This window comes from Vigna umbellata, chromosome 11 (genome assembly GCF_029865625.1).
Source record: "Vigna umbellata cultivar VRB3 chromosome 11, Vumbellata_1.0, whole genome shotgun sequence".
In the NCBI taxonomy this organism is placed as follows: Eukaryota; Viridiplantae; Streptophyta; class Magnoliopsida; order Fabales; family Fabaceae; genus Vigna; species Vigna umbellata.
In genome coordinates this window covers 2,817,175-2,889,263 of record NC_142175.1, presented here as the reverse complement: position 1 = coordinate 2,889,263, position 72,089 = coordinate 2,817,175, and the positions used below count along the sequence as shown (strand labels likewise).

Genomic DNA, 72,089 nt, shown 5'->3' with positions numbered 1-72,089 from the left:
CGTGGTGCAGTGCGTTTGTGGTGTAATGTGCTTGTCGTGGTTCCTCTCCAGGTACGTAGTCATAATCCTTCCAATAATCCTAAACCCTAAACCCTTCCAATAATCCTTCCAATAATCTTTCCAATAATCCTTTAACCCTAAAACGTAAAATGAAAACGAAGCCTAAACGGATGACATCCTTCAACGGATGTCAACATCCGTTTAAGGCAAAACGGATGTCAACATCCGTTTAAGGCAAAACGGATGTCGACATCCGTTTCGCCTTGAATGCATGTTGACATCCGTTTCGCCTTCAACGGATGTTGACATCCGTTGAAGGATGTCATCCGTTTAAGCTTTGTTTTAATTTTATGTTTCTGTTATTATTTTATTAGATATTTTAATATTTTGATTTATTATTTTTGAATATCTTTTTAATGTATTTTAATAATGTATATTTATATTAGTTTATATTTAAATATTAAAATATTAAAATAATAAAATAATAAAATAATAAAAATAAAAAATTTTAACTTTAAGGATATAATTGGAATTAAAGATAATTGGGGAGGTGGAGGGAGAAGGCTGTGGAGGTGGAGGGAGCAACACCCATAATTTGGTGCTTCTTCATACACCTCATGGTTTTCTTCTTTCAACCTAACTATTGGTGTCCTTCCCATTTTGTCCGTACAAATTATATATTAAATAATTGAATATATATTATCTGTATTTTCTTCTTCCCAATACTGGTGCAAGTCAAAACCTTGGGGTGGGCTCGGTGGTTGACCTGAAACAAAAGATTCACCGGATTACATAATGTGGTGTTTCTTTGCTTTTTGAATTTTGAAAACCGATTTGTGTGTCTGGATTTGGTGGTGTTAATATGATTTTGTAGTCTCGTAAATGATTGAACCGAATTTCAGAATCCAAGTGTGTGATGTGGTGGTGTAGGCATTGGATTTTGAAACTCCGTTCCGTATGCATTTGACAGTGCGTTAAAGTTAACCAGATTGTACAATCCCAGTAAGCAATTACCAGATACAGATTGAATTTCGGATTTCCGGTAACCATACAAAATACCATACTAGATCTCAAAATCCAAATCAATTCACCGAATCCAGTAACCAAAACCATATTTCAAAATCCAATACACATTTTTTCAAAGACACCGGATTTCAGTAATTACCCCTTGTTGCAGCCTTCTCGAGTCATGTTAATCTTGAGGCTTCTGCACTGCCCTTAGATCTTGAGAAGTTGATGGAACCCAATGCATTAGGGGGTGAAATATTTCCTAACATAAGTAGTGGTTTCCTAGGTAGAAAACATTCAAAATTAACAAAACCCTGCCATTCTCGTGGGTTTTCTCGGTTGCATGGCACTTACATTCTCATGCAACAAGTTTTACGTACATGCGTGGAGGAGGAGGTGGGTGGAACGTGGGGCTTGTGGGAAGAGAGGAAGAGAATGAAATTGGATATGAGGTGGGTGGAATGTCAAGCTTGTGGGCTATGTTGGCTCTCTCACCTTCACGTGATAGGGCTTTGTTGCCATGACATTCCAATAAGGTGGGGTTTGTGAGCATGGGTTCTTGAGTTCTATGTGGAAGAGAGGATCCTAGGAGAAGACATTTTGCTTACCCTAATTGCAGGATCCGGGTGTGGACCAACACGTTGTGTTTCACCCATGCAATTTATCCAAACTGGAGTGCCCATTCCTCATGTTACATGTAACACTTAATATCCGTGTTAAAAGTCCCACGTCGACTAGAGATAAGGCTAAATTATAATATATAAGTGAGGTGCAAACCTCACCTTATAAACCGGTTTTGTGGGGATGAGTTAGGCTTAAAAGCTCACTTTCTAATAATCCTTTTCATCTTCTTGAATGTGTGGCATTGGTTCTTTGTTTCCTCCCTCTTGAAAATTACGAGAACACCAATATCTGCCGCGACTTTATTGCAGAAGATTTGAACTTCAAAGTTATAACCATTGAGTAATACTAGTTTGGGAACAAAAGTGTAAGAGTTAACAAAAATCATGATACATTAACAATTATTTTAACAATTTTTTTATAATAGATTATGTGTCATTATTTTATTAATCCATACATTTAAAATAGACCAATCATGAGCCACCACATATAAAAAAATATCAAAAGAAAATTGTTAAAAAAATATCTTCCGTTCACAAATGGGAGAGTACGCCTTAGAAAATTGACTTATATACCGATTTTGAAATTCGATAAACATACAAATGAACTAACACTAGATTCATAGTTCCGATCATGAAATCAGAACACGAAATTCGGTTCCAATCGTCAGATTGGGTAAACTAACACCATATTTTGTTAGCAGTTAGCACTGCTAGATGTTTGTAAGAGTGCTAACTGACACCATATTTTGTTGTCCTCAGAACCGAAGCGTAAAGCTCTGCTCCACTGCCAACCTCTGACGTACGCGGTTTGGCCTCGGGTTCGTTCAAGACGTACGCGGTTTGGGCATCGGGTTCGTTCAAGACCGATGCTGTTTCGTCATGAAACTAACTCGGTTCGCCTCAGAACCGAAGCGTAAGGCTCTGCTCCACTGCCGTTCGTTCAAGACGTACGCGGTTTGGGCCTCGGGTTCGTTCAAGAGCGATGCTGTTTTGTCATGAAACTAACTCGGTTTGGTAGAGAACCGAAGCCTAAAGGGGGTATTATGCGGCGGTTGACGTTTTGACCGAGTTGGTAAGGTATTATGCCTCGGTTATTTGTAGAACCGAGGCAGTAAAGTGTTTAAATTTCTTCCGCGAACGGCACCAAACGCTTCACTTTCGTTCATCCTCTTCTCAGCGTCAGAAACCCGCGAGCAGCAACCTCGTGCCATCTCCGTTTTGCTTCCATATCCGACTGCTTCCATCGCCGGTGACCGCCGTTTTGCACTGGTTGACGTTTTGACGCGAGCAGCAACCCTCGTCGTCTCCTCCTCTCCGTGTGGTCACCACTGCTTTCGTCCGCTGTCGTGTGCTTCCATCTCCGTCGCCGTCGTCTCCTCTCGATCGTCTCCTCTCCTCATTTTTCGGTGGCTGTCGTGTGCTTCCATCTCCGTCGCTGGTGCTTCCATTTCAGTCGCGGCTTGCTGCCACACTTGCTGCCGCGCTCCCAGGTATTGATAAAGAAAATTTCCATTGCTTCCATTGCTTGTGTATAGGTTATTCATTCAAATTATTTGTGGTATTGATAAAGAAAATTTGGCATGATAAAGGAGCACGTAGTTTACCAAATCAGTTCATTGGTTGTTTAATTTTAGATTTGGCATGATAAAGGAGCACGTAGTCTACCAAATCAATTCATTGGTTGTTTAATTTTAGATTTGGCATGATAAAGGAGCACGTAGTTTACCAAAAGCAAGGGAAAAATAGAAAATTGCGGAAGCAAAAATGAAGCCTCACTGGTTATTATTGATAAACTTGATTTAATTATAGATATATATTCTTAAAATTTTATGATATGCTTGAATATACTGTTTGTTGTTGTGAATTACCCTTAGTTTCCCGTTTAAGATTCAGTACAAAAATTATTTACTATCTCCATATTTTTTTAACAAACTTACTTTTTACAATTGAAAGCACAGGAAATAAGCGCTCAGAATAAAAATCCACACTTACTGTCTCGTGGTGGATATAGGAAGCTTGAAGAGAAAATAATGAAGCAGAAGTCAGATAGCAGACTTCCACTTTCTGAGGGTGGTGACCCTCCTCCTCCTCCTTCACCACCATCTCGGCACGAGAAGTGGAAGTTAGCCCATATAAGACTATCGGGCTCCTACACTTCCGAGTCTGCCAGAGAAATATCTGAAAGAATTGTAAGATGTCATTTCTTATATTTTTACATTAATTTTGTTATATATACTACATAGATCTTTCTAATGATTTTGAACTTTTGTTATGTGACAGGACTCCTTGGTTGAGCAGAGCTCTCAAGGTCAATTCACACAAGAAGGTCGTCAGGATATTCTTGCTACAGCTATTGGACGACCTGAGCACCCAGGACGGGTGCGTGGTGCTGGGATTGGCATAGGCATACGACAATTTTTTGGGTCTTCCTCGCGTCCATATTCATACGAAAAGATGAAGGAGGACATAAGAAAAGAGATGACGCAGGAGATCACAAAGAAGGTTCGGGCAGAGTTGTATGATGAAGTTGCTGAAATGGTTGCGCGCCAGTTCCAGCAGCATTATGAGGGTTATGGCAATCGTCCTCCGCCATCTCCTGTAGCGGAACATGTTGTGCCCCCTACAGGTGAACTTATTTATTTATTTTTGGTTACTAATTTACTTTTTGCATAACCTAACATTTAATTTGACAGGTAGAAGTGGTAAAGGAAGTTGTTTAGCTGCCGGTGTTCCAGGGGACGACATGGATGAAACTCGTCCATGTCAGTTATATATTCTTTCTGATACTGGGACCGTGCTAGTGGCTCGTGGTATAGTTTATGAGACAGCCACTGTAGTGCATGGTGTACAACTTTCAGAAGATGAGGTCAAGGTCACGGTGGATGAAGTTGTCATAGCAGATGCCGTTCTTCCTGTGCCTACAGATGAGTTCTTCATTGTGGAAGAAGCATTTAAGTCCTTTGTCGCCTAGCCTAGACATTTGGTTGGTGATGTATCTCATCCCGCGATAAACACTCGTACTATATACTTCTCAATTTTAATATCTACTTCTAATTGACGTTATAACATAACCATTTTTGCATTTAACAACAGATAGGTCAAGAGGGAAGTCCTACACCGAAGAAGACTCATTTATCTGAGGATGACCCTCTTGGTGCGTTACACGAGCTTGCTAAAATCATTTCAGATGCGCCGATGAAGGTACACTGGGATTCTACTACATTTGGAAGAGAAGCTCAGATCCCATTGTACTTGCATCATCAAGATGTTAGGGAGCTTGCATCGGGTAGAGAAGAAATTAATATTACACTCATTTAGCTGTGGATTATGTAAGTTTATGAAAACTTTTTTATATAATTCTATTTCATCAGCTTACTTATATCAAATTATTTCTTCATTTTAGGTATATGTTTGATGTTAGTAACAAGAAGGGGTTCAACGATGTATATGGGTTCATTGACCCCTCGATGACTCATGAAAGAAATAAATTTGATGATATCCAAACATACATCACCACCTACTTTGGAATGGGGAAGGAGATATATTTTCTCCCTTATATACATGGGTAAGTTAAGTTTCTTAACTTCAACACATTCATTTATTAATTTTGGTATATGATTCATAACGTATTACCAATTTCAGGTGTCATTGGCAGCTACTTGTGATCTCCATACCGGAGAACACTACTGTCTGGTTTTGTTCATTGCAGAAGTTTCCTCCCAGCCCTCTTAGACATATAGTAGATTGGTAAGAATCTCAATGTTTTGACTTTTTTTTATATATAAATGTATGCTAAAGGAATTGTTTTTAATAGTTCCCTTGCAACACATATGATGTTATCTGGGAGATCTACTGCTACAACTAAAAAGCTTGCATGGGTTGCCCTTAAGGTTTGGTATTTTAGTCCATACTTTGTTACATTTGGTTCCATTCAATTGATGTTACTTAACATTTTATAATTATGATGATATATTGTAGTGCAATATACAAACGGCGTCATATGAATGTGGTTACTACGTCATGTTTTGGATGATGACCATTATTCGTGCACATTACACCAGTGGATGGGAAACGGTATTATTTAGGTTTCAATTTTATTTTCCCTATAGTTTAGATTTCAAATACACTAAGTTAAATCATTGTATTTTATGCAGAGATTCAATAGGACTGCTCCAATTCCAGAAAAGTCACTTCAACTTGTGAGGAAAGCACTGGCTAAATATATAATTCATTTATATAATAGTATATAATAGATATTAGGATATAGTAAGTTATTAGGATATAGTAAGTTCTAATTTTATGTTTCTAAGTTGTCTCATGCTTATCTACATTACTATTAGTTTAACTTTGTACATTACATTGATTTATGCTTCAAACTTGATTTATGATTATAATTGGATTGATTTATGCTTATAAGAAGTTGATTTATGATTCAATTGAATGTATTTATGTTTTATTATAATTTTCATTAAAAATATACGTTTCTGGATTATTCTCGATTGTTCTGGCTATAAATATATATGCAGGTCTGTTTCTGTTGTTGGGAATGTTGCAGAAACAGACCTGATTTTTAAAAAAAAAACAAGCTGATAAGCCTCGGTTAGTGTAAAAACCGAGGTAGAAAAGCAACTTATGCCTCGGTTATGACCACACCAGAGGCAGAAAGTACTGCATAAAAAAAAATACCTCTACTGCCTCGGTTCAAGCTATAACCGGGGCAGTAGGGTGGAACATACGACCTCTGTTCCAATAACCCGAGGCCTATAGTCCTTCCAAAAACAAAAAAAAATCAAAAACCTTACTGCTTCGGTTATGGTAGAACCGATGTCAAAAGTAGTTCACTTTTTGCCTCGGGTCTGAACCGGTGCCTATAACAAAAAACAACCGCTGTCGTTTCACCTGACTGTACTAGTGAGAAGAAAACGATATTGAATCATGAATGATTGGGTTGTGATGTTAATGATGTGATGAAATATGTTTATGATTATTTTATTATTTGTTTCAAATAATTATTGTATATTGTGTGTTATGATATTTCTGGTTGCTCACCCTTCATGTATGGTTTTCACCTATGATCAGTATAACTAAATAAACCCTACGCAATATCCAAGGTTTTGCTAGGGCTTGGAGGGATCATGTTACTATAAGGTTAGACCCGACCGGTCGGGTATGATTGCATGCTAAGTAGAATGGACCGAACGACCGGGCATAGAAAAAGACTTCGTTATCACGACAACAATTAAGCAGAGTTAAAGTGCAATCAATACAATAACTGATATTGATGACTAATCAAGACTCACATTAATAACCATTAAGAGATAAATTAATTGGTCAGATTTTTGTAAACTTTATAAATAAAGGTTTAATTTCGAGGTAAATGACATTTTTTTCCATAATCAAACTACTTTAGACCTTTAGAAAAAAATTATGACTTGAGTGTCAGTTCTGGTTATCCCTCCTCAAATGTATATTATAGATTGACCGGTCAAATATTCAGACAACACGTTGATCGATTATGGTCAAACATCCTTATCGCACCAGCCTTCATTAAATTTCACCCATCATGTCTAATGCCAATATGTCGATCGGTTTGGTAAGGCGCCAATAAAATCAAAATCGAAGGACCGAGTGTTTGATCTAAAACAAATTAGTAATAAGGATTAAGTCATTGATGAAATTTAAAAATATTTAGAATGTAATTAAACCAACCTTAAATAAACAATTACCAAAACTATAAATACGAATAGGTAAGGTGGTTGATTACGCATTTATTACAATATTTATTATCTAGTATTTGGATTTGAATTAACTTTAGCATCAAAACAATTTTTATAGTATTGCACATGAATATGAGTGTGAAGACGTGGAGTATTTGAGTGTGAAGACGTGGAGTATTGCACAACAAACTTCTATAAGTGACCGACTGACCCTACTTACATAAACAACTACTATACCGACAATATCTTTCGGTGTCATATAAGTTATCACTTCTATATTTTTCCGCAAACAATGTAAAACAATAGTGTTAGAAACGGTAACAGAACACAATTTCCAAAACCAAACTATTGAAATAAAACTGATATTTATGTTGTATAGCTTGCCTCAAACAGAAGGGGGCATGTACCATACTGATGACGGATAAACATTAGAACAAAGTTTATGCACGCAAGAAAGTTTAGGAAAAACTTGGTAAGAAATGAAGCTGTTGGTTACCAAATACATTCATGTGAATTTTCTAACAAAATGTGTTGACTTAGCGAGTTTATACCTGCCAACAAACTCAGCTCTTGCAATTAAGTTCGCTCCTGAGGCTTGAATTCATGCAAATCAGGTACATAAGAGTATTTCATTTGAGGGCATTCCTTTATAGTCACTTGATCCAAGCATGGGAACTTTAACTTGAAAGTTCCTGAGTAAATTACTACGATGTTTGGTAAAGATTGAAGAGACAAAAAGCTGAGCTGGTCAAATGTTATATCTTCATCTTCTGATTCATGATCTTCCTCTTTGGACACTATTTCCTGTATTGCTTGACAATCCCGTATGGAAAAGTGCTTCAGTTGACCTAGTCTTTTGGCTGTTGAGGATGTGAACAGATATAACAATCCATGGCATTCATCAACACTCAAAGAGGTAAGACTTGAAAAAGACAAGGTGGATGGCCCCAAAATTTTCATGTTAGGGCATGAAAACACTTCCAATGTTTCTAGTGTTTTAAGTAAGGGTTCTACCCATGAGTGCTCTAATCCGATGGTATTAAGCTGTGGGAGATTCTTCAGATGTAATCTTTTCAGCTTTAGAAGTACTTTGCTACAATCATTGGTAGGTCCTTGAGAGCAGAATATTTCAGTGAAGGAACTGCAAACCACTTCAAGATTTTCAATGTTGGGTATCTCTTCAAGTAATCCACTAGAGAATATATTTGACTTATCATCTTCATGATAGCACATTAATTTGAGAAGTTTTAAATTTTGCAGGAGTTGTGCAACATTTGCACCAAATTGTCCTTGTCCAATCCTAGTGTCCTTCCGAGTGATTGCTTGGTGTTCAATGCTTGGTATAACCTAAGAAATTTCGGAACACAAAAAGGTATATGAATACCAAAAGGTGTCATTCAGGGAGAGTAATGAAACCAGTAAAATTTTAGAAATTGTCCTTGCCTGGAGCTGTCCTTGCAAAATTGCCATGGCGTCTTCCTTTTTGAGTGATAATTGCACCAACTTTGGAAAAACCTAGCAATTGTTCAAAACATTTGATAAATTTCGCACTAATTTATTCATATCGGGACATGCAAGCACAACATGAAAACTGCAGAGTTAATATATTTTGGTACCTTTTTAACTGAGAAAGCAGGTTGCTGATGTATTGAAATACCGAGTTGATCCTTTGTATCTGAAAATTCATCACTATGATTCTCGGTTTTAAACAATTTCAACTGATCACAATGATATATATCTAGATGTGTTAGCATTGGCCATTCCTGAGTGTGTTTTCCAGGGTACAAGTACTTGAGCTCTGGCAATTCCCATAGTGTTATTGAGGTCAGACAATGGAAATTGAACTGTTTAGTTTCTCCTTCAGAGGCTGTTTCAGTCTCTACAAAAATTTTCACCAATGTTGCACAAGCTCTCACATGAAGCTTAACAAGATGATTGGCCACTGATGTTGGAAACAAACTTTTAAGGGTTTGACAGTTAGAAATTGACACTTGTTGCAAGTCTTGAAGGCTCAGAATTTCATCAGGATTCAGATTCCAGATGTGCTCCAGATTTGGCAACTGATTTAGAATGAGTTTCTTCAAAGGAAGAGAAATCGGTTTCATATATGCTCCTTCACCTCTCACATCAAATATTGCCTTCACAGATTGACAGTTGCTTACCTCGATCTCTTTGAGGTTAGAAAGAAAGCGTAGTAAATAGAAAGGAATGACATTGGAGAGAGATTCACATTGAACCACAGCTATAGATTGCAAATTGTTGAAACAATCGTTTCTTGGAATTGGAACTACACCAAGCCAAATCTCTTCCAGGTTAGGGTGATCACCAAATTTCAAATGCTCTAAATCGCAAGCGGATTTTTCCACCTGTACATGCAAAAGAATCATTAATTTGGAGACCTTAGCAATTTTCTTATTAAAAGAAAATTTTCACTTATTTATTATAGATAATGATAAAAAGAATGCATAAGCATAAGGTAGTAATAATTTTGCACTGTACGGATAAGAATTGAATTGAGAGAATGAATTCTTACCTCTTCGTGAAACAATTTCTTGATAGTTGTATTGAGATCTTCATGGAAGATTAAATCAGAATCCTTAGATGTTTGAATTCCTGAAAACTTTGGCACTTTCATGACTCCTTCAGAAAAAGTTTTCATACTGGGACATTTAACTACCATGACGACTTTTAAATATGAGCATTGCAGAGTGGCCTTCCCTGAATAAAACCTTACAAGTCTTGGCAATGATTTCAGCTTGATTGATTTGAGTCGTCCAAATACCATCTCAGCACAACCATCTTCGTTTTCATGTTTAATAATTTCTTTCATTGATTCACAACTATTTATGATTAGGGTCTCAAGTTTCACCAAACTTTTGACTGTTGCAAATGTGAATAAATATTCCATCCTTTCACAGAGTTTCACGCACAGTACTTCAAGATTGATGAAAGACACTGCACAATAAACTAATTTTTGTAACTGAGGGCACCTCTTAAGGCTTAATGCTTGAAGCTTTTCAGAGTACGGTTGTACCCAAGGGTGTTCTAAGCCCACCGACTCTAACTCTTTTAGATCTACCAAGAATAATTGTTTCAATCCCGCAAGTCCTCCATCGTGAACTTGAAGTTTTTGAGAGGGAAATATCTCCTTCAAACCAAAGCACTTTTTAATTGCAAGATAGAATACATTGGGTAGTGTGTTAAAGAAGTCAAAAGGCAAACTATCTTTCTCAATGTTATCATCCTCAAAACACAACCCAAGAATAACTATATTGCAAAGAATGTCTTGTAGCAACTGTACTTCTCTAAATAACATTATGTTTTCTTCATTGAGTGCCAAAGCCTTTATTTTGGGAGAAACCTAACAATTGAAGACAAACAAATTCAGAAGAAAACGTGTGAGTGTTTTTAGTTAGAAGCATTAAAAGGAAAATGGAAAGAAAAGGAACTCAGAAAAGTGTAAATGTTGATGCTTCGTTACCCTTTCAACTGAAAACATAGGTTGTTGCAGTGGGCTAATTTGAGCCTCTATAGCTCCTTTCTGATTTTCATCAAAGTCTGATGTGAATAGCTTCAATTTAGGACAAAAGCACACAAATAAGGTTTCCAATAACGGACAATCCAGATCATGCTTTCCAGGATAAAAGCAACTCAAGAGTGGCATGTTTTTGAGATATAGCCACGTCAAACAAGGGAATTCAAACATTATTTTGGTTCCATTTTCCGTTCCATCTTCCTTTTCAACTATTTCTACCAGTTTTCCACACTCTTTTATGCTAAGTTTCTCAAGCTTCCCGAGATTTCTTGCTAGGGACGAAGAGAACAATGTTATCAAACTTCCACAACCATTAACAACCACTTCTTGCAAATTATGAAAGCTGATCATTCCTGTGGAATTTTCCTTCCATACACGTTTCAAATTTGACAAATTGCGTAAAGTAAGTTTTTTCAAACCAAAAACTACTCCCTTCGTCTTGACCTCACTCTCGTCAATGTCGAATATTATTTGCATTGCATCGGATTTTTTCACATTCAATTCTTCTAAGTTCTTCAAGTAAGGAAGTACATGAGATGGAATTAAAACAGTTCTATTGCATGCTGCATCAAATTCCAATTTCTTGAAACTACCAAAAAAATTGTCTGAAACAATAGGTTTTCTGTGGTGAACTCCAGACATCCCAAGATAATCTTCAAGAATCATACGCTTTGAATATTCCATAAATTCCTTCCAAGTCAAGAAACTCAACGTCAGAGTAATGGACGAGTTTCATAATTAAGGCTTAAATTTTCTTTTGATTGTCGAAAACTATATATATGCATCATTAATTGAGATATATGACATTATTATTTTTCTGATTAAATTATGAGCTGAATTTTTATGTAATGTTTACCATTTTGTCATTGTGAATATAAACCAGCTTATATGACACTTAATTAAGAGAGCATCAATCAAGAGTTACTTAAATCACTTTCAAATCATTTTTACATATTCTTGAAATATTAGTATTTTCGATCAATAATCAACCTTCATATGTGTTTGACATGCCTGCTTTTCAAAACATATGAAAGAGTAAGATATAAAATAATTGTAATAGAAACTTGGTATAAAATAATAAATCAACTATTGCTGCCAAAATATGCTATAGTTTTGCTATAAAAGGCCAATTAAATTCGGGTAATGAATTCTTACCTGTTCGTGAAGCGACGTCTCGATTGTTGTGTTGAGATTGTCGTGGAATACTACAACAGAATCTTTCGATGTTTTAATCCCCGAAAGTATTGGCATATTTATTACTCCTTCAGAGAAAGTTATCATATTGGGACATTTAGCTACCATAAAACTCTGCAAACACAAGAATTTCAAAGTGGCATTTCCTGAATAAAAGCTTAATAGCTTTGGTAAGGAATTCAGCTTAATTGATCTGAGCTGTCCAAACACTATCTCATCACAAGCATCTTCATCCTCCTTTTTTACAATTTCTTTTATTGATTCACAATTCTTTATGCTTAGAGTATTAAGTTTCACCAAACTTTTGAGTGTTGCAAATGTGAATAAATATTCCATCTTTTCACATAGCTTCACATATAACTTTGTAAGATTGATGAATGACACTGAACAAGAAACTATGTTTTCTACTTGAGGGCAAGTGTGAAGCTTTAGTAGTTCAAGCTTTCTAGAGTATGGTTGTACCCACTCGTGCTCCAAACCTATGGACTCTAACTCACTTACTTTTATCAAACATAATTGTTTCAATCCAGCAAGTACTTTGTCATGAACCTGAAGCTTTTGAGAGGGAAATATCACCTTCAGACCAAAACATTTTTCCAAATGAAGATATTCTAAACAAGGTAGCTTGTGAAAGAAATCAAAAGGCAGAGTATCATTCTCAATTTCATAATCCTCAAAAAGAAACCAAAGATGACTTAGCTTGCAAAGAAGATCATGCGGCAAACATCCATCTCTCAACAACATGATGTTTTTCTCATTAAGTGCTAATTTTTTCAGTTTTGGAGAAACCTAGCAATTGAAGTCAAACAAAATCAAAAGAAAATGTGTAGTTGTTGTTAGTTAGAAACTATAGAAGAAAAATATATATTGAAAAGAAATGAAGCACAAAAGTGTTAAAATGTTGATGCTTTGTTACCTTTTCCACCAAGAACAAAGGTTGTTGTAGCGGGCTAATTGGAGCCTCTATAACTTCTTCTTTATGACTGTCACCAGTATCTGATGTGAATAGCTTTAACTTAGGACAATACGCCACAAATAATGAATCTAATATGGGGCATTCCAGATAATGTTTTCCAGGATAAAAGCAACTTAACAGTGGCATATCCAAAAGAAATAACACGGTCAAGCAAGGAAATTCAAACGTTAATGTCATTCCATGCTCCCTTTCATCTTCCTCTCCAACTATTTCTTCCAATTTTTCACACCTCTCCATTCGAAGTGTCTTAAGTTTTTCAACACTTTTGGCAAGGGATGAAGACAAAAGTGTTACCAAGCTTCTACAATCAGTGACAATCACTTCTTCCAAATTGGGAAAGCTAACAATTCCTCCGAGATTTTCCTTCCATACACATTTCAAATTTGACAAGTTTTTTAAAGTAAGTTCTTTCAAACTAGAGACTATTCCCTTTGTCTTGTCCTCACTCTCATCAAAGTCAAATATTACCTTGACTGCATCAGAACTATGCACATTCAACTTTTCTAAGTTCTTCAAGTAAGGGAGTAAATGAAATGGAATTACGACAGCTCTTTTGCATGCTGCATGAAATTCCACTTCCTTGAAACTACCAAAGAAATTGTCTGCAATATCAGGTTTTATGTGCTGAACTCCCGTTATCTCAAGATATTCATCAAGAATCATGTGCTTTGAATGGTTGAAAAATTCCTAAAATAGCAAGAAATTCAATATCAGGGTATAATTAACAAGTTTCATACGCTTCGTATTTAATTAATAAGATCACTCAGATTTACCTTTGATTGCAGAAAACTGTATACTTGGATTTGAATGAATTATTTAAGTCATATTTGGTAATAAGCCTACAACCAAATCATTTGTTACTACCATTATCATTACTATTACTATTATTTATTTGTATAATGAGTTCCAATTATCTAAGATATTGTACAATCCGTCCTATTAATATATTGTACAATCGGTGTCCAACAACTTTGAACATGGGACGTTCCTAAAGGAAATGTAATGGTTACAATCCCATGTTAGGATAAAACTTAAATTAAGAGGTTACTCAACAACTTTTATGAACAATTATATTTAACTGTTTTAGAAGAGCAAAAGTCCGCAAGTTAGTGTGTATGTTTTAGCTATTAATGATCATTATAGTGTTGTTTTATGTAAGACAATATGGTTTGGAGATGAAAAGCCAAATGTTTGTCGTATAAGTTGTGATGTGCAGTTGAAATGAAATACACAAACAAAGTAAATTAGTTTATAAACAAAAAAATATTTTTTTCTAACAAATTGGTATCAAGAGTTAATTAACCTAAGTGTTTGAGTGCTTGAGAAAAAGTCAGAGAGCTAGAAGTTTAAGTGAGATGGTCAACCTTGCAAACAGTGTGTCCATGTCCCAATTAACAAAGAAAATCAACTATATGACAACTAGAGTTTGTAGATGATGGCTCTCCTTGGTTCCCAATAAGTGTAGAATGTAGTTGAAAATGGGTACCAAGAGCCAAAAGACAATGAAGAACATATGGTTGCCCAAGTTTCTATGTTGAGAAAAACACGAGTAAAGGATAAAACAACCATGTACGTGTTGTACCAAGTTGTGGATGAGTCCCACTTTAAGAAGATACAAATGCTACATCTTCAAAAGAAGCATGAGAAATATTGGAGAAAACATATAAAGGGGATGACCCAGTAAAGCAAGTCTGACTTCAAACTCTCAAGGACGAGTTTGAGAGCTTGAGGATGAAGAAGACAGAGGGCATAACCAAGTAGATAACTCGGGTTGAGACTATGGCAAGTCAGCTCGGTCGAAACGGAGAGTCGATGCTCGCTAACCGAGTTGTAGAAAAGATCTTGAAGTCGTTGACAAACTATTTTGAGAATAGTTTATGTCATTGAAGAATCCAAGGATTTTTCAATGCTCTCGATTGAAAAGCTTTCCAGCTCCCTAGAGGCATATGAATAGTAGAGAAGGAGGAAGAGGAACCACTCGAAAAGCAAAGGTGGCCTTTAAGGAGAAGAAGCCACCTTATACTTATAACACTCAAGGTCATGATGGTTGAGGCCGAAGAGATAATGAAAATGGAAAAGAGAAATCCAGTCTATAAAATTGGTGTGGTCGAGGACAAGGTAGTGGCTTTAAATGTGGGAAATATGGTCATTTTGACAAGGATTGCAAATGTTATAATTATGGAAAGGTTCGTAATTTCATGAAGTATTGCTAGTCTGAGCGAATGAGGAGCTTACGCGTTAAGCTAAGTTTAAGCTATTATAATAATTCAATTTGGTATCTCAATACAGGAGCGAATAATTACATGTGTGGGGATGAGAGCCTATTCAAAGAGCTTTCCGAAGTTGAGGTTGGGCACGTCTCGTTTGGAGATGATTCAAGGTGGTAGTAAAAGGCTGTGGTACAATCTAGTACCTATAGAAGAAAGGACGAGTAAGAGAAATCAAAGACAGGTACCATGTACTTGATCTCAAGAGCAATATATTGAGCATAATAGAGATGTTCAACTCAGTTTTGATGAAAGACCGAGTACTATATTTGTAAGATAAATTTGGCTGCTTGATTCCTTGAGTATAAATGAAGTACAGGTTGTACAAGTTGGAAATATAGTCCAAAAGAGGTGCTTGAAGCTCGACGTGAAGGATGAGGCCATAATGTGGCATTTTATAATTACTTTTAGTCTATTCTATTGGTTGGAATTTTCTGGTATGGAAACTTGAGTTATGGATCCTTGGGTGTGTGAGAACATGCTCATATTTAGGGAAATTTGTTGATTTTATGTACAGTTGAATGAAAGGGGATTTTAAAATGAGCAATTAGATAAATCGGTACTAGTTCACAATGTTTTGAACCATCTAAAAGTTTTTAAAAGTGAAGATTGCTAATTGGTGTAATTGAAAAACTTAAAATTCTGAAAAATTGAGGTTTCTACTGATATTATACTAAGCGGTAACAGGGTAGCGTTGAGCGTCAACTCCAAAAATTCCAAATCAGAGAGTTATTGTGTGACAGAGTGTTCAGCGGTAGTCTTTCACCGTTGAACCATATTGTTCTGGGGAGCTTCAGCGCTAAGCGCCAGCTTATGCCGCTAAGATTTACTTGGATAGTAAGCCCTTGTCACACTAACATTGGGCGTGCCTTAGGTGTTGTTGAGCACCATTCTTGTTGTTGGTTCTATTACTCTATTTCTTACATTTCTTTTACTGGTTTTGATGGTTCAAAGTTTTGATATTATGGTTATTTATGGAATTGTTTATGGATTTATTGATGCATATGTTTGTGTATAATGATGTATGAAATTTTTATGATGATGGACAATGAATACGAAAATATATGAAAATATTTGTTGGTTGTAATTGATCATGAACATTATATCACTTAGTATGGATGAATACAAATATGGGTGATTGTTTAATATTAAGAACTTGAATGTGGAATCGTTTTTATGGAGGAAAGTATGTGTTTGGCGTAATTCAAAATAATCTTGAAAGAAGATTCTATAGTTGTGTTCCTTTAGTTTAAGCATTAATGTAAGGATTCAAGTAAGAAAATATCCTGACACTTTAATAAACATTCACACTCATGTAGAGTAGAAAGAGTTGTGTGTGAGAGTAATAAGAGATCCTAGTCTGAGGGCAGGATAATGGCCTCAAACGTGAAGGAGATTTCGCTTGCAAGTGGTAGGGTGAAACTCATTGAAAATGATTTTGTAGGACAATAAAGGCCACCACAAGTGCATGTCTCTAGTGAATCCAATGTCAATGCATGTATCCGGATGATGAAGTTTAGAGAATATGCAATTCTATGTTTTATTATTCTATGAATATTTGAAATATGTTATTTTATGATTAAATAAATTTAAATGTTAAATGCTCATTCCTTTTATAAACTAACTTATCTTCTTTTGTGTTTGTACTTCTTGTGACTGTTGTTTTTTTTTTTGTAATTATCACCTTTATCAATGTGAGAAGATGTGAAAATAGGTGTGTGATTACCTTAGAAGGAAGATATTGATGCAATTTTATATATATATATATATATATATATATATATATATATATATATATATATATATATATATATATATCTTTAAAAGTGATTTGGTCAACATTTAGTTTTTTTTTGAAGTTATTGATGTAGAACTTCTCTTATATGCTAGTATGGTTATTTTGCAAAAGTGTAATAACATAGTTACATGTCTATCTATTTTTGACTGCTATGGATTATCAGCCAGGTAAAGTTTATTTAGTAATATTGTACTATTAAATATGATGCTAATTATTTATGTTTCACTATACGGCCCACACACTAAAAATAATTTTTTTTAGTGATTACTTATTAATCAATTAACGTTATAATTTAAAGGACCGTGAATTTGTGCATTAGGGATATGTGTTTAATGCCAAAAGGATATGATGGGTATTAATGTGTAACGTTAATAAAACATTTAATTCGTATTTGTGTACCTAGTAAAATAATTGTTTTTAAAATAATTATCCATCAAATAAAAACCTACCGCTAAATAATATAGTATATTCTAATTGATTTGAGGTTAAGAGAAGAGTATTTTATAACACAAGAAAAAAGAAATAGTAATGTAATACCAAAGAAGACTATTTAGTATGTATAAAAAAATTAATTAGCATAAGTAATTCGCACCTTTTCATGAAATAAACTTTCGACAGTTGTGTTGAGATCGACGTGGAAGGTGAAATCAGAATCTTCGGATGTTTGAATCCCCGAAAACATTGCTAGTTTTATGACTCCTTCAGAGAAAGTTATCATATTGGGACATTCAGTTACCATCACATTTTGTAAACATGGGCATTGCAAGGTGGCATTTCCTGAATAAAAGCTTATCAGCCTTGGCAAGTATTCCAGCTCAATTGATCGGAGTCGTCCAAATATTATCTCATCACAATCATCTTCCTCTTCATTTCTTGCAATTTCTTTGATTGATCCACAATATCCTATGAATAGAGTCTCAAGTTTCACCAAACATTTTAGTGTTGCAGACGTGAATAAATACTCCATCCTTTCGCAGCCCATCACAAATAAATCTTTAAGATTGATGAATGACACTGCACAAGAAACTATGTTTTCTACTCGATGGCAACTGTAAAGAAATAGCCAATCAAGCTTTTTGGAGTATGGTTGTACCCACGTGTGTTCTAAACCTATAGACTCTAACTCACTTAACTCCAACAAAAGTAATCTTTTCAATTCAGCAAGTACGTTGTCGTGAACTTGAAGCTTTTGAGAGGGAAATATCTCCTTTAGACCAGAGCATTTCTGTACTGTAAGAGATTCTAAATTGGGTAGCTTGTGAAAGAAACTAAAAGGCAAACTATCTTTCCCATTGTTATCATCCTCAAATGATAGTATAAGAGATTTTAGTTTACAAAGAAGGTCTTGTGGCAAACGTGCATCACTCATTAGCTTAATGTTTTCCTCATTGAGTGTTAATCCCACCGGTTTGGGAGAAACCTAGCAATTGAAGTCAAACAAATTCAAATGAGATGTGTTGACGCTAGTTAAATTTTACAAAAGGAAAATATATTAATGAAAAAGAAAAGGAAACACAAAAGGTTAAATTCTAATGCTTCATTACCTTCTGAATAGAGAACAAAGGTTGTTGTAACAAGTCAGTTGGAGCCTCTAAAACTTCTTTTTTACTATCATCATCAAAGCTTGATCTGAATACCTTCAGCTTAGGACAACATGCCACATATAACCTATCTAACAAGGGACATTCTAGATGATGCTTTCCAAGGTAAAAGCAACTCAACAGTGGCATGTTTTCAAGATTTAGATATGACAAACAAGGGAATTCAAACATTATTGTCGTTCCATGTTCCATTTCATCTTCCCTTCCAACTATTTCTATCATTTTCTCACACTCCTTTATATCAAGTGTCTCCAACTTCCCAAGATCTTTGGCAAGTGATAAAGGGAACAATGTTAATAGGCTTCTACAACCATCAACATCCACTCTTTGCAAATTCGAAAAGCTGACAATTCCTTCGAGATTTTCCTTCCACACACATTTTAAATTTGACAACTGTTTTAACGTAAGCGTTTTCAAACGAAACACCATTCCATACATCTGGATTTTTCTCTCATCTATGTCAAATATTAGTTTTGCTGATTCGCATTTCTCCACATTCAATTCTTCTAAGTTCTTCAAGTAAGGCAGTACGTGAGAGGGAATCAAAGTGTCTCTTTTACATGCTTCATTGAATTCCAATTTCTTCAAACAACCAAAGAAATTGTCCGGAAAAGCAAATTTGTCATGTCGAACTTTCTTCTCGGGATAATCAACAAGATTTATATACTTTGAATATTCAAAAGAAACCTTAAAAGGAGAAGAAACTAAATGTCAGATGTACATGACAATCAATGATTGAATGACTATAAAAAATTAATCTTTACGGTAGTTCTTATGGTATATGTAAAACCCGCACTTTATTTCATTATATAATTTGTTATAAAACAAACTTGGAAAATGAAAAAAGTGGAAATTGTTTCAAATAATTCGAAGAGTATGATAAAGGTCATCGGTTGCACAAATTTGATTGTGAAATTGTGCTAGACATTTGGATATCAAACCCAACTTGATAATACAATCCATAAACCTTGACCTATGAAACTGGGAAATAAATTACTTAAATTTGTACAAAACGGCATAATCTCCATGCTTCATATTATTTATGTTTTGCAAAATAATTGAATTATTATTTATGAACATTTTCAAAGAAATTAACATTAGATTATCTTTGGAGATATGATGCAATGAAAATTTGTGATGATCAACATACTTTAATGCATACCTGGTTTGTGAAATGTGTTTGTAGAGTGGCATTCAAATCACCTTCCCAATACCATTTGTCTTTTTCTCCTGCTTCAACATGTACTTTTTGTAGGTTTGGAGCACTTTGGAGTTCAGATAATTTTGTCATTTGAGGACATTCACTTACTACTAATTTTTCTAGTAGTGGGAATTTTAAGTCACACTTCTCAACCCTAGAGAAACTTGTGAGATTTTGTAGAGACACCAATTCTAATGATTTTAACTGTTTAAATTCAATCTCTCGTACTTTTTCCACTTTATTTTCTGCAACGATTTCCACAATCATTGGGCAGGAGCATACCTTCAACGTTGTGAGTTGAACCAAAGTTTTAGCAGTTGAGCATGTCATTAAACTCCTCATTGATTTACAATTCATCACTTCTAAATATGTCAAGTAACTAAAAGTTACCGAAGATGACACTAAATTTTTCAGTTTTGTACAATGTTGAATGCTTAAGCGTTCCACCCTTTGAAGAAGCACCTCGTGCTCAAAGCCAATCTCCTCTAGAGACCACATCCTTTCTAGTTTCAGCTCTTTAAGTTGCACAACACCACCAATTTTTTCACGTGAAATAAGACTTTTAAGAGCCCAAATCCTTTTCAAGTGACAAAGTTCTAATGTTAACCTTTTCAAATTGGGAAGTCTATGAAGAAACCAAAAGAGAATTTCATTATTCTTCAACCCATACAAAGTAAGTTCTTCTAGTTTGTGCATTCTGTGAACATTAACAATGTATTTTTGCAACCACTCTGCTTCCTTCAAGCTCAGCGACATGTATTCCAAGTTATATATTGCCTAAATAAATTAATAAAAAGACCTATTGTTAGTCTTAAAGCATACTAGTTGAATCATAATGTATTATTTTGATTTAAGAAATAAAAGACGTAATCTCACATCCTTGTTAAAGGTTGCTAATTCACGCTTTTCATAAAAAACAGGACATATGCTATATTTCCAACAAAAAGCTTCAAAAAAGAACTTTTTATTTGTATCTGAAAGAACTTTATGTACCTTTTTTGCAGCTAAAACAATTGGTTGCTCTTTTGAATCTGTGATTTCTGAAGTCAATCCTTCGAGCATGCTACAGTTGATTATATCCAATTTCTTTAATGGTGGCAACTCTAAAGTATGAATTCCTGAGTAGAAACTCCTCAAGTCATGCAAGTCTATTAATGATAGAGTATTTAGATGAGGAAATTTAAAGCTGATAGCAGTTTCACTTGAATGTTTGTCCAAAGCAATAATCTCTGTCATTGCCCCACAATTCCGTACCTCAAGGACTTCTTGTTTTTCTAGGTCATTGGCAATAGAAACTGGAAATAGATACTTCAATTTTGGACTCTCATAAACTCTTATGCTTTGCAAATTATTACATTTGAGTATTTCACCGGTGTAACCCTTCCATACGTTCACCAAATTTGGCAGGTTTTCTAGAATTATTTTACCCAAATTTGTTTCAATAATATCACAAGTGTGCGGAATATTTTCAAAATCAAAAATGTTTTCAACCAATTTGCAATCTGTAACTGTCAAGCTTTGAAGGCTTTGCAATCTTTGCCCCATATAATTAGGAAAAATTGTAACAAGTTTATGGCACTCTCTTATCATCAAAGAGTTCAAACTGCTAAAGGAATGCAAACCAATATCGGATTTCCAAATGGTACAGAGTTTGTCCATGCAGATAATCTCCATTTTCTTCAACTTAGGGAAAACATCAATATACTGTTACAACAAAAATAATACTTTATATGTGAGCAATTGAAAGACCTAATTACTTAATATATCAAACAAAGGATAGCATTAATCAAACTAAATATTAAATGAATCCACAAACCTCTGCATCTTCTTGACGAAATATATCCTCCATCATTGCACATTCACTTACAAAAATGCTTTGAAGATTCACCAAACTTTCGGCCATAGAGAATGATAGTAAATACTTTAAATTACTGCAATCTGTCACATTCAATGTGAGCAAATTTTGAAAACAATGGTTACACTGGTCACTCCATATCTTATGGATGTTGATGGAGGATAACTCCAACCATTCTAATTTGGGAGTTGAGACCTGTAAGAACACATAAAATACCACAACAATGAGACTTCATTTCAAAAGACTTTTTCCCCAAGAGAAATGACAAAACTTAAACAAGTAGATTTTTTTGTATTTCTATTAAGGGAAGAACAACATAGAAATTAAACATTACACATGAAATTATGATAAGGTTCTCACATACCTTTTCATTGAAGAGTGGAAGACAAGAATTGGTGACCATGTGCTCAACATCAACAACAATATCTTTGTTCCTTTGTTGGAATACTTGGTCTTGCAACGAGTGTGGACTACCAGGAATCTTATCAGCATTATATAAATAAATAAATGTTGGTAGATACTTCAACTTTAAAAGTCGTAACTGGGGAAACTGAATCTTATCATCGCTGATAGTATTAGTTTGACTTTCTTTTGAAACTATCTCCTTCAAAGAATCACAGTCACACACTTCAATTGTTTCAAGCAAAGTGAGGAGTCTAACCATAGAAAATAGGAAAAGGTTTACCAATTTAAGGCATGTTTGAATCTTGATGACCTTTAAATTGCGGAAAGAGGTCTCTACAAGCTGATTGTCACATATTATTTCCAAATTATCCAATTTGTAAAGCCATATGGACTCTAATTTGGGAAAAGCGACTAAAGAGTGAAACCGCTCCTTTGGATTGATAATATAGTTAATGCCAAAATTGTTTACAATGGATAAATGTTTCAAATTTGGAAATCCTTCAACATTTAATTCATAGAAAATATCTTCAACATCATCGAGTTCTCCCAACAACAAGCATTCAACACTTTTGAACAACATTTTAATCCATTTTTCAGAATGAATATCAATACCTTCTTTTAGGTTTAATGCCAAAAATTTTACCTCCTCATACTTGTCTGGGACTTTGAATTCTCCCACTTTAAGCAAGTTAGACAAGTTGAATTCACCAATGACAATCTTGTAACTATTCAACCTGTCAAAAAACAAATTCTGGGGAAAATAGGAAGAACAATGGATGTGTATGTCTAGATTTTGTAACTGATTCAAGTGCATCAACTCAGAGAGACTAGCATTTTCACTTTTCATATTCTCTTCAGCCTCCCATATAATCAAGTTGTCTCTGATATAAAACTCCTCTAAAATGCCCATCCTCGGTATGATATTGGAAGTTATTTGTCTTAGTTTTAAGCAATTGCTTATGTCAAGTAATTGAAGCTTATCCAATTGCCCAAATTCAAGAGGCAAATTTTCTATATTAGATCCTGACAAAGTAAGGATTCTTAAATTCTTTAACTCACCAATCATTGATAGGTTCTCTCCTAAAGTGCATCGCTCCAAACAAAGCATTCTCAATTTTTTTAGGCATTTAATTGATGAAGGTAAGCAAGATAAATTAATACCAGTTAATACCAACACTCTGAGTCGAACCATAGATTTAAAAAATTCATCTGGTATTTCAAAAGATTCATTTTTATTGTCAATATGTAAGACTTCAAGTCGAGGACAATGTATACTCTCAGGAAGCTCATCATTGATGTCACAAAAGTGTACAAAAATGGCAGAGTACCTTTCAAAGTCATTTTCGTGAGGCCACTCATAAAGTATTGCATTTTTCTTATAAAGAACATGTTTTTCCTTGGATGATATTGAAAGAGCAACATCTCGCACAATGTCATGCATGTTGAAGCGATCAATAGAATAACTTTTCACCAACAAACTCGATTCTTCTAGCTCTTGTATCATCTCCTTTACTCTTTTCCTTGCATCTGTAATTGTGTGGACTCCTGGAAGCAAATCCAAACCAACACAAAATTTCACCAAGTCCATAATCAAAGCATCACTTCCCATTCTAGCACAGTGTAAGAAGATACACTTAAGCTCCTCATTTTTTAGATGATCATAGCTCAACTTTATTGAGAAGTCAGTAAATCCCCATTCTGATGTAAAATTTTGTCTTTTAATTTGTTGACAGACATCTTCCCATGTAGATAAGCTTTTATTCTTTAGTGTCCTTCCTATGGAAACTAAGGCTATTGGAAACCCAGCACTCCATTTGGCAATTTCAGTAGCACTCCTATCAAACTCAGAATTTTTCACACCAGCAACTTTCTTAAGCAAAGTCTCTGATTCCTTTTCATCAAGGACTCCTACCGAAAAAATTGACCTTTGTTGCACATCCATTTCATTACATAATACTTGTTTATTTCTAGATGTTAGAAGAATTTTGCCTCCTCTATAATCGTTAGACAACTTTTCCTTTTTCATCTTATCCAAATCAACTTTTGACAACTCTTTTATTTCTGTCTTATTATAACCAAAATCAGATATGTCATTGACTTCTTGTTGGCTTGCATCATCATTACATGGAATCCCAAGTTTATTAAAGTCCAATCCACCCCAAAGATCATCAAGGATAATAAGGGTGTTCTCCTTTTCATTCTTTAACCTCTTTCGAATACGATCTACTCTTGCAATCTCACTTTCCTCTTCCAATTTCATTCCTAGCATGACAGCAATTTGCTCTTGAATTTTTTTGAAGTCAGGATTTCCTGTAATATTTGCTATGATGATTATCTCGAACAAATTCTTTTCTCGAGCTTTGTTAGCAATTTCTTTGACTAAAGTGGTCTTACCCACACCACCAGGCCCATAAACTCCAATCATACCAACTGTAGAGTCTTGCAGTGCTTTCATGATCATCTCCATAGTTTTAGTTCTTGATGCAAAGCTTTCATAAACATTGTTTGAAAAAGTAGCATCAATGGATGGAAATTCTTGGTACGAAACATTGTCAAAAAAAGCTTTCCAAAGCTCATCTCCTATAATTTCCTCCACCATCTTTGTAGCTTTTCTACCCAGTTTATACCTCAGTCGGAAATTATTTGGAAAGAAACCAATTGAGCAAATTGTCTTTGCATGACAATCATCATTAATAAAACTTTTATATTCTTTTATTTTATCATCCATGAAGGTTAAGCAATGTTGAACGTCCTTTTCAATTTCATCTCCACTCCTTAGTGCACTATCAACTTGATGTTGTAGTCTCTCCTTATTATTTTCCAACTTCTCAATGTAAGATTTCAACTCCTTAAATTTGTCTTTGTAATTAAAAAAGTAACCCACTTGTCGTTTGACCACACTTGCCGTAATATTAAGTGCACTTTCAGTAGTTGTTGAGACAATTGGATCCATGGTCCCTTGATAATGGGCGCTTTCGTCTTAATTGTTTACTTACGATTAGTCCTTTTTTTCCTAAATAATACAAATGCAGAATTTCAGGGTTTATTAAGAAAAGGAAATAGATAAAACGTTCAAACAAAGAGAACATAGATGTTTATAAATATTACAATAATTTATAAATAAACACAACATTAAAAGGCATCATAAGGTTGTTAATGAAAAATGAACAATTTACATTTATAGTCATATTTATAGTCGGTGGTGTGGCGTCTGTTATTTCCAATGTCACTTGTCTACTCTAGTGGAGTGGTATCTAGGAATGACAAAAATATTGTGTCAATGAAGATAAATTTCGCTGTGGATAGTTGTTGATACCCATGGATAGCGGATAACAAATATGAAAAGTCTAATTTAGTTAAATTCGTTTTCTCTCACTTAACCTAAGATGAGAGAGGATTTTTAGGTCAAGAGAGTGTGAAAAAGTCGTAGTCTTTGTAAGAAAAAAGATAGAGAAAATTTGGTAGTAAATTCACCTAGTCATCTCAGTAAAATTGTGATTCTTGCTTCATTCACCATTCTAGCAGCACGTTTGTGACATACAATTCTTTAGTTTGACTGTTGAGATTATCAATTGGAAGCTTGTGGTTAGGTAAATTAGTCACTCACGATTGCTTTTTTTTAGGTTTCTCTTTCTTTGTTATTCATATTTGAGAGCATTATTTCTTTGGAGTATTGGTCAATCGTAGGTACTTATTTGTGTTTTTTTTACTCTATTATATTCATATTTGATCTTAGTGAAGCATGATTGATTGGTTTGTGTCTGTGGGTTTTTTCTTCTCACATTGAGAAGGTTTTCTCACGTTAAAAATATTGGTGTTCTCTTTTATGATTATTGTTGCAATTTTTATTGTTGTTTCCTCATAAATTCTTGCAGTTTGGGAGAATTATTTTTGCTTCATACTTTAGTATTTTTGGTTGTTGTGTGCTGTTTCCCCTATCATATTGGTTTCATAGTTTATTTTTGGGCGTATTTACTTGTTTGAACGATGTTCACAAATACAAATATGGTTGCTTTAAATGATACAAATTATTGGTGCAGAAAGGCAAGATGAAAGACTTCTTGTTGAAGAAATTGAATCTTCATGTCTTTACTACATAAAAGCCATATTCTATATTGATAAAGGATGGGACTTTGAAAACCAATAGAAGTATGCTTTTATTTGACAATACATAAAATACAATGTGTATAATCACATTGCTAAAGAGACACAAGCTAGAACTTTATGAGAAAAGATTGAGTCTTTGTTCTAAGTTTGGTAATAATAAATCGTGTTTTTTGAATTGCTTGATACAAAGAGAGTTCTTCCATTACAAATCACTTAGATGAGTTCCAAGGGCTCCTAGATCAATTGTCAAGAATGAATATCAACTTTGATGATGAAGTTTTGGGACTATGACTACTAAAAAGAGATATTTTTGGTTTCAATTACAAACTTATCCTCTAATGGCAATGTTTCTTTCCATATGAAAAAGAGTGGTGCTTTAATGAAGAGGTGAAAGGGAAAGTACATGGTTCTTCTTCTTAGTTTGAGATGCTAGCCACAGAAATAAGGAGAGAAGTCAAAAAAAGGAATCAAAAGGTGGTAGAGAGAAGAGTAGGAGCAAGTCCAAGTCCAAGAAAGAATAGGTTAACTATTTACTTCTTATTGTGTGTCCTAAAGGTCAAAGTCCTTGTCTTCATAACCGTTTGTCCTGAATACCTATTTGGTCAAATTGGGAGGTTACTTGTAGAAGGTACTTCCATACCAAAGTCAATAAAGATTCATCCATTTGAGTAATTAATACATAATAAATGCAATCACATATCTCTTTATTTATAAATTTCAGAATGAGCTTCAAATTACTAACGGTCTAATCATAACCCAATTGATAATAATTGTGTTTTGTCATAGGTTCATTAAAATTAGGTGTAATCATATTAAATAATAATCGTTCGTCCTATAAATTACAATAATCATTTGACCTCTCAGGATAATCACAACAATCATGTTTCTAGGTCATTAATCACAACAACATGTCCAAAGTAGGATAATTGTGTAGTCTTATATTGACTAAATGGTCATTAAATACATCTTGTATTCCTACTTTGGACATGTTTATTCTTCAACATAATACATGCTCATCGAAAATGAATATTGATAATAATTTAAACTAAGAAAGCATAATCAACATAACTAATGAAAAAAAAATTAAACTAAGAAAACATAATGAACATAACTAAAAAATAAATAAAAATATGAAAGAAAAAGGCTTCGTTATCGAAGTAACTGAACTTTATATATATATATATATATATATATTGAATTATTAATAATTTTATTCTTATTAAATTTATTATTATTAATATTGTCATTATTAATATTATTAATAATAATAATAATATAATAATTATTGTTAATGTTAATATTATTAGTATTAATAATTTAATTATTATTATTACGTAAATAGTGGAATCAATTTTATTTTTCATTAATATATATATATATATATATATATATATATATATATATATATATATATATATATATATATATTGTCTTAAAATAAAATTAAAATTTAAAATAAGAAAAATATTATAATTATCATTAAAATAGTTGTTTTTTTATTTTATTACACATGAATCTTCTGCTCTCGCACAACTGTAAATTACAATATTCATTTATGATTATGTAGGTCTTATTTTTTTGGCCAAACTCTCAAATATGACTTTTATTGATTTTTTTTAATTGGGTTCTTATTTTGGAAAAATTGAAACAAATAGAGTTTTGTCGTTAAATTGGACAAACGTCATTTGATTGGCCATTACGTGGTATGTTGAGAGTAATATTTTAAATGAGGTAGCATGATATATATAGTAATTAGATTATTTTGACGTATATTTTCTAATTTTTGAATTAAAAAATTGGGAAAATTATAATTGAAGGCAACTCCTTTCTCAGCAATTTGATTAATACATAATTAAAAAATGATAATTCACATTTGCTTAATCAAATTTGGGAAAAGTGTGAGGATTCTTAGAAGTTTCTGGTTTTGTGTTTGATTGGTAGTCAGGGAGTTTAGGTTCGTGATGAAGGCAATGGAGATGAAGGATGTGCGAAGTGGCTTCGCGAATTGGGAGTTTCTGCAATTAGGGATTCTTTCTGCTTTGAAGGCGCGTTGGTTTTCGCGATTGGTCGAGGAAGGAGAAGCCGCGATGGCTTCACTTGGTTCGTGCATGGAGGTCGCGATTGAGTAGTTGTTTGCGATCTTGGTTCTCTCTGCTTCGCGATTTTGAGTTCCTATGTTAGTTCTCTGGGTTTTTGATTTTGCTGCAGGTTGTTGGATCTTAACCGCAAGGAGGCGCGAATTAGGGTTAATCATGGCAACGACCTGAGGATTTAGTGGTGGCGCGTTGAAGCGATTTGGGTTTGCAGGTCCGATGATGGTGAGAATGATGGATGTGCATCGCGATGAAGGTTGGGCAAAGATGATGATGGTGATTTGGTTTCGCAACGACGATTTTTGTGTTGTGGTTGCAAGTGGTGGCTAATGGCAGCATGATGTCTTGAGAAATGAGATTTTGTGGCAGCGACGCATGGTGTTGAGAAGGTTGATGGTTCCAATGTGGATGGTTAGTGAGGTAATGGCAGGGGTTAAGGTTTCACGATGACAGCACAAGAAAGGGAAAGGGAATTAGAGTCTCTAGAGGTGGAAAACGAAGTTGATTAAACAAATGTGAATTACAGAGAAACGAGCTATCTTAAATTACAATTCTCCTAATTTTTTAATTCAAAAATTAGAAATTACACGTCACAATCATCTAATTATCATATATATCATGTCACGTCATTTAAAATATTACTGTCAGCATGCCACGTAATGGTCACTCAGACACGTTTCTCCAATTTAACGGTAGGCTCTATTTATTTTAAATTTTAAAAAAATAAGGACTCAATTGAGAAATACTGATCATATTTGAGAGTCTGGCTTAAAAATAGAACCTACAAATCATTAAACAATTTTTTATTTTGTGAAAATGAAAATCCAACCCTCTCTTTTATGTAAATCCGTTAAAAGAAATCGAAGAATCACTCTCGACACCGTAAATCTGTTGAAGGAAGAGGCTTACATATTGTGTTGCACTTAAGTGATCTAAGAAAATCAGTTTTTGAAGAGTATGATACTGAGATAGTGTTGGTAGCTTCAGGACTTGGCTTCTTTCTAACTCACATTTCAACCGTTGAGTGTGAGTGAGTGATGTTACTGTGAGGAATAAAGAAATCAGGATGAATTTAGGGCTAGCTGTACATGTGGGTCCCTCTTATAACACAGAGTTGAAGATGTGAATCAGATTTTAGCATAAGAAAGAGAGTGTGTGTCCTTCTGATTTGTTCACGCTTGAAACATATTGCAAATTGTTTTACAAATTTAGAAACATATTGCAAATTGTTTTATAAATTTAGAAACATATTGCAAATTGTTTTATATTAGAAAATTGCAAATTGTTTTATAATTTAGAAACATATTACAAAAGTAAACATAAAAAGGGAAAAGGCTTCTGAGGAGGAGGAACTGTTCCAACTTTGTTTATGTAGATTCTTAATCATTAACTTTGGTCTTGATGGTATTTTAAAATCAAGTTATGTCCGTAAATAATACTTAAATTCTAATATTTATTCTTCCTAACCACGATTATATGGCAACAGCTGTCAGACACAATTATTATATTGTATTCTTTGAATCTATTGCCCATCTCTGTTTATTATCCTACATTAGGTCTGGTCTCATTCAGACGTGTTTGGACAAAATATATATTATAAGAAATGCTACCGACAAAATAGTAGGTCATATATAACCCTTTACATTTCCACAACTTTCTGTTGTTAATAGCATGCCAAATATTAAAACTTTTATATCCTTTAAAAATAATTACTCATTTTATAATTTTGTTAACAATACAATAATATATATTATAGTTTTAATTAAAAATAAAATAAATATAATTTTAAAATATTATTCTAAGTTGTAAAAAAAAAATTTAGTTACATGTTTTTGGTGGATATCAAAATATTCCTGTTCTAAATGATTGTTACAACAATAAGTGTTGATAAATTCTGGGCGTGATGGGGCCAATATCTCTTAGAGGAAATAAAATAATAATTGAAATAATGGTGGCTTATGCCATTGGGTTTGCGTGTCTCAAGAAGTCTTTCAACTTACTGCTTTTTTTTATTAATAGTTGTCTGTTTAAACATTTTTTTATCATAATGTGTTTTTCTACATATAAAATTTAAATAATTTATTTATGATTTCAACAACTTATTTATATTTCAGAGTATCAAGGATGCATCACAAACAAATAAAAAGAGCACACAAATATTACAATTTTAAATAAATTCATTGCGTTTCTTGTTCCTGCTCTTTCACATATTTATTCTTAAACAAGAAAGATGCTCACAAAAATAATATCAATATTAGCCATGATTTAAACTAAGTAAAGCATAATGAACATAAATAATAAAAGAAAAACAAAACAAAAACTGTCCTGCAGTGAAAGTGTAGACACATGACTTTATATAGAGATAGAGAGGTTCTTTTACCTTGTATGAATTTTACAGTTCTCACATAATGCATCTGAGTCTTTTACAGGGTTCTTTGGAGAAATAATTCTCAAAGCCTTATAATTAAGAAAAGTTGAAGAAGTTAAATAATGAAAAAGATAGGAAGAGAGATGTGCAAGCTCAAAGGTGTGTTGAGTATATACTGTGAATAGAAGAAGACTTACAGATTGCGTTGCAGCGAGCTTATCTAAGAAAATCAGTTTCTGCAGAGGATGAGAGTAAGAGAGAAAGTTAGTAGTTGGAAGAGTATTCTTCGTAACATAGAGTTGAAGATGTGAATCAGATCTTAGCAGAAGAAAGAGAGTGTTGGTGTGGTTCTACGAGGAGTAAATAAAGATGAATATATTGCTAGTTGCCCGTGCTCCTTCTCATTTGTTTGTTCTGATATAAAATATTTGTGTGTTCACACTGGGCAAATTGTTTATAGACGTGGATATTTATAAAATTTTATATATTTTTTATTTTAAATAAAAGTATTTGTACTTTATTTTTAAAATATAATCTCAAATAAACAATTTTATCTTAAAAATATAATCTAAATAAATTATGTAATACAATATTAATATAGGTAAAATTAATTTGAAAAAATAGACTTAAATAAGTTGCACTATAAAAATATAAATATAAATCAAATTAATCTCTTTAAAAAATAATTTTATAAATAAAAATGAAAGAATATAAATTTATGACATCATTCAGTTCTGAATAGTTCTTATATATTATAATATTTTTTAAACTAATTTATTTTAATCATTTAGTTCTAAAAAACGGGTTGTTGATATTTACACATGTATCTACAAGTAGATAAATTATATTTGTCCCTTATGAAAAGATAATTAAAACACAATATATAATATGATATGTATGTAATAGTAATAATTGTTTTATATATGTTATAAATTTAAAATAAAACATTTACAGACATAATAAAAATTCAACCTAATTTAAAAGAAAAACTTTCTCTTTAAATAAATTAGTACATAATTTAAATATTTAAAAATAAATGTAACCCACTAAACTTTCTCAATAATTCAATAAAAAATTTCTCAAGTTAAACATTAAGGTTTGGAATACATTATTAGTAAAAATTCACTTAACAAGAACATATTTAAAGACAATAATTTGAAAAAAAAGTAAATACCGTTATTTCATTTAGTTAAATCTTATAAAATTATTTGTGTCAACTTTCTTGAAACTTGTTGAGATTGTTGATAATCTTCAAGAAACAAGAATTGTCGTGGTGTACAAGTCTTGAAGATTTCTTGAGAAGCAAGATTGATTGATTCGTAAAGTCTGATCGTTCTGTACAACAGAGGTGTTTACTGCTTGATCAGGAGCTTTAGTAAACACTGAGTATTGTTATTTTCCTATGGTGTATACAGGAAGAAGAACGTGGTTCTTGACTTTGAGAAGGGTCTCAAAGGGGTGACTACAGGAGAGGATTGTTCTTACTGCTAGTCTTTTTGTATTTGCCTATATTAGATTAGTGAGTTAGAGAGGTGATTTATATTTTGACAGTGTGGTCGCTATAAAGCTCTTGTTGTAAAAACTCAGATCTTTATAGTGCATTGGCTTCCAATCTTGGGTTGAGTGGAAGGACATTGGATGTAGGCAGATTGGCCAAACCAATATAAAACTCAGAGTTTGAATTTTCTTCTCCCTATCTCTCTGCATTAAATCGATTATACTCTGTCTATATTCGAATACCCATATTGTTACATTGCATACATTTTTACTTGCGATTCAAGAAAAGTTTAAATACTTATTGTTTTGCGAAAAAGATTTAAAAATGGACTATTTTTACACAACACCAATTCACCCCCTCCTTTTGGTGTGAGAAACAAAGCACATCTTTTCTAACAAAACTTTTTCGAGCAAAAGAACTATATTTAATTTAATCTTTTAATCATTTAATTTTTAAGGCAACACTATATTCCATATATCAACAATGTAAGAACATAGACAATCACTTTTGTTAAAAATATTTGTAGACATTTATATATAAATTAAATTTTGTTTTAATTTGGGGAGGAACTAAATTGAGACAAAATAAAAATACAGGGACCAATTGAAACAAAATAAAAATACAGGGACCAAATTGAAACAAATACAATGACACGTGACATTGTTAGTGCCATGTCACACTATCATTGCGACATGGCACAATATCAGCTTGACACGTGAAAAAAAATTTATTTTAAAAATAAATAAAATAAAAAAATAAAGTAAAAATAATTTTAAAATATTTAAAAAATTCTGAAAAAATGACTAGCTGACATGTGGCACCCCTTTAACGATGTTAATACGGAACTGACGGCAAAGACCTAATTGTATCAATTTTTCAAAATAGAAACTCAATTGAGACAAAAAAAGTGAAGAACCTATTTGAGAAAAGTCATCAAATAGGGACTACCTGATTGAACCTAATAAAAGTAATAAATGAAGTTTAAAAATTATATATATATATATATATATATATATATATATATATATATATATATAAGTGCAGGTCAGTAATGATAATAAAAGGAAAATAAAATTAAAAATAAGGAATTCCTCTTTAGTTATGGGTGAATCCCTAGGTGCAGTTTGGACCTAATTAGGCCTGCATTATAAAGATCTGAGTTTTTACAACAAGAGCTTTAGAGCGACCACACTGTCAAAATATAAATCACATCTCTAACTCACTAATCTAATAATCCTTCAAGAAAAATATTCGAACAACTTGTATACCACAAACCAAGATTCTTGGTTCCTTTCAAGTATTTCAAAATTCTTTTTACAACAGTAAGATGTGATTCTTTTGGCCGAGACTGAAAGCTAGCACAGAGACAGACACTATGCATGATATCTGGTCTACTAGCAGTTAAGTACAGTAGGGATCCTATCATACCTCTATACATTTTCTGGTCGACAACTTTTCCTGCTTCATCAAGATCAATATAGCAGTTCGTTGCCATAGGTGTTGCAGCCTCTTTGTAGTCCATCATTTTGTATTTCTTTAACAGGTCGTTGCAGTAATTTGATTGATGTATAAAAATTCCATTCTCAATCTGCTTAACTTGAATTCCCAAAAAATATGTGAGTTCTCCCATCATGGACATCTCGAACTCTTCCTGCATAGTCTTAGAAAATTCCTTGCATAAAGTAGGATTAGTTGATCAAAAAACAATATCATCAACATAGATTTGCACATACAACTTATCCTTTTTGGAATTCTTAATGAAGAGAGTAGAATCCAATTTACCTCTAGTAAATCCTTTCTTTATAAAGAATTCACTTAGACGTTCATACCAAGACCTTGGTGCCTGTTTCAATCCATACAAAGCCTTTTTGAGTTTGAAAACATAATCTGGATGCTCATAATCTTGGATGCTCATAATCTTGGAATCCTTGTGGTTGTTCCACATAGACTTCTTCCTTAATATACCTATTCAAAAACGCGCTCTTGACATCCATCATAGATGCAACAGCGAGTAGAATTCATATTGCCTCTAGTTTGGCTACTGGTGCATAAGTCTCATCATAATCGATTCCTTCTTCTTGGCTGTAGCCTTTAGCCACCAACCTTGCCTTGTTCTTATGATTTCACCCGAGTTATCCATCTTGTTCCGGTAGACCCATTTAGTGCCAATAACCTGTAAATTTGCAGTTCTTGGAATAAGCTCGCATACATTATTTCTCTTGAACTAATTTAGTTCCTCTTGCATAGCCATCATCCAATTTTCATCATCAATGGCTACTTCAATATTTTCGGGTTCAGTTTTGGAAACATATGCTACATTCATGCATAATTGATTAAGTTGACGCCTGGTGAAAACTCCTCTCGTGATATCACCAATGATGTTGCTTGTTGAGACATTTCTAGGTGTTTTCCACTCCTTAATCGATTCAACTCTGGGAGGATCGATTACCTTTTCAAAATCTTCTTCCATTAAAACTTCTTCATCTTCTTTTTCTTCTCCAGCGAAATCATCTGCATCTATTGTCTTTCTAGGATGAACAAGATTAGTAATAACATCAATATGCTCATCAAAAACCACATGAATAGATTCTTCAGCACACATTGTTCTTTTATTATAGACACGACAAGATTTACTTGTGAGAGAATAACCAATAAAGACAGCCTCATCGGCTTTAAAATCGAACTTACCAAGGCTTTCCTTACCATTGTTTAGAACAAAACATTTGCATCCAAAGACCCGTAGATGTGAGATGTTTGGCTTTCTTCCTTTGAACAATTCATAAGGATTCATCTTCAGCATTGATCTTATTATAGTTATGTTTAGTACATAACATGATGTGCTCACTGCATCTACCTAGAAGTACTTCGACAAGTCTCTCTCATTCAGCATGGTTCTTGCAAGTTCTTCTAGTGCTCTATTTTTTCTTTCCACTACTCCATTTTTCTGTGGTGTTCTAGGAGCAGAAAAGTTGTGAGTAATTCCCATCTCTGCACAATATTCATCAAATGCTGTATTTTGAAATTCTTTCCCATGATCGCTTCTTATGTACTTTATTCTGAGCTCTTTTTCATTTCGAATGGTTGTAGCAAATTTCTTGAACACCTTGAAAGTTTCAATCTTGGCGGAGATGAAGAAGGTCCAAGTAAACTGAGAATAATCATCAACAATAACTAAGCCATACAAATTTCCTCCAAGACTTCTTACCCTTGAGGGATCGAACAAGTCCATGTGTAACAATTGTAGAGGTCTAGTGATTGACACTTCTCTTTTATTTTTAAAGGATTGTCTTGTTTGTTTTCCTTTCAAAAGCATAGCATATATTTGGAAGACCAATGACAAGATCTTTAGACACTAGCTTGTTTAATTGACCCATATTAATATGATCTAGTCTCTTGTGCCATAACCATGCATCATCTTCTTTAGACATCAGACAAACAACGTATTTGAATGAAGTCTTTCTAAAATCAATTATGTAAATGTTGTTGTATCTTTTTCCGATTAATAGCAATTTATCAGTTAACCTATTGCTAATCAAACAGTACTTTGGTTCAAAAACGATCTTCAGCCCTTTATCACACAATTGTCTAATGCTTAGCAAATTACGTTTCAATCCTTCAACAAGCAGCACATTGTCAATTTCATATGTGGAGGGAGTTTGAATCCACTGTCATGTGCCTAGAGCATCCACTGTCTAGATACCACATGGAATCCTTTACCTCTTGTTCCAAACATGCTTTTGCCTTTACAGATTTTTCCATCATGATGAGATTGCCTTCAGATTCATTTCCTTTATTATCCTTTTGATCCCTGTTGCTTTTCTTCTTGTTTCTTGTTTAGGAATCTTGTAAATTTTCCAGCCTGTAGATATATTCTTCCAGTTCTTTATTCCAGCCCATCTACGCCACTTTTCTTGTTTCGCAACAGATTTGTACCAAAAGATTCATAAAATCCATTAGTAATGGAATTATGTTTATCATTACACGCAACATACACTAGTTCAAAAACATATTCACTTTTTTTTATGGTTTGAGAAACAAATGCCATTTTCCAGGATCAATCGATTTAATAAAAACAGTAGTCGACTAATTTTTCAAATATTTTATGAAAACCAGCTCTAGTGTCAATTGTTAAAAAGAATGGCTCAATTTCTCACACCAAGAGGGGGGGGGGGTGAATTGGTGACATATAAAATTTAAAACTTTCAAAATCTTTTTCGCTAAAAGAGATGCCTTTATACTTTTCTTGAAACGCAAGTTAAAAGATTTTCAATGCAGCGAAAATGTAATCGAATGCGTAACAACTAAAGTCGATTAAATGTAATAGAGTAGGGATAGAAAGATCAAACGCTGAGTTTTTATACTAGTTCGGTCAAGACTACATCTAGTGTCCTTCCAACCACAGGAAGCTAATGCATTATAATGATCAAGGTTTTTACAACAAGGTTTTTATAGAGACCTCACGTCAAAAATATAAAACACCTCTCTAACCCTCTAATCAAAATATAGGCACTATACACATAGACTAGCAGCAAGAATCCCTTCTCGTGTAGTCCAATCCCTTTGAGGCACCCTCAAAGTCAAGAACGCAACACATCCTTCTTTCCTGTAATCACAACAGGGAACTCAACCCAATCCTGTAGAACCTGATCTTGCAGTAAACACCCGAATGTGCAGATAGATCAGACTTTAAAAACCCAGCAATCTTGCTCTTCAAGAAATCCCGCCTAGTTGATCACCACGATCAAACTAATTTCTTGGAGCTCTTTCTCTTTCTATAAACCTTTCACTTTTTCTGCAAAAGAATATGAAATTGTTAGAATCACAAAAGTCTTTACAGAAATCAAATTGGCGTCAATTTATAGATAAACTAATATCTGACGCAATATAATCGACTTTGCTACTAATGCAATCGAATACACCAATTCAGCTAAACTAGTGCTCCCCCTATCAACAATCTCAACAATAGGGACTATCTGAATGATTAAACCATTTTATTAATATTTTGTCTCTTTTCGTGAAGTTGTAGGCATAACCAGTCCAGGCGAAATGAAACCTAATTCCTGTCAACCCAAGCCAATCCCACGAAGGACTCCACGATCAGAATAGAGCAACTTCGCTACCAACCACCACGCAAAATAGGTTGTCGCTACCATCAACCACCATTGGAACCAAAAACGTGAGAATCAGAAACCCAAAAATCCCCAATTGGAAACCTTAACCCCCAAATGAGAAGATCACAATGCCTCCTTCATTGCCCAAATTTGCGTGAATCGCAGACCTTATTGCAACCATCAAGAACCACAAATCGTAAAGAACAAAGGCAGAAAGAAAACATCAAATCGCGACTCAGTACCCTAACCCCCAAACACGAGATCAAAATTCCCAAAAACTGAACCCAATCTCACACCCTAATTTGAAATGCAAACTCCAAATTGCTACAAGATTGAGAACTCCAAGCTTTCACCACAAACCTGTAGAGAAAATAAAATAAAAAACAAATCCAAGAAAGAAAACCCTAAATCGTGAGCCTAATGCGAGAATAGAAAGCCCCCAAAACAAAGCCAAAAACGTGTCATCGTAGCGCCTTCGCCTTCCTCGTGTAACCATGGAACGTGACTCTCCTCGCCGTGAATCGCAACCCAAAGCCTCACACCACCAAGCCACGAACACATAGAAACCCCCTCGACAATACGAACCAGAAAAGGAGAAGAGGAAGAAAGTCCCCATGCTTGTGTCAAGAACCGAAACGGAGAGAAGAGAAAAGGAATCTCCCATTCTTGCGAAGTACGAACCAAAAAAAAAAAGATGAAGGGAGAAAGAAGGATAGAATCTCCCTCTTTGCGAGACGAACAAAATAGGAAAAAGGAAGAGGAAGATGAGTGCTCCCCTTTCGAGTAACTTGGTTTAGCTTCTATAGTTAATGCAAACCCTCCAGCTATTCTAAATACGAGTAGGAATCAACTCATCCTTCTCGTTCTTGACCATTGTGATACCAGATTTCTTGGGAACCACATGTACCAAACTCACCCAAGTGTTGTTAGAAATGGGGTATATAATACCAGCTTGTAGCAGCTTGGTGACCTCTTTCTTGACAACTTCCATAAGTTGAGGATTCAGTCTTCTTTGAGGTTGCCTCACTGGTTTAGCATCATCTTCCAAAAGTATAAAATATACATAAGTTAAAGTTAATATACATTAGTATAAAAAAGGATTTTGACTTCTGTGTTTTTTGGCCTTTAACGTCTAAAAAAATACCAATGTCATATCGGGAGACATTAAATTGACATTAGATTTAAAAAATTCGACGTTAATCAACTTTTTTGTTTTTTTAAATTAATTGTGATAATTTTTTACAACTCTACAATACCTGAAAAGCAGAAAAGCAACAAGTGTAATCCGATTTTTGGTATTTTATACAACATGAACTATGAACTATAAGCCAAAGCACAAAAGCTATGACAATAATAGTATTAACTTGTGATTTTTGGTTTTGATAGCTATGGTTATTGGTTTTGGTTGGATTTTTTTTTCTCTCCTTAGAACCCCTAGTTCAAGAAAAAACACCACGAGCTCTTACTTTGACTCTCTCTAAAATATAAAAATTATTTGGAAAGTCAAATGCGATAGATCTTTAAACGACCATAACATTTGCTCCGGTTATCCGATTTGCTTTTATTATATATGGATTTGGGTAGAAAAAATTTTCCCTTCAGGTGACAGCCTACATAGCCAATTGTTTCTCCTAGATATTCAGAAAAAAATGTCGTTTTCTATTTTTCGTCAATTTTTTTTTTTTTTTCGATCTTTGGAAAAATATTTCACATACTTAGACTTTGAATTTTGATTTAAAATTTTTTTGTGGGGGCTTCTCATGATATTTTGGAGCTTTGAACAAATTTTCAAGTCATTTGGAGTTGTTTTGAATATACTCTGAGTTTTAACCTAAAGCTGGAATGTATAACGTGTAGTGTAGTATGAACAACATACAAGTTCAACAATACAACAAACAAGTTTTGGAAAACGAAAATGAAAACTAACCGTCTTGAAGGTGGTTCGTCAGAATAAAGTGTTGCTGCAAATGAGAGAGAAATCGGAACGCGCCTATGAAGAATAACACTGAAACAATCGGTCAAAACAAATGAAAATCATATATAAAGTAGTTAATCAACATGCATTTGTATAAAATAAAAGAAAGATTACATGTGTTTGTCGTCAAGCTTCGTTCGATAAAAGTTTGAGCAGAGAAGAGGGTCTCGCACTAAGATATAGTGAATGAATTTTCAACCTCCCGCCCAAATATTTATTGAATTCACTAACATATAACGTTTGATTCTAAGGCATTCGAGTCTTACAACATTTTGACGTCTAATTCTAGGACATTCGACGTCATACGTTAGCACATTTTTACCTTCAAGCCAAACATTTTCAAAAAATATACCCAATAGAACGTCGGATTTCTCAATATCCGACGTCTTATAACCAATTGACGTCGGATAAGTCTAAATCTGACGTCTTAATCGAACTTTTATTTACATAAGTAGTTAAACGTGAGATGTTGAAGTCTTATTTTACTCTAGTAATATAATATTTTGTCATTTTTATTAATTACTTTTTATTTTCTAAATCATATAATTATTTATTTATATTAAATCAAAATATTTATATATTGATTTCTTATAATCTTATATTATTTAAAATACTATTAATATTAAAAATAATAATTTAATTGACCTAATAAATTTTTAATCAGTATACGTTGATTGATTTTATTATAGATCTACTTTTAAAATAATGGAAAGAAATGTGGGATAGAATATTTGTTATAACATCACTCGTTATATCAGTGGGGAGTTACGAAGAGCATAAACAAAATCCAATTTCAAAATTTGAGAAACTTGCAAAACAACAACATCACGTAAACCCATCAACACCGTGCCCAAATCACTTTTGATTATTATTACAATAACCCTAACACGACCCATACAAATGAAGCCATATTCCTCTTCTAACATAGTAACACAATATTAATATTAATATTAATAAATAATAATAATAATAATAATAATAATAGTGGCTCTTGCAATTCACACCATCTATGCGAAGGAAAGTGGAATTTCAACGGACTAAATAAATTACAGGGGAGAAGGTGCAGGTGCTGACACAATGTCCTCTGACACATCAGAAACAGGTCCAGGTGCAGCTCCTGAGCTCACAAGCTCAACCATGGCACGACGCGGGTTCGTCTTTTGCTTCTCACATAGTTCTGGCAAAAATACCCCTGCATAACAGCATCAAAACAACCTTAGTTAATCGCTCTAACAAAAGACAAACACATTTTAACATTTTTTATTTCACCTAGAAAGAAAAATAATCATTCTAAAAATCAATCAATCATCTCAACATGGATTAAATATATTTTTTATTTTTGAATTATTAAATTTTCGGTTGAAAAACTTTATAAAAGTTATATAAAACATTATTTTTCAACAAATGATATTTAAATGTTTTCTACGTGACAAATAGAATTACATATTAAACTATAATACAATCTCCATATATTTATTAGAAAACATATTTTACATAATTTTCATATTTTATAATTTAATTTAAAACTGAAACACAATTTTTTAAAATAGTTTTGAAAAACAAAACTAAATTGACCCTTTTAAGTATATAATCTATTGTCTTTATTCAAAATTCCAAAATTTTTGCAACAACAAGAAAGCACATTTTTTTACTTTATTGTTTCTTTGTTTTATAAGAAAAAATATACCTTGATTAGATTTAAAGTTAAAATTTTCTAGGCGTCTAGGGTATTCCGTATGCTAAGGTTTTCTTAGTGAATGGTGAAAGCACAAGACAAAAAGCAGAATAATATGAATGAGAATTTCCCTATGTTAGAAAAGGTAACGAGCATTATTTTTTTTTTCATTGTTGAGGTGCCGTTTTTGTATTAGTTAAGAAATCACAACCACAACGCATGCAATAACACGCAGAATGTCTTTAAGAAGAGGCATCACTTGTTAGGAAATGTTCAACCTAGGAAAAATCAACACTGTTTTTTTTTTCTTTATTCTAAGATGGTACCTAATGATGACCACGACCACTAATTTTATAATGGGTCAATTCTTCAACCGAAGCTAAAAAAACGAATGACTACCAACCATGTTAATTACGATCATGCATACAAGTTTTGAAAATTGAAATTATTTTAATTACTTTCTATCTATGTCTTGTACGACAATTTTACATAACTTTTTCTACCACACCTTTGAAAATGAGTCGAACTAATAAAAACTAATGCAGCAGACTTAAAAACTGTTTACTTTTTTAACTAAGTAATTATTGAAAAGACCCGTTAACTCATTGCCACAAGGTTTTGAGTAGAAAATAATTTTTAAATGTTACAATTTTTTTAATCATACTACTCTTTCCGTATATATTTAAAAATTACTTCTAATGTCTTGTAAGATTACATTATTGTTAAAAAATTGATTTCTTAGTCAGTAGTATCATGTCACAGTTTTAGTGAATGATTTTAAAAATTACTTTTTCTTGAAGTTACATAGAAAGTGATGTGAAATAAACATTATAGTACATATGCTTCACTGGACAGAAATATGTGATGGTGAGTAATGAAGAATTCTTACCCTCTCCAGCTGCCAAGTTGAAGAAAAGGTCAACAATGTTGGAGCAGTTTTGGTAACATTCTGAAGAGCAAAGTTTGGCGGTGAACTGAGGCTCAAAGAAAGCATCAGATGAAATACCAACAGAGTTCCTATCAACCCCACATGCCTCCACACATTGGTCTGTCTCTATGTAGTCCGCCATCCTTTCCACCACCACTTCTGACGTCCGGCACTGGTACTCGACACCACCGTCCGCCGCCTTCTCTGTCTCCAACAAACACCTCTTCCCTGATGAAGCTACTGAGAATGCACACACTTCCTTTGGAAGGTCCTCACATGCCATCTCAGCTGCCAATTCATAAATTCCATACATGTTAGGAGAAAAACATTTAGAAGTAAAAACAACTATATAAATCTTAAATAATTCTCACATAGACAATAAATGAAAAGTTGGTATTAGTAAAAGATACAGTATCAATAAGGTGTATATATTTGTGACCAAAATCTTTAAAGTAATGGATTTATAGGTTTTCTTTATTATGTAATGTTTATTATAAGACTTATGTTTACACTTAAATTCCGGAAACACAATTACATGAATCACATTTAATAAAATACTTAGCATTAAGAAAATTGAACAAGACAAGAAAATTATGATGATGTATTGATGTACTCACCCAGAGATGCACGCATGAAGAGGGAAGAAAGTAAAAGGAACAAAGGCAATTTGTTGGAGAAAGCCATGGTTCTTAGTAATGGGTGTAGTTTGACAAATAGAGGTATCTTTTCTTGTGAGAAAAATGGGTTTTGTGTTTGTAATGAGAAAAAAAAATGAAGAAACGAGCACAATGATTTTGGAAAACTAAGAGGGTATATATAGTGTTTTGAGTTGTTTCCTTTCCCCTTTCGATGGCTGATACGAGTGCATGATTATTGACGAGTACGAAAGACGTGTTTGGATGTCTTAATTTCCAGAACTTTGAAGTTTTCAAAAGGTTAAAGCATAGAAGTCAAGCCCCATTTGTTTATTCATTTACCAAAAAGTTGCCCACTTCGGTGAATCAACGCATCTTTGCTTCCAAAACATTTCGGAGAAGAAAGCAAACAAATTTGTCGTTGGTGGGAGACGTGTGGACAATAAAAAAATTCAGTTTGCTTGGAAAGTTAAAATGGATACCAGTGAAAACATAAGGGAATATAAAATCAACGGAATGAATTTTGACCAATAACTAAGTGAAAATGTTCAGTATTTGGAATTTAAGATAGATAGCGATGTTCAACAAATAAACATGGCTGTTTTTGTTTTTTTCAAATGACAAGAAAATTTAAAACATTTTCATAAAAGATTATGCACATACTCATAACTAAAAGCTAATCTATCGGTGAAAAGAAAATGCAATTAATGTTCCATATTAATTGATACGACTGAAAAATTATGTACTCACACACACGTGTCATGTAATTTAGTTGGGGTACTCAGATTTTAATGCTTAGGAGAATCTATTGGTAGGCGAAATAATCAAGTTTCCTCAACCAATCATCAATGAAAACTAAAAAAAAAAAACAAAGAACAAAACATGCCAAAGTTTTAATTGTATTTGCAAGTTATGATTTTATTATTGTTCTCTCTCCAACCACTTGTTTTACGAAGCAATATTAAAATTTTCATATTAAAGATGTACCTATTAAGTAAAAATAATATATAAGCTAATATGTGTATTAATAGCACACTTATCTATTTGAGATCTATTGGAGAATAAGTCCAAATAATCTAACGATCATGTTTGACTTAACTATTATTGTTTTTCTTTTCCCATTAGTAATATTTGTTTTAAAACTGACTACACACTATAAATTATCTTTTATTATATGAAAGATTTTATGAGATAAAATTATAACAAATAAATTGACTGTCAAGAAATTTAATTGTTTAGTTATTTTTTTTTCTTTAGTAATCGTTTCACATCAATTTAGTACTTTCGTTAATCTAGTTCCATACCTCCTATATCATACAATATATTAAAGAGTCTTTATAGTCCATTCTAAAATTAATTAGCCTTCAAACCTAGTCTAATGACACTAGAGACACTAGTAAAAGAAGGGAATTTTAATTTCCACATTACGCTTCGGTTTCACAAAAATCGAAGCGTATCAAAACACGGTGGCAATTATGTAATTTTTATCATACTATACTGCTTTGGTTGTTAGGGTGAACAGAGGCATATAATCCTTCAGATAATTCTGTAATTTTCACCATACTATACTGCTTATTGTTGTGAGATTGATATATTGGTTATTGTTATTTGTTGATTAGATTGATCTAATGGTTATATAATGGTTATTGTATTAAATTGGTTGATTTGCTGATGAAATAAAGTTTAAGGTTAGGAATCATGAGACTAATTAATGTGTTGTTTGTTTTTGTGCAAATATTGTAGTTTTTTATCGGCTTTTACGCTCCCAGGTTTTTATTCTTAAAAATTTCCTTTTAATATGAACATATAACTATTTGTTTGCTTGAATATATATTTTGCTTGAATATATTGTTTGCTTGTATATATTGTAGGTTGCATATGTAATTATTTGTTTGCTTGAATATACATTGTTGTTTTGAATTTAGGCTTAGTTTCTCGTTTGAGATTCAATACAAAAATTATTTACTATCTTCAGAATTTTTTGAACAAATGTATGTTTCAAACATGAATAGAGAGGAGATGGTAAAATTAATTTACGAGTATTGAATCTTGAATTGTCCAGTTGGACAGTTTAAAAAGAGTAATAATTTTTTCATAGTTTATTAATATATATATATATATATATATATATATAAATTTTAATATACATGTCTTAAATTTCATGAAAATTTGTAGTTGTGTTTTGTATTGATCTTCGGGTGCATACGTGATTGTGATTTATAATCACTTTCATTTCGTGAAACCTTAAGACCAATGCGAAATGCTGGCAAAATTTCATGAAATTTTAGATATGTTGTTTAAAATTTATATGTTTAATAAACTAAAAAAAGTGAATATTCTTAAATGGGATAGGGTCACACCTTGAATACAAAAACGATCAAAGTGATCATTCAAGATTATTGAAATTATGTAAACAATTTCAGTAAATATGCATATTGATCAACAGTAGATTAATTCGCCATGCATCAGTGTCGAGTACGAGAGAGGGGTAGAAGAATTTATACAGTTTGCGCAACGTAATGCGAGTACAAGTGATGATGAAGTCAAGTTTAGATGTTCTTATGTCAACTGTTTGAATGGGAGGAAGTTGAACGCAACCGATATTAGGGAACATCTTATCTATGATGGTTTTGTACGAAGTTACACAACATGGATATGGCACGACGAATTAATAGACTTTCCAATTGTCTCTCCAACTGAAAATGTATTCGATTCGACCATGGAAGATCAACCAAAAGAAGACAACTTAGAGGACATGATCCGCGATGTTGGCGCAGAAGCTTTTTCCCAAGCGGATGTATATGAAATGATGTCCACTGATGCGGAGACTCCTTTGTTGTTGTGGGTTAATGGGATTGAAATATTTGATGCCTTTGCTTCTCAGACTTTCATGACGCATGCCATGTTATTTTGCACCATTAATGACTTTCCAGCTTACTATAATTTGTCGGAGTACAATGTGAAGGGTCATAAAGCATGTTCTATATGTGAAGAAAACACTGCAGCTCATCAATTAAAACATGGAAGGAAGATAATGTATATGGGTCATCGGAGATTTTTACAATCTAATCATCCATATCGAAGGTTAAAAAAAGCATTCAAGAGCTTTCGAAAAGAAAATCAATAGGATAGCTTAAGTAGATAGTCAAGTGAGAAGCTTACAACGAAACATTCATCCTACAAGCATTCAATAAAAGAGAAGAAAACATAGAGCTCAAGAAAAAGAATACATCTAAGCTGAAAAGAGAAAAGAGAAGAAAAGAAAATAGAGAAAGGGAAAAGAAATCCTCTAAAAACTTCATTGTTGTATTGCTTACTATTGTAAGAGAAAATAGAGAAACACTAGTGAGTATTTAGACTACTTTATATTGTAATCAAATCCTCTATGCGAGAGATATAGTTTGAACTACTTGTAAACAATCGTTGATTACAATTCTGAAGAGAATTAAAATACTTACAATTGAACTTAGTTTAAGTTGAGAAATCTTAGCAAGGTTGCAAAGTACCAGGCGTGGTTCGAATACTCAAGGAAATCTCAGCTAGGGTTGTTGAGTACCAAGAGTGCTGCTAATACTCAAAGGAAACCTCATCAGGATTATTGAGTACTAAGAGTGGTGCGAATACTCAAAGGAAATCTCAGCTAGGGTTGCTGAGTACCAGAAGTGGTGCTAATCTCATTTGTAATTGTGTGAAAATTATAATGGAATCCTCTACGAAGGAGACTAGACGTAGCTTAGTTGGAACGAACCAGTATAAAATCACTTGTGCAATTATTTTCATATACAAGAATCTTCCAAGATAAACGATCATTTTTTTAAGGGAAGTTCTTAAAAAACGTTGGATTATATATATTTTAAATAGCACGTCAAATATTACTTTCATTCATACATATTTATCAAGTCGAGCATTTAAGCTTTTAAAGAATAATTTCAAGAGTTCGACAACGTGCTATATCAGAAGGGTCGCGAAAGTTTTCCATTAACATTATTCAACCCCCTTTTAGTGTTTTTCAGGTACTTCACACACACACACACATATAAAGTGTAAGTAGAGATGACAAAAATACTTATGCTCGTGGATAACTACAAATAAAATTCGCGACGGATAGATGATCTATGCAAATATTTATTATCCATGGATAACAGGTATTTTAATACCCTGCCTATAAATGGCTTGGGTGCGGATATTATACTACCCATATCCGTGGGTATCCATTACCCATAAAAAATAAAAATAAAAATTTAATTTATATTTTATTAAGTTAAATTTAATTAAATTTAAAATTAATTTATATTTTATTAGGTTAAATTTAAATAAAATTAAATTTTAATTTATATTATATTTTATATAGTTTTTTGTAATTTAATTTAAATTTTATTTTAAAAATTTATTTTTTAAAATATTTGTGGATATCCATAGGTACTCGCGGGTTTTAAAATATTCACGGATACTTTTTAAATGGGTATCTTGATGGGTAACGGGTGAATTTTTTTGTTATGGGTCGGATAACAGATAGGCATTATTCGTGGAGTGTTACTTCCTCCACCACCACACATTTCTCCCTACACTTTCCCATTTTTTTTAATTCCAAAAATATCCTTATTTACTTTTACCCTTTACTTTTTTAACTTTTTCTTAAAACCCTAATTTTTACTCTCTTATTCACTCAACCGCACACCACACCCCCAACCCCCACACTCTTACTTTCTCTCTTCCTCTCTTATTCTCCTCTTTCTCTTTCTCCAATTTTCCATCTTCCTCTTTCTCCAATTTACCATTTCCGTTAAGGTTCTCTTCTCCTTTGCTTGGTTCCTGTTGGTGCTTGGTTGGTGGTGGGTTCGTGTTGTTGCTTGATTCATGGTGGGTTCATAGTGTTGTGGAGTTTGGTGCTTCCTTTGTTGTTGTCATTAATCCAGGTTAGTGATTTTATATGCGCATCTGTTTTGTGTTAACCGAAGAAGAAGAGAAATGCCAAAGGCTGCAACGGATATGGGACATCCGTTGAGCCTTCAACAGATCTCAATATCCGTGGATGGATCTCAAGATCCATTGAAGGCTCAACGGATGTCCTATATTCGTTGAAGCCTTTCAACGTTTTGGGTGTTTTTTTCCGTTGAAGGTCCAAGGGATCTCCCATGAGGCGTCAGGGTTTCGTTTTCTTATTTTTTTTTAAGTTATTAATTTAATTTTATTTAGGTTGTTAGTTTTTTTACATTTATTTTAATTTAATATTTTCTGTAGTATTATTTATTTATAAATGAAGTGTTTGTAAAAAAAATAAAAGAAAGCATGGAAAGCTGAACATATTCTTTTATTTTTTATACATTTTAGTTTATTAATTTATTTATTTGTATATTAATTTTTAGATACTTTTAAAGTTAAGTAATTAGATTTTAATTATAATTACATTTTAAGTAAATTATGTATTTATAATTAAATTAATTTTGTTTTATTTAATGAATTAATTATTATTAATTTAATTGAAGTTAATTGATTTTGTTTTGAATTGTTTTATTTTTAAAGAAGAACAATTAGAGGAAAAAGGAAAAGAAGAGGAATTTGATTTTCGTGGAATTGGTGGAGTGTGGGGGTGCATCCATATATTGGTGGGAACCATTAATGAAGTGGTTGGAAGTTGGAGAAAGTTAAAATTTTTACCACATTAAATATTGAAGGGCAAAAGAGGAATGAGGAGGTGGAAGAAGCACTGTGTGGTGGTGGATGGAGTAATGCTCTTAATCGTGCTCGACTTGACCTATTGTCATCCCTAAGTGTAACTCCAAGATCGACTATAAAAAGAACATCAATTACACTATTAAATATACATAAATAAGTTGGAGCAGTTTTAGGAACCAACATTATGCTTCAAACTTCTATAGCAAATTAAATCACGACTCTTCGTATGGTCTAGACTCTCCATCTGCTGTAATTCTATTTGCTCAGGCCACATTGACAATCACTACAAAGAAACACATAAAAAAACATAAAAGATGGTAAGCTAATTTACCAAAAGACACATCATATATCAAATAAACATGTTGTATTAATATATAAGGTAATCCAAACAGTTGTAAAGGCATAAACCACACAATTGAAGACTCTTCTAGACTCAATATCCAGATTTATGCATTGATTTAGACATAAGAAGCCTTAAACTTGTCATAAAAGTGGATTGCGGCAAAGACCATGGCTCCATTTGACCTAACCAAACTTCAATCAAATTCCTCTAGATAAGGTAGGTTATCTATGACATCGCCAAACGAGGAGTCCCATCCTTAATCCAAATATAAGAACCTTCTTCAACTCCCACCACATAGACTACGACACTCTATGTGATTTTGTAAGTCTAGTAGAGTATAAGATGACTTCTATCAAACACGTATCCCTAGTCAATGCATAACACTAAATTAACAAGGATTTGTAATTCTTCCTTAGAAGCCAAAACCTTAAATAATCATACAATTCAAACACAATATTGAATCCACATAGAACATTCCTTAGACTTGATAACATCCCCTTAAAACATTTAATTACATTCCTCTTGGACCATTTCATATGATATAACCTCCTTGAAACTTTTCATACTTGATACTCCTCATTCATATATTCAAAACATTTATCCACAAAATATATATAGAATTTTATTTCATCACATTGGCATACTTTACACTTCAAATCACACACATTTATCATTCCCAAAATACATAATTTTACTCCAAGATAAAACCAAGACCGCAAACAAGGACATAACAACCCGTTAACACATTAAGTAAAATTGCTTTCATAAAAAGAGAAACCTAACAAAATGGAGCAAGGAGTCAATGTGAAGAATCATGTGTCTAGGATCAATTGTCAAAATTTCAGCTTGATATGAGGGTTAATGAAGAGGGAATCGTAATTTTTCTGAAACGAATCAAAATAGAAAAATACAACTATGCAACTAGTAATCGATTACCAACAAGTTGTAATCGATTACTAGAGCCAAACTTCTATAGATAATAATTCTACAATTGGTAATTGACTACCAACAAAATGTAATCAATTATTAGAGTCAAATTGGTTTGCAAATAACACAATTATGCAATTGGCAGTATCAATATACCAAAATCCAAATTTTGAGCTTCATACAAGTTACAAGCATCTCCCATTTCATATTACAACCTCTAATTCAATTAAATTTATCTCAAATATCATTCATTCAAGAAATCCCAAAAATTTCATAACACACATTCCAAAACATGTAATTAGGGATTTTTCATCTCACACCTAGAAAGAACAAAATCATCATACCAAAATGAGTTACCCAAACACAACATCAATGCATAATCAAAATCAACAAAATTCATTAAATTATAACTAAAGGTTTAGCTTCCCTTACCTGATTTAGGGATTTCTCTTGGTCTCCCACAAGCCCGTAGATGCTCAAACTGACAAAGTTTCTAAAAACATTAAAGAGAATTAGACGTTAGAATCTCAAATTGCTCTTAAACTTTGCAAACCCAAAATCCTAAGAGAAATGTAAGACCCAGAAAAACTAGGTGTATAAAAGAGATGTTGTAACGTGGTTAATGTATGTTAATAACAAAAGTGGTATGTTTTTCAAAAGTAATGTATAACTCAGTCGATGCGAGCTCCTTGTTAAGCCAATGGTCATATGTTCAATCCCAGTGAGATGCCTAAACTGTCGTATTTTATTTTTTAACATGTTATTGTCGTGTGATGTATGGATATGATTTATCATTGTGGTTCATGTTATAGCCAAAAGAAACGTTATAGGTTGATGGTTTAGATTTTTGCTTAGCATTTGAAGTGAGGGGGTTCGAACCTAGGTTAGGACTTATGAGTGCTCCATTAACGTATCAATCATAGACCTATCAAAATTTTTAGTTTTATAGTGATTGAGAGTCAAAAAGGAAAGAGGAAATATGGTGATAACGTGCTTAAGCTAGGAAAGGAAACTAGGGTCAGAATCAATCAGGCTTGAAATCATGTTATCTGAATTTTATTAGGAGTGGAGAGGTAATAGTCTTAGGGAGAGGCTACGATGAGTTTTAATTATTGCTAAGAGTGAAAACCTAGGAGGGAAAAAAGAAAAACAGAAGAGAGTGCGCCGTGAGAGATTTATTAGTACGTGTAGAATTTTTGAGGCTATGCTTGCTTTTAGATGATGGGTTTTGGCCTAATATGGGGTGGATGCCTTGCTGGTCAATGCATAAATTATTATGGCATCTTCTAATTATGTTTTAGCACACTATAAGTGCAGTTTTGTTGAATTAAAAAGTTGGTAAAATTTTAAAAGGCTGACGCATGAAACCTTTAGTAAAGCCACCTCTTGGAATTTTTTTTTGGGTGCAATGGTATGGGATGGAAAAATTGTTTTGGTGCAATGATATTTGATGGTTAAATCTGATTTTGTGTTTTGTTTTAATTCTGGAAAATATAGTACAATTAAATTAGAATGAATTGATGCTTGAAACTTGTTGTTTTGAGTCATGATGTTGTTTGGAAAAATCGGTCTTTGGTGCAGTGATTTTAGGGGTTGTTTTAGCATGCTTTATGATAAATTATTTGAATTAGTTGCTGGAAAAATTGTGGTTGTTTGGTGAATAATGAAATCTGTTTTTGATGGTTTAAGTGGTAATGTTTGGCTATATATTTTTATGGTGCAAAACTGTTTTTCAGAATTTTACTTGGTGGGTTGTGTTGCTGAATTTTTCTTTTAATTGAGATGTAAATGGCTGATGAGCCAATCAGCCGCTAACCAAGCAAGAGAGAAAGTGTGAAATTTCACTATTCAAAGCATATATATGATGCGATAAAAGGAGATCAAGTGTTGTTGTAGTAAATAACAAATGTAAATAATATATATGGGTTGTATATTTTTCTTGTTAGCCTTTTAAATTATAATTTGTAAGAGTATGATGGTAGACATTATTGGATATTTAATTTGAATGAGAGTTTTGTCTCTTTTTTTAAATAAATTATAAAAGTGTTTCAGGTATAAGGTTTGGGGATGTCTTACGCTCAAAACACTCCATGTTGTGCCGAAAACAGGGAATACCTTGATGACCGAACGGACGTTGAAGACTGGACGGGCCACGTAAATACTTTAAGCGCTCCAAGTTGTGGAAGACCGCACGGTTACCTGTTTGTTGAGGACTGGACGTGCTGGCGAAGACCGAACGGGCTCTCTCCTCTTCTTCGTATCCCAGTTGTAGTATTTGTTCTCTTTGTTCCCCAAGTCGGGCGGGCGGACACCTGTCAAAGGCACTCCGACGCTCAAGTCAGTAAAGTGTCTGAACGATTATTATAGCAAGTAGAGCATGTATTATGCAACCTGTCCAGAAATCATACCTGGACCTTTATTTATACCAGTTGTAATGGACTTTTACCTTTTGTGGGCCTGATGATGGCCCAATCATACCTTAATCTCCATTGGGGGTTTTAATGAGCTATTATCGTTAGTAACCAAACCATGTGCTCGGCCAAGCTGGTTGGCCTGATGGTTGGTTGGTTCGGCTGGTCAGCTAAGGTGGTCGTCCTAGACGGCCGACATGGTTGTGTGCAGAAGACCGTTCAACACCCTAGGTACTGTATGGCTGATGGTTGATTGGCCTGATGGTCGACTTAGACGGTCGACCAGGTTGGAATGGCTTGATGTTCTGGTTCTGCATAGGAGACCGTATGGTACCCAGGGTACTGTACAGTACAAAAAATATTATGTTTAATTAGCCAGAACTTAGTATGGTGAGATAAAGGTGTCGTGTATATATTTTATATGGGATGAAAATTAATTGATTTAAGTTAAAAATGTGTAAAATGTAAAATAAGAAAAATAAGATAACTTAAGTAGATATTAAATAGATATGTAATGAGTGAATTGTGTTCGGTTTAGTGATACTGTGCTGTGTGCTTATTTGTGTGTGTTTATTTGTGTGGTTTGGGTGTGCATATTTGAACCAGGAGAGTTGCTTTCTCCACCACTCTAAGTGCTTCATGCTTTCTCCACCACCCTAGGTGCTTCTTACACCTCCTCACTATTTTTTTTTGTTCTAAAAATACCTTAGGTTAATTTAACTTTTATTATTTAACTTTATTTATTTTTTTTAAAATCCTAAATCTTCCTACACCCCTTCACTTCTATCTTTTTCTAACCCTATAAGCCCTCTTTGACCTTAGCAACAACCAAAGCAAATTGCAATTCCAACTTCTGCTGTCTCTGTCTTCGTTTCGATGCCAAAAGATGCATGCGACCTCTCCTTTTTCTTTTTTCTATTATTTTTTTTCGAATTTTGTTCACTTAATCTTTTTCATTGAATTTTTATGTCGATCATTGCTTCCTCCGGAGACCGTTTCTTTTCCTCAAATGCCAAAATCTCATTCAACTAAAGAAATAGTGGTCATAAAAACACATAAAAAAAGTTATTTTTTTAAACTTTAGCGGAGCCCTTAGCCTCTGTTCGCTTGAAGGTGAAACACTGTTTATGAAGAAAAGAGAGCGATGATTTGCGAGGCACAAGCTGTTCGTTTGCGCTGATTTGTGAGCGAAGAAAAGCGATCATTTGCGGGATGAAGCTCTTTTTTTTATCTCGCTATCAAGAGGAGATTTGCGCTGATTTGTTCACAAATGACATATGTGCCCTCTAAACTGTCTGCACATTATTCTCTGTCCACGTCTCTCTTCCTCGTCCTGGTTCTGCCAAATCTGCCGCCGCGATGTTGTTGTTTCTCGCCACAATTTTTGCCAACAAATCGACCTCCTGGAGCTTAGCCGTCATCTCGCCGTTTCCGTGGTGGACCTCCACTTGCGGCAGGGAGGCGGGAGGAGCACCACCGCGTGTTTGAGAAGATGATGAACAGTGCCAGTCTCAGCCGTAACCGGTTACAGCCTTTGGTTTATCGGTTACAGTGGTGTGAAGGAATGTGAGCATTTCTGTAATCGGTTACGTCTACGTGGTAACCGATTACAGAACTTCGTTGTTTTGGTTACTTGGAGGGGTATTACGTTGAAACTGGAAGCCTGTTTCGACGACGCGTTTTTCCCCATTTTCAACCACAAGATACCAAGTACGCAAGGGAGCAGCATCGCCGGCGGACGCGATTCGGGCGCGGCAGTCCTCCGGTTCCCTATCACCGGAGACGATCTTCACCGGAGCGAGCACGATCTGTTACAGGTTCCGCTGTCGGATTCGTCGTCTTCGTCGGAGGCGGATGAATTGGAGGGAGTCCCGGCAGCTACTTACTGCATGTGGATCGGGTTTCGGGCTGGGTGTGTGGGGTTTGTAGGCGGGGAGGGGAGGGAGTTCTGGGTGGTGGGAGGGTACGGCGGTTGAGGAATATTTTTCTGGTGAATGAGTATTACAGAGATGCAGATGCAGTGGTGAGTATTACAGAGATGCAGATGCAGTGGTGATGGAAGTTAGGGGGTGGGGGAGGTGGCGGGAGGTTGGGGATGTGGGATAAATTTTCTTGAGTATTACTGCGGATGTATTGGTGATGGAAGTTGAAGGGGGGGGTGGGGTGGCGGCAGGAGGTTGGGGATGTGTGGGGGGATAAATTTTCTTTCTTAATTATAGGTTTTTAATTCAAATTTTATGGGATAAATCTTCATTTTTTAAAAATTCAAATAAAAATAATAAAATGCTCTTTATATTACAAAGTTACTTTAAGAAATATTTTTTGATTCTATTTATTTGGACAGAAATAAATTATTATAAATATAAAAGCTAAGTTATTTTTATGAAAAAAAAAAGAAACATTTTATTATAAAAACAAAACAAAAAAATATGTTACAAACAAATACTACATTTAAAAATAAATTTATTTTACTACATTATAATTTTTATAATTTTAAAAATTATTTATAATTTTTTTCTCTTTATAAACATTTTTATAATTAAATATAACATTAATAAATAACATTTTATATTACTTTTATAACTAGGGGCATTTTGGTAATCTTTAATTTATACCAATTAAACTAATTTTTTAAATCTATCACATCAATCAAATCCTACACTAATTCTCACAAACTTTACTTCCAAATCCACTCTCAATTAAGCACAAATCCACTCAAAAAAACAACAAAAAAATTACCCTCAAATCCACTCAAATCCATTCAAATCATCTCTCCCAAATCATCTCCCCCAAATTCTTTCAAAAGAACACACCCTTAAAGAAGACTAATTTGATCCTTGTGAAAGCGAACATCGGAGATCCACCCTTCGTGCCGCATCCGAAGACGGTCTTCGAGAAACTTGTGGCTAGCGAATGATTGAAGCTAGTTTTGTTGGTTGCGCACCATCTGAACCAAAGATTTGAAGATATTACCCCAATTTCGGCGCTCCGTCAAAGCAACGTCGGTAGATTCTGGTTTCCTGAATTTCTGCATTGTGAAATTTAGAAAAAAGAAACTTTGAGTTTGGAAGAAGTGAAAGAGAGGAGACAACAAAATTGTGAATTTCAACGGTCAAATTTTGCGCCCGTTTGATGCCTTAGTAATTTCAAAATCATCGATAGAGTTTTCAGGACTGAGATAGCCTTTGATGTTTCTTGCATCATACTGTGTATTTTTCCTCAAATTTTATGATGGGGTGTGTGCCAGATCCTTTAAGTTCCAAAATCCCTCCATTGTTGCTACAAAGCACGGCTCAGTGAGGGGTCTTAGGGCTCTGAAGTTGATGAAACTACATCAGTTTGTGACCAGCGATGATGAGAGAAGGGTTACGACGACGAATGTCGATATCATATCATACCGAAGTCGATATCCATACGGAAGTCGATATCCGTATACAACGTTGATGTATGTTTAAAAATCTAATATTGACATCCGTTTAAGTATTATTGAAGGGTAAAAAAGTAATGAGAGTGTGTAGGGAGGAGTGTGTGATGGTGGAGGGAACCCTCTTGAACCAGTCTAAAAACAAAACTTGGGTTTTTATTCCTCTTGCTTTTATTTTTTGAGAGTTGCTCCCTTCACCACAGTATTTCTTATACCTCTTCAATTTTTTTTAGTTTCAAAATTATTCTTTTTACTTTTAACATCTACTCTTTTTTTACTTTTATGTCAAAATCCTAATTACTCTAAACATTTTCACTCAAAGAAAGTCGTAGCCTCACCCTTATCTCCACCTTCACTTTCTTACTTTCTCACTTTCTCTCTTTCTCTCCTCCATATCTATTTCTTCTCTTACCATTCTCCATTTCCGTTTCGAGTTCCTTCCTTCTTTCTTCTCCATTTTGGTGCCTTGGTGATGTGTTGGTGGTGCAGTGATGGTGCAATGTTCGTAAGGAGCGTTTCTTTCTTCCACGGATGTGGATATTCGTTCACGAATATCAATATTCGTCAAAGCCAACGGACGTGGATATCACGTTGGAAAGGACATGACACTTGTTTTGGATGTTGCACGATTTAAGTATCCTCCCCATTGGATCCCTCTTAAAATTCTCTGGGAAGGTATGAATTATGTTGACGAGGCTACTAGAAGGATTCTTGCTTGTATCAAGGCCTCGTGGGAACCTGAATTGCTTTATACTCTGAGCTGCAAACACACGTTCATCAGGTTGTTTCAATTATAGTCTCATTGTTGGAATATAAATTGATTTTGTATGTTGGGCCTAAAAGATAAAAGCCCAATATTAGGAATGGCCCAAATAGCATTCTAGAAAATCCTATCTAGAAGGATTCTAGAATGTTCCACAAAAATATCTAGAGATGCTTATCCATAAGATGTCTCTAGATAAGTTTAGAATTATAGGAATGTTTTAGAAAGTTCTAAAGAATAAATTATAACCCTTAGATGAATGTTGTGGTGGCAAGATCCTAACCATTGGTTAAGAAGGTGCCATTAGTATAAATAGGGGATGATTGTATCATTTGAAAAAAAGCCAAAAAAAGTTTAGAAGCACTCAATACAAGCATTTCCTCTTCTCTCAAAATCTTCCAACCTCTCCCAATCTTAAACACTTCCTTCTAGCCTTTAAAGTTTTTTCCCAACACTCATCACTACCATCCAAGTCTGAACAATTTATCAAGTGGGTGGCAGAGATCAGGAGGCGAAAAGATGGTAGTCCAAGTTTAAGCACAGAGGAGAAAGCAAAGCTTGCTATCAAGAAAGGTATTGAAACCTGTCCAAGAGACCGGCCTTTTCAAATATGTGGCTTCCTTTCTGTCAAATTCTTTTAGCAGGGGATCACAGTTTCTTTTAATTTTTTTTTAATTTATTAATTAATTACTTTTTAAATTAGTCTATAGATACTATTTAAATTAAGTGTTTTAATTTTAATTTGTTACGTAGTTGTATCTAAATTAATTTTATTTTATTTAATCAAATAATTTTTATTAATTTAATTATAGTTAATTAATTTTGTTTTAAAGACAGGAGAGAAGAAAATGAAGAATAATTTGATTTTCTTGGAAGTGATGGGGTTGGTGGAAATCATTAATGAAATTTAATGAAATGGTTGGATGTTGAAGAAAGTAAAATCAGAAATTAAAATTTTACAGAAAGATAAAAAAGAATGGAGAGGTGCACTGTGTAAATAAATTTTTAAAATTAAATAAATTTAAATAAAATTTTTAATTAAATAAATTTAAATTTTTTAATTTCTCTGTTTTATTTATTTTATATTATTTGTTTGAATTATTTTATATTTTCTGTTTTAATTATTTTAAATATTCTGTTATAATAACTTCAAAATTCGTGTTTTAATTTTTTTAAATGTTCTGTTCTAATTATTTTAAACTCCCTGTTATAATTTTTTAATTTATAGTTATTTGATTTTTATTTTAATAAAATTGTTTTGATTGAATTAATTTTTTATTTACATCAAGATTTGAATTAATTTTTTTTATAGTTAGAAGATTTGTTATTTTTTTTTGTGAAATATTAGATTTTTACAGTTAGTTAAAAATGTTTTAATTACTTTTTGTAATTATTTGAAATATTTATAATTTTGTTAGAGATTTAAGTTATTTTGTTTGTAATAATATATTATTTAATTTTATAATGAATTAGTTAAATTGATTTTATTTGAAATAAATTATTTTGAATAATTTAATATTTTTTACTATTGAATTTTTTTTAATTATTATAATATTATTGTTAATAAAGAAATTTAGAATAGACATGGCTCGTACTCGAGGAGGTTCCTCTTCACATCGCGGAGAGAGTTCGTCACAGGGTGAAAGGCACCTACAGCTTCTGCTCGTAGAAGACGTGGAGTAGTTGAGTCTGATATTCATGTTGAGGACCATGGAGATGTGAGGTTTCACGAGGATGCAGTTCAGGATTATGAGGATGTTGCTGAAGGTGGATTTCCTGGCGCTTCAGTATTGACACATTACATTCACTATGTTGCTTATGCGATATGGCAGGATTGGGTAAGTGGAAAACTTTAATTTTAATGAATATTGTTTAGTTGAAATAATTTTATACTAAATATTATTGTTTAGGAACGGGAGGAGATCAAGTTGATCTACCATGGGAAGAAGTTAAACAGATTAGGATCTTGCCACGAGGGCATTAGAGACATCGTTAATGGTTCTGGTTTGATGTCTTTGGTGGGCATGTCATATGACTATGTCGATAGGGGTCTACTGCTGGCATTTGTAGGGATATTTCATTTCGAGACTGTAACACCCCAAATAATTTAAAGGGTATTACTGGTAGTAAAGACTAAATTAATTTGATATCTAATATAAACAATCAAACTTTATTTCAATTCTTCCAAAGTACAATTCCAAACTTACAAACTTTAAACAATATAGTCTTCACCACTTAACATAAATTTGAAATTAAACTTATAAGTCTTACACAACATATTTTTCCAATGCAAATTTATTCTTTTTACAAAAATCCCTGAAAGTTTTTCCCCGCATCTCTTTCATCATCTCTAAGCTTTTTCAACCGCATCTGCAACATTATCTGCTCACATATAACATGAGTTATATGATCATAGCACAAACAAATAAGGGTAAGACAACCATATCATACAATCATTAGACTTACTTATAATATAAATGTTTCAATCATGTATTTCTGCAATTTATAAATACCATTATCCTGATGTCATTAATTCATTTTTTTTCTTAACTTCTTCAAAATCATCTTTCTCATTTTCATAAACCTTACAAGTATACCATGCTTACTCACGAAGCCTTATGGTCAGACCGCTCTCTGCTTGCTTCCTTAAGCCTTACTTGTATACTATGTCTTACTTTCTGAAGCCTTATAGTCAGACCTCTCTCTGCCTGCTTCCTTAAGCCTTACCTGTATACTATGTATTACTTTCTGAAGCCTTATGGTCAGACCTCTCTCTACCTGCTTCTATAAAACTTACGAATCATATGTTTATGTCAAAGCCTTATGGTCAGACCACTTTCTGCCTGCTTTCATAAAACTTACGAATCATATGTTTATGTCAAAGCCTTATGGTCAGACCACTTTCTGCCTGCTTTCATAAAACTCGGGTATTACTTTGCTCATATCAAGCTCTCATGGTATAAACCGAACATACTACTCCCAGTAGTAAACATCATTTCATAAGTAATGATTTCTTATATCCACTCCAACATTTCATAAAATCAACAATTCATACCCTCTTATCCACCTAACTCAATCATGTTCATTCTTTAATAATAAATTGACAATAACCCGTTTTGGTGTCAATAAATTAAACATATTGTCAGATATCATACTTCATATTATAAACTCATTTTTCCCATAACGAGTATAACTCAACATATTTTCACCAATCAAAGGTCATAGATCAGCCAAAATACATCAACATATCTTAGGAACTACATATTAAAGTTTGGGCTCAATGTAACGATAAATGAAATATATATGAAGTTTTTACCATGATAACTTAAGAACAAAAATATAGTGTTCATCATACTTTTCAAAATTTTGAAATTTATTTCTCAACACATAGACTTCTAATTACAAATCCGAACGGTCAAATTATAGTAATATATCTTAGGAATCATATATCAAATTTTCAGGTTGATCTAACGGTCAAATAGAACAGAATCTATATTTTACCGAGAGGACTCAGTAACACAATAGCAGGGGTAATTAATTTACTCAAACATGCAGAACTTATTTCTCCAAGTACAAACTCTTAATTAATGATCCGAACGGTCAAAGTGAAGAAATAGGTCTTAGGATTCATATATTAAAATTTTAGCTAAAATCCAACGGTAAAAACAATTAAAAGGAATGTTTTACCATAGTAACTCAAAAATAAGAAAAGTTATAATCATGAAAACTAAATTTATACAAGTGAATAGATAACTACCATTACCAAAATTTTAACATGTTCATAACTCATATTCATGATCATAATATGTATAAATATCATATGTAAGAAAGGATTAGCCCCCCTACCATCAAAATAATCTTAATATAAAAATTCAGGGGAAACAAGAAGTTGAATCTGGCAGAGCCGGTTAGACAACTTCCCATCCTTCCAGAAAGATGCAATAAAAAAAATAGATAAAACAATAAAATTTCTAGGGAAACAAGAAGTTGAATCTGGCAGAGCCGGTTAGACAACTTCTCATCCTTCCAAAAATACAATATAAATAAGAAATAAAAGGTCTGGGGAAACAAGAAGTTGAATCTGGCAGAGCCTGTTAGTCAACTTCTCGTCCTTCCAAAAATACAATATAAAGAGAAAAAGAAACAATAAAAGCTCTGGGGAAACAAGAAGTTGAATCTGGCAGAGCCGGTTAGACAACTTCTCGTCCTTCCAAAAATACAAAAGAAACAAATAAATGTTCTAAGTAACAATAACGTACAATTAGCATAACATAATCAATATCACGTTTTACAACTATCAAACTTGGTCTCATAACAGAAACATGTTCTCATTCAAAATTCAAGATCATACAGAAATAAAATACTCCATATTCAAGATTTAGGATTAGACAAAAGCAAAGTATTATATACTCAAGATTCAAGAGTAGCTTCCCTTACCTCTATTACAGACTTAATCTCCTTGTTCCCCGAAAACTTCCAGAATGTCCCCTTTGCAACTAGAAATTCTCCAACTCTCTTCTCTCAAAAATTTTCTAAGTTTTTGGTGTAAATTTTCAGCCTCCCCCCCTTGGCTATTTATAGCAAAAAAAAATTTACTATTCATTTTTCTATTCATTTTACTATTACAAAAATAATTTTTTATTCACAATTTGATGAATTCTGATCTCTTATGACTCAAGACAACGTGGAATACTTATCCCTTCCACAAATTAATTTTTTTTATTTACTTTTTACTATTCACTTTTTACTATTTTTTTTTAATCTAGTATCTGAATTACAAATATTTTCAAGGGTCTTACAGAGACTAGCAGTTCCCATCTCCCCGTGGGCGAGATGACTTTGACTTTAGATGATGTGTCATCGTTGCTGCACCTCCCAGTTTTAGGGCAGTTCTATCATTTAGAGGAAGTAGATTTTGAAGACAGTAGACGCGCCATTGTGGAGCTTTTAGGCGTGGATGACAGGAGAGCTAGTGCTGAGTTAACTGCAGCTCACGGTGTGAAAGTCAGATTGAGCTGGCTTCGAGACATCTACGCTGAGCACTGTGAACAGCAGCAGTGGGAGTACGCTGCCCGGGCATACTTGTTGCATCTAGTTGGATGCAGTATATTTGCTGATAAGACTGCCACATCCATTCGCGTGTCTTATCTTTTGCTCTTTAGAGACGTACACACATGTGACCGATATGCTTGGGGCGTTCCTGCACTAGCATACCTATATGACCAGCGAGGAGATGCCAGCTTGGCTTCGACCAGACAGATGACAGGTTATTTGACTTTGTTATAGGTAGAAATTTAGTTTACAATTTGATTTGATTGAAATTTTTCGATGTCGATTATGAAATAAATGTATAATTTTTTGTTTTGTAGAGTTGGATATATGAGCACTTCCCTACATTGGGAAGAAGGAGTATGGTGTCTTCGTACATGGAAGACAGACCTCGTGCTGCAAAGTGGGAGTCACCGAGGCAGGGTTCCACCCTCTTAGAGGTCAGGGTACACTTGGATGCGCTTACATATGATTCAGTCATCTGGTACCCTTATGAGTCACATCGAGAGAGTCGTCCTTTTTACGATGTTTGTATGTTCTCGGGATGGATCAGGATCGATGAGACATTATGTTGACATTTGCCTGAGCGTGTTTTGAGGCAGTTTGGATTTCAACAGTCCATCCCTCGAGACCCACCCGTTGTTGTAGATGCGGACATACTGGCGACCGATGATGTGTGGTTGCACTATCGTGATCATGTTGTTAGGGGTGTGTCCGTCAGCAGATTCCCATCTGATTGTGTTGATGGTTACCTTCGTTGGTTTAGGATCATATCTCATCCTTACATTATTTGTGCAGCTGATGACGACCGACCGAGTCTTGCTCCCAGACTCCGACGTGACATTCCTGATGAAGTGCCGCAGCGTCGTAGATCGGCTTTATAGTCTGGTTTGCTGGTATGTTTTACCTACATTATTTATATTATATAATTTTGTTGTGATTGTTTATATAATTATGTGTCATCGTTATAATGCAGGGTGTAGTAAGGACATTTGGTAAAAGGTTACAACAAATTCTCTCTTGTAGGGAAATTCCCGAGGGGATGATAGGATACACTCATGCACGGGAGCTACTGGATTTAGCTGACGCAGCCGTTGAAGAGTACTCACCTACCAGGATAGCTGCCAGGAATGTTCGTGACAGGCATGTTCGTGAAAGACGATCTACTTCAAATTGAATTAGCTTTTATAGTTTTGCAGACGAAGATTCAATTGTTGATTGAAATGTGTCTACATGCTCAAAATATGAGGGATCACGCTTTGTAGACCTCTCTGTTCTCTAAAGTTTTTTCTTTTGTGCACCCTTCATCTTAACTTTATGCAATGGAGGTATCATAGATGTCATTGCAGGACAAACAATGTCAAGTAACTTTTGTTTAATTATCACTTTACCTCCAATCTCAACCTCCTTAAATTTTTCTTCAACCATAGTCAGCTCATGTTGTATGGATAACTCTGGCTGTGATTCATTCGATACAATATCTGAAATAGACAATCTTGTCCACATCACCTGAAATTCACCCAAAGGAATCATACCAGGGGCATAACGTGCTAATTCACAGGCATAGGGGACACCGTACGTCCGTCTAAGTATGCATCCACATCTTCCCATATCGAGACCTATAAGATTTACTCGTTCTAATTCTTTAGCTATTAGTCCTAAAGCATATCTGGATACTCGTCCAACAAGTTTTTTGTATTTTATGCCTTTATAAGCTTCACTCATAAGATTCAAACTAATTTTGAATGACGCTTTGATCTTATTATGTTACAACACAATTACATTATGAATGGCATCCCAACAAGAACAAAGATCTCCCATACTGTTTCCCAATACTTTCTTTAAGTTCCAATGAGCAGACTCAACCCTAACAAAAATAAATCAACAATATTATCAAATATTCAAATACAGTGTAAACTAATATAACATTAAAACATACATGTTCGTTGTTGTATTCCCTAAATGCATAACTTTGTTTGTCCATGCCTTCACAAAGTAAGTATTGTATGGAATAATCCAAGTATTATTCACATATTCAAATAATAAAGGGCATGAACGACAGGTGCATTCAAAGTGATTCACACAGTCCCAAAACATAGATTCATCTTCACAATCCATGACGTTCTCCCATTCTTCCATTATGACATCCCATGCTTCCTTACAATCAAGTAACATTTTGCACTTCGCTTTGACATTTTTTGAAATATGGAAGCGACATAACAACTGATATGACTGAGGAAAGACATTGCCGATGGAATTCATCAAAGACAAGTCTCTATCGCTGACAATGACTTGTGGACCAGTATCAGATGTCAAAAATAAACCTCTAAGCTTTTGAAGAGCCCAAGTGAAATTATTTTGAAGCTCACTTGATAAGAATGCAAATGCGACTGAGTAGGTTAACCCAGTAGATGTCATACCAACAATCGCTAACAATGACAACCGATATTTATTTGTTTTGTAAGTTGAATCCATTAACAAAACAACATTAAATGCATTCAATAACTTGATTGCATCAGGATGTGTCCAAAAGAGGTCACTAACAACTTCAGAATCCTCCGCACATCTACTCCAATGTATGTAATTATCCCGATCCAACATCATCATCAATTGTTGCAGCTTAGTTCTCGACCCTCTCAATGAGCGTTTATATGTATACCTTGCTGTGTAAACTTGTTTTATTGTAGTTACATTATGCTCATTATTTTGTTTCAGAGTCAACAAAATATTTGCTGGTGTTACTTGGGTTTTAGTCATATCAACAAGTACTGCTTGTTCAGTGGGATTTAACCTACCAACATAAGGATGCCCCACTAAAGTTTTTGCTAAATCGTGGTTATGGTATCCACATATCACTTGTAATACCCACCCACCGCCATTACCAGATGGTTTGCCCCTTAATTGGAAAGGACACTCACATTTTCGGGTGCCATATGCACTAGGTTGGTCGGGTTTGTATTTTCTATATTTTCCGCCTCTTTCACATCCTAGCAACACAAACGTCTTCCTCTTAGGTTGATCGGTAGCTTTATCGGATCTTATAGTCACCATAACAAATCCTAGATCATATGCAATCCCTTTTACCCATTCAATTAAGTTTTCACGAGAAGAAAAAATTTCATTTGTTGTGAAATTATTCGTCAGATCTTCCTCAGCAACCTCATTTATAAATGATGAAAATCCTGATAGCATGGTACAATTTATTTCAGAATCCATCCCATAATGATATTCGTCCATTTAAATTATAATCACCTATAAAAAATAAAAAAATAAAACAATAAATTTATAATTTATAATTATATTATATAAAATCAAAAACTAATACAATAATTATACAATTATAAATTTATGAACAATATAATCTAACTTAAATCAAACACCAAGTTAAATAAACTTAAAACTATATAAAAAATTATTAAAAATTTTCATAACAATTTTGATATCTAAAACTTATAAAAATTAAATATTTAAAATGAATTTTTTATATTAACAACAAATAATAATTATAAAAATAAAGTTAACTAGTTTTATTCAATTTTTATATAAAACAAACCTACTTAAATAATATTCATAAAACAACATGCAAAATTATGAAAAATTCGTAACAATTATTTTTTAAAAATTACATATTATCTAATTATATTATAAATTCATAAAAATTATACATATACTTAAATATAATTATAAAATAATAAAATAATAATATAATATATAAAATAACTAAAAATTATATAAATAAATGAATGGCTGTCAAATATCTTATGAAAATCTAATATATTATATATTGTTCCATCTTCAATTTTTTAAATAAATGCTAATCCTTTCAAATAGATAACTCAGTTTTTTCCTATGGAAAATATATGATCAGCTGAATAACAAGCAATGTTACTAAATAAAATAGTTACTAAATAAGATAGGATATATATATATATATATATATATATAGGGGTTTGCTAACGTGCGTATGTCTGTTTTTCAGTTGGTACATTTTAGCAATGTGTACCGGATTTTAGTAGACAAAAATACCCTTATATATCATGGATTCTGAGTTTTAAGGTTAAGGGTATTTTAATAATTTTCATTCTCAAAACTTAAAAAAAAAAAAAAAAAGAAACCCCCCAAACCCTTAACTCACCTCTCTCATTCCTCTCAACCCTTTCTCTTTCATCTTTCTCACTCCAATCTTTTCTCTGTCATCCCTACTTAGCCCCAATTGAAAAAATCAGAAACACCCTACTGTAGCTCCAATTGAAAAAATCAGAAACACTTGTCATTAAACAATCTTACAAAAAAATGATTTTATAATGAATTTTGATCTTATAATTTTTGTCTTATCTAATTTTATCCAATTTTCACAAGCATAAAGGAATTGGTAATTGACCTGGAAAAAATCAGAAATACTTGTTGTTAAACAATTTCTTACAAAAAATGATTTTATAATGAGTTTTTATTTTATAATTTTTGTCTTATCTAATTTTATCTAATTTTCACAAGCATAATGACATCCGAAAGAATTGGTAATTGGCCTTGAGGGTTTTTTTAGAGATGATGATTCAACATATGCAGATGATGAAATTAGAGAAATTAGTGAAGATGGTGAAATTGAAGAGATCTTGAATGAACCTAGGTGAATATGTCAATGACTCAACTCTTTAGAAAGACAAATTGTTTAAAGGCAATTTCAATTGGGGCTACATTAGGGATGACAGAGAAAAGGTTGGAGTGAGAGAGATGAAAGAGAAAGGATTGAGAGGAATGAGAGATGTGAGTAAGGGTTTGCGGGGTTTCTTTTTATTTTTTTTTTAAGTTTTGAGAATGAAAATTATTAAAATACCCTTAACCTTAAAACTCAGAATCCATGATATATAAGGGTATTTTTGTCTACTAAAATCCGGTACACATTGCTAAAATGTACCAACTGAAAAACAGGCGTACGCGCGTTAGCAAACCCCATATATATATATATATATATATATATATATATATATATATATATATATATATATATATATAATCCAATTTCCATATGCGATAGGTAACTGAGTTTTTTATTCTAAATTACTTATATTAATTTTAATAAATTCAGAAAACAAAATTATATCAATTAAAAAATATCTAATTTCATTATAGACTAATACAAAATCATAAATAATTTTAAAATTAATAAAATAATTAAAACAATAACATAATTAAAGTTTTATGTATAACATTAAACATATATCGGATATTGATATTTGAATTCTCACTATCGGATCTGCACGTCTTATTCCTATGCATTTGGTTATTCTCAATTTCTTTCAAAATCATATGTAAGATCAAAAATTAATTTAAATATTAAAAATAAATAAACTAAATAAGATAAACAACATACGTAATATTTAATATAATCTAAGTTGAGTATTAGATATGTATATCCGAAATTTCATATAATCGGATGTCCACATCCGATGCGCATCAATCGGATCTCCACATCCGATGCGCATCAATTAGATCTCCACATCCGATAAGCATCATCGGCTATCCGCAATCGATGAGTTCATATCATTTTTTCGTTTTTACATGTTTATAACTTTATTTTCGGTAGCATGCAAACATATTAATGAAACTAAATTACATCTCCATCAATAACAATCCAACCATGAAATCTATCTATGCACACAAATTAAAAACAAATACTAACCTCTTTCTACAACAAAAACACAAAGAATAATTAGGTAATCCGAAACTGCACCAACACAAAGAGTCAAGCTGTCAATACATCACTCCAAACTGCACACTCGAACAATACTTCTCTTTAGATAATACTCAATCACTCTCAAGAAAAAAATATTATCAAAGTCCTGTGAAGAGTTGTGAAAAAGCGTATGATTTCTTTAAAAAAAAATGGGATAGAAGAGGTGTACGGGTGAGTGGATGCAAGAATGAAGGGTCCAAGAAATGCACGGAGTACACAATAGCAGAATGCATGTTTCTTAATTGGTGGAAAATAGAGGTTGAGTCAATAGTAACTCGAAAATTTTCAATAATCCAAACATTAAACTTTTAAACCATTCAGGACAATTGGAGGTGCAGATCAAACACTCATAAGCTAACGAGGGTAGACAGGGTCCAGAGCATTGAGGCTCAATCTTTCTTCTCTTTTCTTCTTCTTCTTCCTATACTACTCCTCTCTTCTCTTTCTACTTTTTCTTTTTTCGATTTGTAAAACCTAGGGTTAGGGGAGTACCGACGTGAGAGACAGCGACGTGGGGAAGCAATTAATGCTCCGGGAGAGAAACGGAAATAGTGAATTTAAGAGGAAGGAGGTGCGGTTTCAAGATGAGTTATGGAGAAGAGGGAATCCGAGGTTGGTAAGGTTAATGGTAGGGTTCAGAGGTTTTATGGTGGGGGATAGAGGAAGCTTATAAAAAGGGCCAGAGTGGGAATGGTAGAGGCACCAAAGCAAGCATCTCTAGAAACTTAAGAGTGAGAGAGAGATTCCGAGAGAGAGGCGCGCGTGCTGTAAGCTCGGTAGAAGTGCGGGTTGCTGTGAGGAAGAACCAATTCCAGGTATGGGAAGCTATTTTGGTTTTGATTGATTGCTTGTATGTGGTATGATATGCATTTTCCCTGTTGATGTTCCTTCGGGTATAATGTGATGTGGGAAGGATATAATTGTATGTTGGTGAATGCATGCGCATTATGAAGTTAGGAGTTAGTTATCTGAACTGGGTGCACTTTGAATGGACTGTCTGGACGTTAGTGATTGAGTTAATCTAGATATAAGTTATACAAATTGATTATGGATATCTGTTCTGATTCGGTCAAGGATAACATGAATCTTTATGTGTTAGAATGAAGTTAAAACGGTAAATTATGATTCTATGATGATTTAGCTTTGAAGGGAAAATTTAGACTCTGTCAGAATGATAATTGAATGCTGCTCTGCGTGAAATATACTCTGTAATACCTGTGAATGTTGGATGAATTATGATATTGTTTGATGATTGCGGAACCATGGTATTTTTTTTGTGTTTATCTGGTCTGAGTATGAGTTGTATAGGTGAAGACTGAGATATATACATGTAAATAGCATCACTAATTGGTTGAATCTGTGATCTGTACTAAAAATCAATTTTGTAAAATGCATGATGAATTATAATAATTTGAAGTAGGATTGAATGAGATCTTGGATTTATGCACTGATATTATGTATGACGTTAGATAGTGAAGAATAATCCTAAGTCAATGGAAACTGTTTTTGGGCTGATAACTACCGTGATGCTATCTTCATAGATGAACATTGTCTTTATCTGGAAAAAAAGGGGAAAAACCATGTATGTTCAAGGATAGAGAGATAATGGGTATTTTGTTGTTTGAAGCTGTGAACCATGGTGATGAATGAATGCTTGGAAAGGGTTTGTATAATCGTAATTTTATAAACACGAGTGCAAAACTGTATGTTCAGACCTTTGAGTGATGAATGCTTGGAAAGGGTAGTTTCTCAGTTTAAACTGGATAGTTTTTGTTCATTGGCATGTTTTGTTTAATGATATAATAAATTCTCTTTAAGGCTAGTTGCTTCTGATGTCAGCACAACGGAGGGAGGACTATAATTGAATTGAAACAAGTGGGTGTAGCTAAATGGGGAACGATGAAGCTGGTGATGAGCAAAAAAGAGTGGTTTTTGTGACTGTTGGGACAACCTGTTTTGATGCTCTTGTGAGAGCTGTGGATTCTAACATTGTTAAACAAGCCTTGTTTGCGAAAGGATACACCCACCTTTTTATTCAAATGGGTCGAGGATCATATCTTCCCACAAAGGTACTTTCCCCTTTATAATTTCTTTCCCTCTGTTTTCTCATTTGATATTTTTTGGTTGAGAATTTCTTTTGTAATAATTAAAATATAAATCAATTTGTGCTGATAGGGGATGTGAAATTCTCACTTCATTTGTTGAACCAACATTGCAAGCTTGCTTGAAAGAAAGGTTTACATATCATTTCGTTATCAGATAAATATGTGTGGATATGTGTAACAAACTCAACTTAAGCAAACTGACATCTAGTAACTGTATGCAACAAAGTTTAACTAATTCAAAAGATGGAGAGGGATAACAATTTGTAGACTTTATTATTTCTCTTTTTTATAGTCTCGTTTTACTAAGTGTTTTGTTCTTGTTATTAACCTTTTCTTTTATATTTGTAGTCTGAAGGAGATGCTTCTTTGGCTGTAGACTACTTCACTTTTTCATCCAGTATTGCAGCTCATCTCAGATCAGCTTCTCTTGTCATCAGCCACGCAGGTATGTTGGCTAAGACTTGTCTATTGCATGATTTTTTGTGTATTCTTATGTCTATATTGGTAGGTTATCATGTACTTTGTCTTGGTCCCTAATTCTATATTCTGCTATTATTAATCAGCTTTCAGGACGAATGTTTTTGTGCGAATGGTGTTTGGTTAATGTTTGAGAACCTCTTTCATTTGAAACTAAGAAGTTGATAGATATCAATTCAGAATATAGGGATCAAATCAGCAATAGGAGGAATTTTTATTGCATACCACCGTCCAACTTTGGGTACCAATAGGAGGATCTTTTCTGTGAGCTTTGGTGTTTTACAGTAGTTTTCTTGGGTTCCTCTACCTAAGAACCTAACAGTTTCATTCTAAACCGATTGGATATCAAATAAAAGCACACCTTGTTATAAGAGATTAACTTCACACATGAAAGATTTACAAATATGAGAACTCCTTTTACAAGTTGTCTAGAAGATGCTTCCACCAAGCACTTAAACTCCGAAAGCATGAAGAAATGTTTATTTCTAGATGTTTTGTTGCAAGTCTTTATGTTCAAGAATTTCTATTTGTAGGTATGTGTCCTTCCCAGCCAATAGACTGGTTATTGTAGAGTAGTCTCTAAGTACACTTACCTTTATACACACCCTTCTACCAAATATATACTCCTAATTATTTTTTATTGAATAACCGATATGCTGTTTTTAATTCAAAACTTCTAACACGTAATCAGTTATTTTCTATGACATGTTCTTATTGATTACTAGCACCAGTCCATTATTAATGGATCCTTTCCTGATTCACTTGGATCTCAATTCTCATCATCTTAATTAATAGTGGCTGACCTGCTTGATTCCTTGGGCCCATTTGATGTTAGATTTCCCCAATTTATGTTCTGTTTCAAGCACAAACTTGGTTTATAAAACTATTAGTTTTTATTGTTTGAGGCTTGGTAAATTACTCTAACTACTCTGAATTTAAGCGGGGTGTTACTGTAACATTGGTTTAAAGAAGCAAAGAATAATCATTCATTTGCTTTATTGCTGCCCACATCAGCTGTACAGTATTTGTTAGGTTACTTTATACGAGTAACCTAAATATATGCTCTCTTCTCACTCAAACACTCCAACAACCGAATTGACAGTATGTATGTATGTATTATTGATTCTGTAAAGTATAAAAAGTTACAAGTGTAATTTCCCCTAAGGAAGCCTATCTTCCTCCACGGGCAATTATGCCCGGTCTATACCCAAAAGAAAATATATGATAATCTCTCTTCCCCTATTATGTAATTATTTATACTTTCTCTCTCTCTACGAACAACTAACAAACTTCTTCCTCCACGGGCATGCCCAGTCTATACCCAAAAGAAAATATATGATAATCCCTCTTCCCCTATTATGTAATTATTTATACTTTCTCTCCCTCTACAAACAACTAACAAACTTCTCCGCTATTGAGCCGTTCGGTCATTAGCTCTCTCCAAGGTCATTAGCTCTCTCCAATAACAGTATTCAATATCAGTATATCCTCATTAGTCACAAGATTTATAATGGATTTGACGAGTATCGGGAGTCATTTTGTTGTATCTTATTTAAAATGGATATTTTGAGATGTTGGCACTGATGTTTATTCCATTACTAGCAATGCTATTCCTTTCATCAAACAAAACACTTAAATTTGTTGTTGTATTGTGATTAAGCTGGGAGAACATCATTCACATGAGAAAAAGGACAACAATGCATAATAAGTGGAAACTTTAAGTAACCTCTGCTGTGTTATTGTCAAGTCAAGGGTTAGGTAATCTCTATTTTTTTGTTTTATTGTTTGGGGCTTGGTAACTTACTGTAACTACGAATTTATGTAGGGTCCGGTAGCATATTTGAGACATTGCGGCTTGGCAAACCTTTAATCGTGGTCGTAAATGAAGATTTGATGGATAATCATCAAAGTGAACTAGCCGAAGAACTTGCTGATAGAAAACATCTGTATTGTGCCAGTCCTCAAACACTACAGCAAACTATAGCTGATATGGATTTAAGTTCTCTCTCTCCTTACTCTCCAGGTGATGCTACACCGGTGGCTCAGCATATAAACCGTTTCCTTGGTTTTCCTGATGACTGATATATACAGCCCTTTTGCCCCTCTTTTGTGGTTAAATGCCATTGGGAAGGATGATAATAAATTCTTGTGATATTTTGATGCCATAAATATTTTCGTCATATGAAGTGAAGTTCAGGTTAGTTTAAGTAAATGTACTTGTGACACTTAACAGGGATGATATTCAATTTCGGTAATCTTCGGATGCATTAAATATTTTCAGTCTCAGTGTTGAATTGAAGTGTAATACACATGAGGGTTGATATTAAAGTTTTGCTCATCTCGGTGCCCTGAATATTCAGTTTTGGCGTTGAACTGAATATCATTTTCTATGCAAGCAATGTATATGTATTCGTGTACACTATTGAGTTAGTTTTTATACACCAGGGAAAGAATCAAATATTAAATATGGATAACGCAATCGTAATTCTTAGTAGGTGAGTGTATCTCTAAATCAAATTTGCATCTTATTTACAAATTATGATTTTATAATAAGAGTTTAGCAGGGGAAGTATCATCATCACAATAAACATTAATAAGATAGATACTGAA

At 33.5% G+C, this 72,089-nt stretch overlaps 4 protein-coding genes across 6 annotated transcripts; 1 reads left to right on the top strand and 3 right to left on the bottom strand.

The window, feature by feature from the left end:
- Nucleotides 1–7,696: 7,696 nt before the first annotated feature.
- LOC124837460 (uncharacterized) lies at nt 7,697–31,168 on the bottom strand. The gene is made up of 15 exons (XM_088101544.1): nt 30,946–31,168; nt 30,761–30,837; nt 22,140–25,193; nt 21,737–21,970; nt 20,914–21,624; nt 19,882–20,697; nt 18,663–19,406; nt 17,711–18,538; nt 12,994–13,740; nt 12,039–12,866; nt 10,830–11,573; nt 9,882–10,709; nt 8,965–9,714; nt 8,792–8,863; nt 7,697–8,695 (listed from the first exon to the last, which is right to left on the bottom strand). Exons 3-15 carry the CDS (start codon nt 25,131–25,133, stop codon nt 7,925–7,927), a joined length of 11,067 nt encoding a protein of 3,688 aa, XP_087957670.1. The 5' UTR covers nt 25,134–25,193; nt 30,761–30,837; nt 30,946–31,168; the 3' UTR covers nt 7,697–7,924.
- Nucleotides 31,169–40,097: 8,929 nt separating this feature from the next.
- LOC124843155 (uncharacterized) lies at nt 40,098–42,932 on the bottom strand. The gene is made up of 3 exons (XM_088101581.1): nt 42,553–42,932; nt 41,897–42,223; nt 40,098–40,524 (listed from the first exon to the last, which is right to left on the bottom strand). The coding sequence occupies exons 1-3, from the start codon at nt 42,617–42,619 to the stop codon at nt 40,379–40,381; spliced, it is 540 nt and encodes a 179-aa protein (XP_087957707.1). The 5' UTR covers nt 42,620–42,932; the 3' UTR covers nt 40,098–40,378.
- A 19,509-nt stretch (nt 42,933–62,441) lies between these two features.
- LOC148190763 (PKS-NRPS hybrid synthetase cheA-like) lies at nt 62,442–64,400 on the bottom strand. Its single transcript, XM_088102108.1, has 3 exons — nt 63,103–64,400; nt 62,946–63,030; nt 62,442–62,672 (listed from the first exon to the last, which is right to left on the bottom strand). Exons 1-3 carry the CDS (start codon nt 64,398–64,400, stop codon nt 62,442–62,444), a joined length of 1,614 nt encoding a protein of 537 aa, XP_087958234.1.
- A 2,683-nt stretch (nt 64,401–67,083) lies between these two features.
- LOC148190762 (uncharacterized) lies at nt 67,084–71,807 on the top strand. 3 transcript variants are annotated; one of them, XM_088102560.1, is made up of 4 exons: nt 67,084–67,712; nt 68,721–68,966; nt 69,351–69,447; nt 71,305–71,807. In XM_088102560.1, the coding sequence occupies exons 2-4, from the start codon at nt 68,787–68,789 to the stop codon at nt 71,559–71,561; spliced, it is 534 nt and encodes a 177-aa protein (XP_087958686.1). In that variant the 5' UTR covers nt 67,084–67,712; nt 68,721–68,786; the 3' UTR covers nt 71,562–71,807. The 3 variants fall into 3 exon arrangements, with proteins under 3 accessions (XP_087958686.1, XP_087958684.1, XP_087958683.1); XM_088102558.1 differs by having other exon boundaries at nt 67,086–67,712; nt 68,737–68,966; XM_088102557.1 differs by having other exon boundaries at nt 67,086–67,712; nt 68,716–68,966.
- The last annotated feature ends 282 nt before the right edge of the window (nt 71,808–72,089 follow it).

Coding starts and splice junctions, on each gene's coding strand:
- LOC124843155 (XM_088101581.1), bottom strand. CDS start 42,619: ATGGCTTTCTCCAACAAATTGCCTTTGTTCCTTTTACTTTCTTCCCTC. Junction 42,224..42,552: donor CTTCATGCGTGCATCTCTGG/GTGAGTACATCA, acceptor ATGAATTGGCAG/CTGAGATGGCATGTGAGGAC. Junction 40,525..41,896: donor CAACTTGGCAGCTGGAGAGG/GTAAGAATTCTT, acceptor GCTGTTATGCAG/GGGTATTTTTGCCAGAACTA.
- LOC148190762 (XM_088102560.1), top strand. CDS start 68,787: ATGGGGAACGATGAAGCTGGTGATGAGCAAAAAAGAGTGGTTTTTGTG. Junction 68,967..69,350: donor GATCATATCTTCCCACAAAG/GTACTTTCCCCT, acceptor TTATATTTGTAG/TCTGAAGGAGATGCTTCTTT. Junction 69,448..71,304: donor TCTTGTCATCAGCCACGCAG/GTATGTTGGCTA, acceptor GAATTTATGTAG/GGTCCGGTAGCATATTTGAG.
- LOC124837460 (XM_088101544.1), bottom strand. CDS start 25,133: ATGGATCCAATTGTCTCAACAACTACTGAAAGTGCACTTAATATTACG. Junction 21,625..21,736: donor TTCGTCAAGAAGATGCAGAG/GTTTGTGGATTC, acceptor TTGTTGTAACAG/TATATTGATGTTTTCCCTAA. Junction 9,715..9,881: donor AGAAATTGTTTCACGAAGAG/GTAAGAATTCAT, acceptor TTGCATGTACAG/GTGGAAAAATCCGCTTGCGA.
- LOC148190763 (XM_088102108.1), bottom strand. CDS start 64,400: ATGGACGAATATCATTATGGGATGGATTCTGAAATAAATTGTACCATG. Junction 63,031..63,102: donor GGGAATACAACAACGAACAT/GTATGTTTTAAT, acceptor TATTTTTGTTAG/GGTTGAGTCTGCTCATTGGA. Junction 62,673..62,945: donor GTTGGGATGCCATTCATAAT/GTAATTGTGTTG, acceptor GGTGAATTTCAG/GTGATGTGGACAAGATTGTC.